This window comes from Coregonus lavaretus, assembly GCF_964263955.1.
Source record: "Coregonus lavaretus genome assembly, contig: HAP1_SCAFFOLD_1784, whole genome shotgun sequence".
NCBI classification, from domain to species: Eukaryota; Metazoa; Chordata; class Actinopteri; order Salmoniformes; family Salmonidae; genus Coregonus; species Coregonus lavaretus.
The window spans coordinates 32,084-97,000 of NW_028158197.1; the positions used below are offsets into that span (position 1 = coordinate 32,084).

Below are 64,917 nucleotides of genomic sequence, written 5' to 3' on the forward strand. Positions count from 1 at the left end.
CTAATCAGCTACTAATAGATTTAAAAAAATAATATACAACTGTCCTGTAGCTGCTACCTGAACCAGCATGACATGAACCCTCCTCGTGCTCTCTCCAAGCTTGGATAGAATGCTGTTGTGCTCAAATCTATTTAAATTAAATAAAGAAAAATCTCATTTACATACACTACCGGTCAAAAGTTTTAGAACACCTACTCATTCAAGGGTTTTTCTTAATTGGTAATATGCTCTACATTGTAGAATAATAGTGAAGACATCAAAACTATGAAATAACACATATGGAATCATGTAGTAACCAAAAAAGTATTTGTATTCATTAGGGATCCCCATTAGCTGCTCCCAAGGCAGCAGCTACTCTTCCTGGTGTCTAAAAAATATTTGTGATTCTTCAAATAGCCACCCTTTGCCTTGATGACAGCTTTGCACACTCTTGACATTCTCTCAACCAGCTTCATGAGGTAGTCACCTGGAATGCATTTCAATAAACAGATGTGCCTTCTTCAAAGTTAATTTGTGGAATTTCTTTCCTTCTTAATGCGTTTGATTCAATCAGTTTTGTTGTGACAAGGTAAGGGGGGGTACACAGAAGATAGCCATATTTGGTAAAAGACCAAGTCCATATTATGGCAAGAACAGCTCACATAAGCAAAGAGAAACGACAGTCCATCATTACTTTAAGACATGAAGATCAGTCACTCCGGAAAATTTCAAGAACTTTGAAAGTTTCTTAAAGTGCAGTCGCAAAAACCATCAAGCTCTATGATGAAACTGGCTCTCATGAGGACCGCCACAGGAATGGAAGACCCAGAGTTACCTCTGCTGCAGAGGATAAGTTCATTAGAGTTACCAGCCTCAGAAATTGCAGCCCAAATAAATGCTTCAGAGTTCAAGTCACAGACACACCTCAACATCAACTGTTCAGAGGGGACTGTGTGAATCAGTCCTTCATGGTCGAACTGCTGCAAAGAAACCACTACTAAAGGACACCAATAAGAAGAAGAGACTTGCTTGGGCCAAGAAACACAAGCAATGGACATTAGACCGGTGGAAATGTGTCCTTTGGTTTGTAGTCCAAATTGGAGATTTTTGGTTCAAACCGCTGTGTCTGTGTGAGACGCAGTGTGGGTGAACAGATCAAATCAAATCAAATCTTATTGGCCAAATGCACCGAATACAACAGGTGCAGACATTACAGTGAAATGCTTACTTACAGCCCTTAACCAACAGTGCATTTAATTTAAAAAAAAGTAGAATAAATAAAATAACAAAAAAGTGTTGAGAAAAAAGTGAAAGAGCAGAAGTAAAATAAGATAATAGTAGGGAGGCTTTATATACAGGGGGAACAGGTGCAGAGTCAATGTGCTGGGGCACCGGCTAGTTGAGGTAGTTGAAGTAATATGTACATGTGGGTAGAGTTAAAGTAACTATGCATAAATAATTAACAGAGTAGCAGCAGCGTAAAAAGCTGGGGTGGGGGGGGCAGTGTAAATAGTCCGGGTAGCCATGATTAGCTGTTCAGGAGTCTTATGGCTTGGGGGTAGAAGCTGTTGAGAAGTATTTTGGACCTAGACTTGGCACTCCGGTACCGCTTGCCGTGCGGTAGCAGAGAGAACAGTCTATGACTAGGGTGGCTGGAGTCTTTGAGAATTTTGAGGGCCTTCCTCTGACACCGCCTGGTAAAGAGGTCCTGGATGGCAGGAAGCTTGGCCCCAGTGATGTACTGGGCCGTACGCACTACCCTCTGTCGTGCCTTGCGGTCGGAGGCCAAGCAGTTGCCATAACAGTCTGAGATGCAACCAGTCAGTATGCTCTCGATTGTGCAGCTGTGTAATTTTTTGAGGATCTGAGGACCCATGCCAAATATTTTCAGTCTCCTGAGGGAGAATAGGCTTTGGCGGATGATCTCCGCATATGTATTTCCCACCGTAAAGCATGGAGGAGGAGGTGTTATGGTGTGGGGGTGCTTTGCTGGTGACACTGTCTGTGATTTATTTAGAATTCAAGGCACACTTAACCAGCATGGCTACCACAGCATTCTGCAGCAATACACCATCCCATCTGGTTTGAACTTAGTTGGACTATCATTTGTTTTTCAACAGGACAATGACCCACTTCCAGGCTGTGTAAGGGCTAATTTACCAAGGAAAGTGATGTAACTGCTGCATCAGATAACCAGGCCTCCACAATCCCCCAACCTCAACCAAATTGAGATGGTTTGGGATGAGTCGGACCGCAGAGTGAAGGAAAAGCAGCCAACAAGTGCTCATCATATGTGGGAACTCCTTCAAGACTGTTGGAAAAGCATTCTAGGTGAAGCTGGTTGAGAGAATGACAAGAGTGTGCAAAGCTGTCATCAAGGCAAAGGGTGGCTATTTGAAGAATCTCAAATATAAAACATATTTTGATTTGTTTAACACTTTTTTGGTTACTACATGATTCCATATGTGTTATTTCATAGTTTTGATGTCTTCACTATTAGTCTACAATGTAGAAAATAGTCAAATTAAAGAAAAACCCTTAAATGATTAGGTGTTCTAAATATGTTGACCGGTAGTGAATGTATTCACACCCGAGTCAATACTTTATAGAAGCACCTTTTAGAAGCGGTTACAGTTGAGTCTTTCTGGGTAAGTCTCTAAGAGCTTTCTAAACCTGGATTGTGCAACATTTCCCCATTATTATTTTACAACTTCTTCACGCTCCGTCAAATTGGTTGTTGATCATTGCTAGACAACAGTGGCCGTAAGTGCCGTTTAAGATGAGGGAGGACCATTATTTATTTTTTAATGAGCATGGCCTTATTTCTATTACAGCATGTTGGATGACTGTCATTCATATTCCATTCACCCAGTTCAATGTAACATCGATAGGTTTAGGGTACTACATGATACTCAACATTTCCCAATACCCATCATGAGGTTGCTACAACCTAGTCTATGAATGAAAGTTTACAACGTAGGTGACATACGGACAGTGACTCAATACCGCCTTGCACTCTCTTGCCTGCAAATAGCTTATCTAGGGTATAATCATTTGTCCAACAGTTGCAAACAAGAGTTTCTAATGGTCAAATTCAGATATGTTTATATGTTTGAGCAGGGTGTTTGAGTAACTAAACTAGCCAGCTAGCTAACATAGCATCCCTCTGTTTGAGCCGGGTGTTTGAGTAACTAAACTAGCCAGCTAGCTAACATAGCATCCCTCTGTTGGAGCAGGGTGTTTGAGTAACTAAACTAGCCAGCTAGCTAACATAGCATCCCTCTGTTGGAGCAGGGTGTTTGAGTAACTAAACTAGCCAGCTAGCTAACATAGCATCTCTCTGTTGGAGCAGGGTGTTTGAGTAACTAAACTAGCCAGCTAGCTAACATAGCATCCCTCTGTTGGAGCAGGGTGTTTGAGTAACTAAACTAGCCAGCTAGCTAACATAGCATCCCTCTGTTGGAGCAGGGTGTTTGAGTAACTAAACTAGCCAGTTAGCTAACCTAGCATCCCTCTGTTGGAGCAGGGTGTTTGAGTAACTAAACTAGCCAGCTGCATTTGCTAGCTAAGTAAGTGAAACTGAAAGTGAAAAGAAATGATGAATTCTCTCTCTCTTCCTTCTCCTTCATTTTTGAATAAATTAGTTTGTTGAAAACTGCTAAACTATTGTCTTTCTCTCTCTTTGAGTCAACTACTCACCACATTTTACGCACTGCAGTGTTAGCTAGCTAGCTTTAGCTTGTTTTTTCAGTACTAGATGAATTATCTGATCCTTTGATTGGGTGGAAAACATGTCAGTTCATGCTGCAAGAGCTCTGATAGCTTGGAGGACTTCCTCCGGAAGTTGTCATAATTACTGTGTAGTCTATGGAAGAGAGTTTTGCTATCGTACAGTGCTGTTGAGGCTACTGTAGACCTTCATTGCAAAACAGTGTGTTTTAATCAATTATTTGGTGACAGGTGAATATATCCTTAACGATTACAAGCATACCCATAACATGATGCAGCCACCACTAAGGTTGAACATTTGAAGAGTGGTACTCAGTACTGTGTTGGATTGGATTTGTCCCTAACATAACACTTTGTATTCAGGACAAAAACTTAATTGCTTTGCCAAATTTTTTTGCATTATTACTTTAGTTCCTTGTTGCAAACAGGATGCATGTTTTGGAATAACTTTATTCTGTACAGGCTTCCTTCTTTTCACTCTGTCATTTAGGTTAGTATTGTGGATTAACTACAATGTTGTTGATCCATTCTCAGTTTTCTCCTATCACAGCCATTAAACTCTGTAACTGTTTAAAAGTCAAAATTAGCCTCATGGTGAAATCCCTGAATGGTTTCCTTCCTCTCCGGCAACTGAGTTAGGAAGGATGTCTCTATCTTTGTAGAGGCTGGGTATATTGATACACCATCCAAAGTGTAATGAATGAAGGGATATTAAATGTCGTCTACCCGTAGGTGTCCTTCTTTGCGAGGCATTGGAAAACTTCCCTGGTCTTTGTGGTTGAATCTGTGTTTGAAATTCACTGCTCGACTGAGAGACATTACAGATAATTGGGTTACGGAGATGAGGTAGTCATTTAAAAATCATGTTAAACACTATTATTGCACACAGAGTGAGTCCATGCAACTTATTATGTGACTTGTTGAGAAAAATGTTACTCCTGAACTTTCTGAGGCTTGTAATAACAAATAGGTTGAATTCTTATTAACTCAAGACATTTCAGCTTTTCATTTTTAATTAATTTGTTTCGAAAAACATGATTCCACTTTGACATTTTGGGGTATTGTGTGTATGCCAGTGACTAAATCCATTTTAAATTCAGGGTTGTAACAAAAAAAATTGAAAAAGTGGAAGGGGTATAAATACTTTCTGAAGGCACTGTATATACAGTATTTAGCGGCTATTTAGCTGCTATTGTTGTAGTAAATTATCTCTATACTTATTAAAACAAAGTACTTTCAGAGTTTTTGTAGAATCAAGATAGACTTTATTTCACAAGCAATACAGCCGAGCTGGTCTGCAGAGCAACTGCCGTCCCAGACTTGGAGCTCTCTTTTTATACAGCTTCATCATTTCATATCATATCGGAGCCACTATGGTTTCTTTGTCTAGCTTCTTTCCTGTCTATCCCCATGTCTGCTTGGTCTCCTTTTCATATCATATCGGAACCCCCTCTTTATCCAAACAGCCACCCTCCCTTGACCTTGAGCCACTATGGTTTCTTCTTGTGGCTATGTGTATTGGGTCATAGCGCACAAACAAGTGATAACGTTAGTTCCGTTACTACAATACCGGTGTATCTGTTCCTGAAGTTTATCTACATCCCATGTCCTTGACTACAGGCCCAGACCAGATGCAGGGAGCTAGAGGGAACCATCATTTATCAGAAGCACAGCATTTGCACTAAAGAAATGTCTCTACTATTGCTAAGCATATTATAATATATGTAATGGAAAAAATACCTATAAAGCCATTTCATCATGGCTCTTTTTAAACCCTTTAATTGGTTCTTAATCCATAGGCATATAGGGCATATAGGTGTTTCATTCTACAACATTTTATAAATCATATAATTGGTTTGTTACGTTGTCTAAGTAGTTAACTAAAAATCTCCAATACAAACAGCTCTTAGTTGTGTTATTCACACCTTTTCACGTCATGTTAGACAACAGCTCTTAGTTGTTCACAATAATCCACGGGGTTGAGTGCCTTGTTGTTTAAATTCAATAACACCATAGAGATTTCAATCATATCAGTCTATCTTACCTTATAGGCCTAACTAACATATTAGGGATTTAATAACACCATAGAGAATCAAATCAAGCTTTATTTATACAGCACATTCCAGACATGGAATGGAACACAATGTGCTTCACAGGAAAAAAACTAATAAAAACAATTAAAATAAAACTAAATATTTACTACACAAATATAAGAGGATAAAAAACTAAAGAATTACAATAAAAAATGCACGACTAAAAAGCACCCTGAGGAAAAGCACAACTAAAAAGCTGTGTTTTAAGATCTCGTTTTTAAAATGCCACAGTTTCGTTCCCCCTCAGATTCTCTGGCTATTCCAGAGGCTGGAGGCATAGTAACTAAAGGCTGCCTCTCCATGCCTCTTGGTCCTAGGCTTTGGGATAGTTAAAAAGGCCAGTGACACTGCAGGCCTTTTCTCTAATCAGAGCTTTCTGCCTCTCCCCAAGACAAAACTCACTGCTATTAATCAGATATCCATCCTCCTCCTCCTCCTTGTCACCCTCCTTCTCCTCTTTCACTGTGACAGTCATCTCCCCCTTCTCCTCTTTCACTGTGACAGTCATCTCCCCCTCCTCCCCTTTCACTGTGACAGTCATCTCCCCCTCCTCCCCTTTCACTGTGATATCCTCCTCTTCCTCTTTCACGACAATGTTCAGTTAGTTCACGTTAGTTGGCTAGCTAGTTAATAAGCATTAGCGTAGTGCTAGGCTATCTTAACAAGCTAGCTGAATAACAACATATACAGTGGGGAGAACAAGTATTTGATACACTGCCGATTTTGCAGGTTTTCCTACTTACAAAGCATGTAGAGGTCTGTAATTTATATCATAGGTACACTTCAACTGTGAGAGACGGAATCTAAAAAAAAATTCCAGAAAATCACATTGTATGATTTTTAAGTAATTAATTTGCATTTTATTGCATGACATAAGTATTTGATACATCAGAAAAGCAGAACTTAATATTTGGTACAGAAACCTTTGTTTGCAATTACAGAGATCATACGTTTCCTGTAGGTCTTGACCAGGTTTGCACACACTGCAGTAGTGATTTTGGCCCACTCCTCCATTCAGACCTTCTCCAGATCCTTCAGGTTTCGGGGCTGTCGCTGGGCAATACGGACTTTCAGCTCCCTCCAAAGATGTTCTATTGGGTTCAGGTCTGGAGACTGGCTAGGCCACTCCAGGACCTTGAGATGCTTCTTACGGAGCCACTCCTTAGTTGCCCTGACTGTGTGTTTCGGGTCGTTGTCATGCTGAAAGACCCAGCCACGACCCATCTTCAATGCTCTTACTGAGGGAAGGAGGTTGTTGGCCAAGATCTCGCGATACATGGCCCCATCCATCCTCCCCTCAATACGGTGCAGTCGTCCTGTCCCCTTTGCAGAAAAGCATCCCCAAAGAATGATGTTTCCACATCCATGCTTCACGGTTGGGATGGTGTTCTTGGGGTTGTACTCATCCTTCTTCTTCCTCCAAACACGGCGAGTGGAGTTTAGACCAAAAAGCTCTATTTTTGTCTCATCAGACCACATGACCTTCTCCCACTCCTCCTCTGGATCATCCAGATGGTCATTGGCAAACGTCAGACGGGCCTGGACATGCGCTGGCTTGAGCAGGGGGACCTTGCGTGCGCTGCAGGATTTTAATCCATGACGACGTAGTGTGTTACTAATGGTTTTCTTTGAGACTGTGGTCCCAGCTCTCTTCAGGTCATTGACCAGGTCCTGCCGTGTAGTTCTGGGCTGATCCCTCACCTTCCTCATGATCATTGATGCCCCACGAGGTGAGATCTTGCATGGAGCCCCAGACCGAGGGTGATTGACTGTCATCTTGAACTTCTTCCATTTTCTAATAATTGTGCCAACAGTTGTTGCCTTCTCACCAAGCTGCTTGCCTATTGTCCTGTAGCCCATCCCAGCCTTGTGCAGGTCTACAATTTTATCCCTGATGTCCTTACACAGCTCTCTGGTCTTGGCCATTGTGGAGAGGTTGGAGTCTGTTTGATTGAGTGTGTGGACAGGTGTCTTTTATATAGGTAACGAGTTCAAAAAGGTGCAGTTAATACAGGTAATGAGTGGAGAACAGTAAGGCTTCTTAAATAAAAACTAACAGGTCTGTGAGAGCTGGAATTCTTACTGGTTGGTAGGTGATCAAATACTTATGTCATGCAATAAAATGCAAATTAATTATTTAAAAATCATACAATGTGATTTTCTGGATTTTTGTTTTAGATTCCGTCTCTCACAGTTGAAGTGTACCTATGATAAAAATTACAGACCTCTACATGCTTTGTAAGTAAGAAAACCTGCAAAATCGGCAGTGTATCAAATACTTGTTCTCCCCACTGTATATGTTGTTATTCAGCTAGCTTGTTAAGATAGCATTAGCGTAGTGCTAGGCTAATTAACTAGCTAGCCAACTAACATCCACAACCAGGAGCTCAATAAGCTACTCGCCCCGTACAAAAGAAGAGGTCTGCTGGTTGGAGAAAGAAGCTCTGGGGCTGAACATTGTCGTGAAAGAGGAAGAGGATATCACAGTGAAAGGGGAGGAGGGGGAGATGACTGTCACAGTGAAAGGGGAGGAGGGGGAGATGACTGTCACAGTGAAAGGGGAGGAGGGGGAGATGACTGTCACAGTGAAAGAGGAGGAGGGGGAGATGACTGTCACAGTGAAAGAGGAGAAGGAGGGTGAGGAGGAGGAGAATGGAGATCTGTTTAACAGCAGTGATTATTATCTTAAAAACAGGGGAACAAACTTTGCAGTTGTTAAAACTTCCGACTTCAACTGTATATGAAATGTAATAACTAGTAAGCACACAGACTGTGTGTTTATAACCCTGCTGTTAATATACACAAAATGGTCTAAATAGCGCCAAAGTTTTGGTTTGTTTGTTTGTTGTGTTTAAAACTAGCCTAGCACTACGCTAATGCTATCTTAACAAGCTAGCTGACTAACATTTACATTACATTTTAATTTTTTTTCTTTTTAGTCATATTCAGAGCGACTTACAGTTAGTGAGTGCATACAATGTTAAAATGAAGAAGTTTACATACACTCAATTAGTATTTGGTAGCATTGCCTTTAAATTGTTTAACTTGGGTCAAACGTTACGGGTAGACTTCCACAAGCTTCCCACAATAAGTTGGGTGAATTTTGGCTCATTCCTCCTGACAGAGCTGGTGTAACTGAGTCAGGTTTGTAGGCCTCCTTGCTCGAACATGCTTTTTCAGTTCTGCCCACAAATGTTCTATAGGATTGAGGTCAGGGCTTTGTGATGACCACTCCAATACCTTGACTTTGTTGTCCTCAAGCCATTTTACCACAACTTTGGAAGTATGCTTGGGGTCATTGTCCATTTGGAAGACCTATTTGCGACCAAGCTTTAACTTCCTGACTGATATTTTGAGATGTTACTTCAATATATCCACATAATTTTCCTTCCTCATGAAGCCATCTATTTTGTGAAGTGCACCAGTCCCTCCTGCAGCAAATCACCCTCACAGCATGATGCTGTCACCCCCGTGCTTAACGGTTGGGATGGTGTTCTTCGGCTTGCAAGCGACCCCCCCCCCCTCCCCCTTTTTTCTCTCCAAACATAACAATGGTCATTATGGCCAAACAGTTATATTTTTGTTTCATCAGAGCAGAGGACATTTCTCCAAAAAGTATGATCTTTGTCCCCATGTGCAGTTGCAAAACCGTAGTCTGGCTTTTTTATGGCGGTTTTGGAGCAGTGGCTTCTTCATTGCTGAGCTATCTTTCAGGTTATGTTGATATAGGACTCGTTTTACTGTGGATATAGATACTTTTGTACCTGTTTCTTCCAGCATCTTCACAAGGTCCTTTGCCGTTTTTCTGGGATTGATTTGCACTTTTTGCACCAAAGTACGTTCATCTCTAGGAGACAGAACGCGTCTACTTCCTGAGCGGTATGACGGCTGCGTGGTCCCATGGTGTTTATACTTGCGTACTATTGTTTGTACAGAGGAACGTGGTACCTTCAGGTGTTTGGAAATTTATCCTAAGGATGAACCAGACTTGTGGAGGTCTACAATTTGTTTTCTGAGGTCTTGGCTGATTTCCTTTCCATTTCCCATGATGTCAAGCAAAGAGGCACTGAGTTTGAAGGTAGGCCTGGAAATACATCCACAGGTACACCTCCAATTGACTCAAATGATGTCAATTAGCCTATCAGAAGCATCTAAAATCATTTTCTGGAATTTTCCAAGCTGTTTAAAGGCACAGTCAACTAAGTGTATGTAACTTCTGACCCACTGGAATTGTGATACAGTATAGTGAATTATAAATGAAATAATCTGTTTGTAAAGAATTGTTGTCATGCACAAAGTAGATGTCCTAACCGACTTGCCAAAACTATAGTTTGTTAACAAGACATTTGTGGAGTGGTTGAAAAACGAGTTTTAATGACTCCAACCTAAGTGTATGTAAACTTCCGACTTCAAATGTATATGACATGTAATAACTAGTAAGCACACAGACTGTGTTTAAAACCCTGCTGTTAATATACAGTCGTGGTCAAAGTTTTGAGAATGACACAAATATTAATTTTCACAAAGTCTGCTGCCTCAGTTTTTATGATGGCAATTTGCTTATACTCCAGACTGTTATGAAGAGTGATCAGATGAATTGCAATTAATTGCATTTTGCCATGAAAATGAACTTAATCCCCAAAAAACATTTCCACTGCATTTCAGCCCTGCCACAAAAGGACCAGCTGACATCATGTCAGTGATTCTCTCGTTAACACAGGTGAGAGTGTTGACGAGGACAAGGCTGGAGATCACCCTGTCATGCTGATTGAGTTAGAATAACAGACTGGAAGCTTTAAAAAGGAGGGTGGTGCTTGAAATCATTGTTCTTCCTCTGTTAACCATGGTTACCTGCAAGGAAGACAAGGTGAGCGCTACCATCAGTCCTGTGTCATGCCAACAGTAAAGCATCCTGAGACCATTCATGTGTGGGGTTGCTTCTCAGCCAAGGGAGTGGGCTCACTCACAATTTTGCCTAAGAACACAGCCATGAATAAAGAATGGTACCAACACATCCTCAGAGAGCAACTTCTCCCAACCATCCAATAACAGTTTGGTGACGAACAATGCCTTTTCCAGCATGATGGAGCACCTTGCCATAAGGCAAAAGTGATAACTAAGTGGCTCGGGGAACAAAATATTCGAAATGTTGGGTCCATGGGCCAGGAAACTCCCCAGACCATAATCCCATTGAGAACTTGTGGTCAATCCTCAAGAGGCGGGTGGACAAACAAAAACCCACCAATTCTGACAAACTCCAAGCATTGACTAGGCAACAATTGGCTGCCATCAGTCAGGATGTGGCCCAGAAGTTAATTGACAGCATGCCATTGCAGAGGTCTTGAAATAGAAGGGTCAACACTGCAAATATTAACTCATTGCATAAACTTAATGTAATTGTCAATAAAAGCCTTTGACACTTATGGAATGCTTGTAATTATACTTCAGTATACCATAGTAACATCTGAGAAAAATATCTAAAAACACTGAAGCAGCAAACTTTGTGGTTTGTTTGTTTGTTTGCCAGCAAGCTACTGAGGCGGCTGATGAGTCCGTGTTGTTGTTGAAAAAGCGTCCTGTCCACTGGAGGAAACAGCTCTTGAAAGACTCACATTGTCATCTGCTGACTGGAGTGGGTAACGCAGTTTGGGAAAATATTCACTACACTGTGTTCAATCTGCCAAACAATATCATGTCATTTCAAAATAAGGTGAGTTGGATGGTAGACGGGGTTGATCATGGTGAGTTGGCTGGTAGACAGGGTTGATCATGGTGAGTTGGCTGGTAGACAGGGTTGATCATGGTGAGTTGGCTGGTAGACAGGGTTGATCATGGTGAGTTGGCTGGTAGACAGGGTTGATCATGGTGAGTTGGATGGTAGACAGGGTTGATCATGGTGATGGTGAGTTGGATGGTAGACAGGGTTGATCATGGTGAGTTGGATGGTAGACAGGGTTGATCATGGTGATGGTGAGTTGGCTGGTAGCACAGGGTTGATCATGGTGAGTTGGCTGGTAGACAGGGTTGATCATGGTGAGTTGGATGGTAGACAGGGTTGATCATGAGGATGGTGAATTGGCTGGTAGACAGGGTTGATCATGGTGATGGTGAGTTGGCTGGTAGACAGGGTTGATCATGAGGATGGTGAATTGTCCTCAGACATAGTTATCAGTCATTAGATCCCTCTAGCTTGCTCGCTAAGCAAACCAAATAAATCGACTTGCCAACATTTCTGTAAACTCCTGGTATCATAGCATCTGTCAACAGACTGTGGGACGGCAGCGACTTAAGGGACTTTTCTGACCACATCCCAACTAGTCAACATGTTAAACGGACCCTTGCCTTAACCCTAACGATAGACTTGCAGAGAGAGGGGGAGGAGCTACCGCACTGCTTTCTCTGAGCTGACCAATCCTGTTGTTGGGAAACACCCACACCATTCTGTTGTTGGGGTACGTACGCCCACACCATTCAAACACAGACTATTTCACTCACATTGCAATTAATAGAAATCTGGAAATAATGGATAGTTACAGTTATCAGAGGGTGGACCCCTTGAAGAACAGCGCCGGAAGAAGATGGCTGCCGTTTTACAGCCCTCTAACCAATTGTACTATTATGTGTGTTTTTCCGCGTTATTTGTAATTTATTTTGTACATAATGTTTATGCCATCGTCTCTTATAACCAAAGAGAGCTTCTGGATATCAGGACAGCGATTACTCACCTCGCGTTGGACGAACACTTTTTCTTCAACGAGGCGTTCGCGAAGGATATTCTACAGACACCGGACAAGGCCCAGATCCCCGTCATTCGCGTGAGGAAGAGACGGAGATATCGTGGACGTAGGTCGGGGTGCCTTGTAAAGATCCGACGGCGAACGAGTAAACTGCCTCTCCCATCAATCCTATTAGCCAACGTTCAAGCTTTGGATAATAAAATGGACGATTTAAGATTACGGTTATCCTACCAACGGGACATTAAAAACTGTAATATCTTATGTTTCACCGAGTCGTGGCTGAATGACAACAATGACAACATTCAGCTAGCAGGCTATACGCTACATCGGCAGGACAGAACGGCAGACTCGGGTAAGACGAGGGGTGGCGGTCTCTGTATTTTTGTAAACAACAGCTGGTGCACAAAATCAAATACTAAGGAAGTCTCAAGGTTTTGCTCGCCTGAGGTAGAGTATCTTATGATAAGCTGTAGACCACACTATTTACCAAGAGAGTTTTCATCTATACTTTTCATAGCTGTCTATTTACCACCACAAACCAATGCTGGCATTAAGATTGCACTGAATGAGTTGTACAAGGCCATTAATCAACAGGAAAACACTCATCCAGATGCAGCGCTCCTAGTAGCAGGGGACTTTAATGCAGGGAAACTTAAATCCGTTCTACCTCATTTCTACCAGCATGTTAAATGTGCAACCAGAGGGGAAAAAACTCTAGACCACCTTTACTCCACACACAGAGACGCATACAAAGCTCTCCCTCGCCCTCCATTTGGCAAATCTGACCATAACTCTATCCTCCTGATTCCTGCTTATAAGCAAAAACTGAAGCAGGAAGCACCAGTGATTCGGCTAATAAAAAAGTGGTCAGATGACGCAGATGCTAAGCTACAGGACTGTTTTGCTAGCACAGACTGGAACATGTTCCGGGATTCTTCAGACAGCATTGAGGAGTACACCACATCAGTCACTGGCTTCATCAATAAGTGCATCGATGATGTCGTCCCCACAGTGACCGTACGTACATACCCCAACCAGAAGCCATGGATTACAGGAAACATCCGCACTGAGCTAAAGGGTAGAGCTGCCGCTTTCAAGGAACGGGACTCTAACCCGGACGCTTATAAGAAATCCCGCTATGACCTCCGACGAACCATCAAACAGGCAAAGAGTCAATACAGGTCTAAGATTGAATCATACTACACTGGCTCTGACGCTCGTCGGATGTGGCAGGGCTTGAAAACTATTACAGACTACAAAGGGAAGCACAGCCGCGAGCTGCCCAGTGACACAAGCCTACCAGACGAGCTAAACCACTTCTATGCTCGCTTCGAGGCAAGCAACACTGAAGCATGCATGAGAGCACCAGCTGTTCCGGACGACTATGTGATCACGCTCTCCGTAGCCGATGTGAGTAAGACTTTTAAGCAGGTCAACATTCACAAGGCCGCAGGGCCAGACGGATTACCAGGACGTGTACTCCGAGCATGTGCTGACCAACTGGCAAGTGTCTTCACTGACATTTTCAACATATCCCTGACTGAGTCTGTAATACCAACATGTTTCAAGCAGACCACCATAGTCCCTGTGCCCAAGAACTCTAAAATAACCTGCCTAAATGACTACCGACCCGTGGCACTGACGTCTGTAGCCATGAAGTGCTTTGAAAGACTGGTCATGGCTCACATCAACAGCATAATCCCAGAAACCCTAGACCCACTCCAATTTGCATACCGCCCCAACAGATCCACAGATGATGCAATCTCTATCGCACTCCACACTGCCCTTTCCCACCTGGACAAGAGGAACACCTACGTGAGAATGCTATTCATTGACTACAGCTCAGCATTCAACACCATAGTGCCCTCAAAGCTCATCACTAAGCTAAGGATCCTGGGACTAAACACCTCCCTCTGCAACTGGATCCTGGACTTCCTTACGGGCCGCCCCCAGGTGGTAAGGGTAGGTAACAACACATCTGCCACACTGATCCTCAACACGGGGGCCCCTCAGGGGTGCGTGCTCAGTCCCCTCCTGTACTCTCTGTTCACCCATGACTGCATGGCCAGGCACGACTCCAACACCATCATTAAGTTTGCCGACGACACAACAGTGGTAGGCCTGATCACCGACAACGATGAGACAGCCTATAGGGAGGAGGTCAGAGATCTGGCCGTGTGGTGCCAGGACAACAACCTCTCCCTCAACGTGACCAAGACAAAGGAGATGATTGTGGACTACAGGAAAAAAAAGAGGACTGAGCACGCCCCCATTCTCATCGACGGGGCTGTAGTGGAACAGGTTGAGAGCTTCAAGTTCCTTGGTGTCCACATCACCAACGAACTATCATGGTCCAAACACACCAAGACAGTCGTGAAGAGGGCACGACAAAGCCTATTCCCCCTCAGGAGACTAAAAAGATTTGGCATGGGTCCTCAGATCCTCAAAAAATTCTACAGCTGCACCATCGAGAGCATCCTGACTGGTTGCATCACCGCCTGGTATGGCAACTGCCTGGCCTCTGACCGCAAGGCACTACAGAGGGTAGTGCGTACGGCCCAGTACATCACTGGGGCAAAGCTCCCTGCCATCCAGGACCTCTATACCAGGCGGTGTCAGAGGAAGGCCCTCAAAATTGTCAAAGACTCCAGTCACCCTAGTCATAGACTGTTCTCTCTGCTACCGCACGGCAAGCGGTACCGGAGTGCCAAGTCTAGGTCCAAAAGACTTCTCAACAGCTTCTACCCCCAAGCCATAAGACTCCTGAACAGCTAATCATGGCTACCCGGACTATTTGCACTGCCCCCCCACCCCATCCTTTTTACGCTGCTGCTACTCTGTTAAGTATTTATGCATAGTCACTTTAACTCTACCCACATGTACATATTACCTCAACTACCTCAACTAGCCGGTGCCCCCGCACATTGACTCTGCAACGGTACCCCCCTGTATATATAGCCTCCCTACTGTCACTTTATTTTACTGTATATATAGCCTCCCTACTGTCACTTTATTTTACTTCTGCTCTTTTTTTCTTAACACTTTTTTGTTGTTTTATTCTTACTTTTTTTGTTTAAAATAAATGCACTGTTGGTTAAGGGCTGTAAGTAAGCATTTCACTGTAATGTCTGCACCTGTTGTATTCGGCGCATGTGACCAATAAAATTTGATTTGATTTGATGACAGTACATCAAATTACACTAAGGAAGGCCACATTAAGAACGCTTGAGGTGGCAAAACTCACCCTGTAGGGCTTCTCTCCGGTGTGTGTACACTAGTCTACCATTAACTGGATTGAGCTACCAAAAGTGGAAAGGTTACCCAACAGTGTGGTGTTTTCTCTTGTGTAAAGCCAGGCTTCCTGACTGAGTGAATCTCAGCCCACAGTCAGTGGTAAGGCTTGTGTGTATTCTCCTGTGTAGTACAAGTCCACGTGAAGTGGTTAAGCTCATTCCACAGTCTGAGCAGTGTTAAGGCTTCTCTCCTGTGTGTATTCTCTTGTGTACAGCCAGGTTTCCTGACAGAGTGAATCTCTTCCCACACTGATCACAACCAAAAGGCTTCTCTCCTGTGTGTATTCTCTTGTGTTCAGCCAGGTTTCCTGACTTAGTGAATCTCTTCCCACACTGATAACAGCTATAAGGCTTCTCTCCAGTGTGTATTCTCTGGTGAACTTTTAAATCCCCTGAAGTAGTACAACTATGCCCACAGTCTGAGCAGTGGTAAGGCTTCTCTCCTGTGTGTATTCTCTTGTGTTCAGCCAGGCTTCCTGACTTAGTGAATCTCTTCCCACATTGATCACAACCAAAAGGCTTCTCTCCTGTGTGTATTCTCTTGTGTACAGCCAGGCTTCCTGACTGAGTGAATCTCTTCCCACACTGATCACAGCTATAAGGCTTCTCTCCAGTGTGTGTTCGCTGGTGATCTTTTAAATCCCCTGAAGTAGTCCAACTCATTCCACAGTGTGAGCAGTGATAAGGCTTCTCTCCTGTGTGTATTCTCCTGTGTACTAGAAGTCCGTTTGAAGTGGTTAAGCTCATTCCACAGTCTGAGCAGTGGTAAGGTTTCTCTCCTGTGTGTATTCTCTTGTGTAACTCCAGGCTTCCTGAATGAGTGAATCTCTTCCCACACTGATCACAACCAAAAGGCTTCTCTCCTGTGTGTATTATCTTGTGTACAGCCAGATTTCCTGACTTAGTGAATCTCTTCCCACATTGATCACAGCTAGAAGGTTTCTCTCCTGTGTGTATTCTCTTGTGTAAAGCCAGGTGTCCTGACTGAGTGAAACTCTTCCCACACTGATCACAGCTATAAGGTTTCTCTCCTGTGTGTATTCTCTTGTGTGTATTAAGATTTGTTGAAGAGGTAAAACTCTTTCCACAGTCAAAGCAGCAGTGAGGTTTCTTCCCTGTAAGTCTCTGCTGGTGTTTCTTGAGGTGTTCTGATCTGGAGAGACTCTTCTCTGCCTCATCAGCATCATGATGTTGGTTAGCCTCCCCAGATGATAAGCCCCTTCTACTGAAAGAGCGACGGTTAGGGCTGTCCCCTGTGAAACAAAGACAGACAGTTAGGGTTCCTTCTTCATATCGAAGTTAGTTCAAGGCCCAGCTTTCCAACTCTTGTGATCAGATTTGAGCATTTTGGATGCGTTAAAATCATCAATGTAACCAATGGGGTAGGAGTGCTTCTAATGAGTCTACATTTTAATAAATGTATCTAAGAGCATAAACCCACTCTGTCCCGGTGTTTTCCTGCAGTCGACCAGCAGCACAGACACCCTCTTCAGACCCAGCAGTAAGTTACCAGGAGAGGCACGACCTGGGGACCCCAAGAGGGGGAGGGGGGAGGAGGGTTGGAGGGAGAGGGGGGAGGGGGGTGGGATAGGTGTTCCTGTAAATCCCAAAAAGAGGGTAGTGGAGTTCAAGTTAGTACACTGAGGGTAAAACAACACAACAATGGTATGATGAGGTCTTGCATTTAAATGGGGACGCCACAACGGAGTGGAAACAATGCCCCCTTGCTGTTTAAGACTTAATGGACACCAAATACATTTTTTCCCAAACTCTGCTTCTTCATTCCGGTCCGTTGAACAACAGGAAGTTACCAAACCACAGAAGATGAAAAATGTGGTTTTCAACGATGGGTTTATGATATAGCTTGCAACTTGTAAACGATTACCCATTCCTAAAAGTGAGTACCACTTTCACAGCATGTTAAAAATAATACACATTGTCTGTTTGCTTGCTACGCAGATTTGCAGCGCTCAAATATTGTAACTGTATGTAACACGCACGATATGAACCCGGGGCTCCCACGGGAGAAACCAATATATTACACTTCAGACCAATAGGACATTCCCTATCGGGAAAAAGGGCAAATTGATTTAGCTTATTTTTATTTTAGACACCAATTACGTTTCTATGTGAGAATTCCAATAATATTTTTGGCCATTGCTGGCGATGGAATCAGCCAATAACCAAAGGGATGGAAGTATAGAAAGCGTTCCTTGATCTGATCTACAGGCTATTTGATCTGATCTTCAGGATATGCATCAGACTATTTTGAAATGTTAACCTAATATAATACATTGCCTTTAGAATGTCTGCACTCCCTTGAACCTTTTTCACATTTTGTTACGTTACAAAGTGTGATTTACATTTATTAAATTGTATTTTTTTGTAATTGATGTGCTAATTTCAAATTGTCGATGTGGCTTTGATTGGATAGTTGATGCAACGTTGGAAAGCTTTATGTTTATGACAGTTTGCGATAGAACACATGAAAAAAAGGGTGGGTGTCATGTTTTGGCTGACAAATGTACTAAAATGTAATAACATCCAGTACCAGTCAAAAGTTTGGACACCTTCACATTCAAGGTTTTTATTTTCACTATTTTCTACATTGTAGAATAATAATGAAGACATCAAAACTATGAAATAACACATATGGAATCATGTTGTAACCAACAAAGTGTTAAACTAATCAAAATATATTCCAGGTGACTACCTCATGAAGATGGTTGAGAGAATGCCAAGAGTGTGCAAAGCTGTCATCAAGGCAAAGGGTGGCTATTTGAAGAACCTCAAATATAAAATATATGTTATTTCATAGTTTAGATGTCTTAACTATTATTCTACAATGTAAAAAATATTAAAAATAAATAAAAACCCTTGAATGAGCAGGTGTGTCCAAACTTTTGACTGGTACTGTATATATTTCTTTCCACTTTCAAATGGTACAACAAAGATGTTTGGAGGTAGAGGGCTGCGGGCTCCGACAGAGATCATTGCAGCACGGCCCGTATTTTTCATGTTGAGGGTGGTCAGACAGAAAACGTTGTGATAAATATACTTGTTCCGCAGATTATTTGGAAACGGTGTCTTTCTGCTGTGTATGCGTTAGCCTAGCTATTGTACTAAAATTACCTCTGTCACATTATTCACACACTAGCCTACAAGGCTACCTATGAATGGGCGAATAAATCACGTGGCAGTTATCTTTCCAAGGAAATTCACTTAAATATAATTAGGCTATAGTTTACTACAGTGTCTGTTAAAAGAAAGAAGTTGGGGACGCTCAACCAACGTGAGTCGAGGTGAAATCCCAAAATGTGATTATCAATATAAAGCAAAAGGCGCAACATGGGGATCGAGCATTGAGTCTTCTCCTTCTCAATATATATTAATTATCCATTTGTCTCTGACTGAAAATATTCCCGCTCCTAAAAGACAGGCTATATCCTACGCGCAAAACGTAGGTCAAGAGAAAGTGCAACGGACCGCTCATCTTTCTTGCTGTTTCAAGTTCAGCAGCCTCTCCTCTCCTCTCCTAGTTCAGCAGCCATACCTCTCCTGTCCTAGTTCAGCAGCCATACCTCTCCTCTCCTAGTTCAGCAGCCATACCTCTCCTCTCCTCTCCTAGTTCAGCAGCCATACCTCTCCTCTCCTCTCCTAGTTCAGCAGCCATACCTCTCCTCTCCTAGTTCAGCAGCCATACCTCTCCTCTCCCAGTTCAGCAGCTATACCTCTCCTCTCCTAGTTCAGCAGCCATACCTCTCCTCTCCTAGTTCAGCAGCCATACCTCTCCTGTCCTAGTTCAGCAGCCATACCTCTCCTCTCCTGTCCTAGTTCAGCAGCCATACCTCTCCTGTCCTAGTTCAGCAGCCATACCTCTCCTCTCCTAGTTCAGCAGCCATACCTCTCCTCTCCTAGTTCAGCAGCCATACCTCTCCTCTCCTAGTTCAGCAGCCATACCTCTCCTCTCCTGTCCTAGTTCAGCAGCCATACCTCTCCTCTCCTAGTTGGGCGTGCCAGATCAGGTGAGCGTTTGGTCTCAATTAAATAGAGTAGTCTATATATGAATGGACGGAAAAGCAGAGCAGTTATCTTCCCAAGGAAATGAACTTCCTAAATATTATTAGGCTATACAGTTCCTATGGAAAGTCTACACCCACTAGAACTTTTTTCACATTTTGTTGCTTTAAAAAGTGGGATTGAAATAGATTTGATTATAATTTTTCGTAAATCATCTACACAAAATAATGTGAAAGTAAAAACAAAATTCTGCAAATTTGTACAAACAAATACAAAACAATAACTAAAATAGTAATTGTGTGATATGAATGACTAACCTTTCCTCTGTTAATAATGATGTTGTGTATGGTGTATTAAGCCACCCAGACACGTCAAAGATGTTCACAATAATCCACAATAATGACCACCTGCAACCCTGTACATGTGACTATTCACAATAATCCCCAATAATGACTACCTACAACCCTGTACATGTGACTATTCACAATAATGACCACCTGTAACCCTGTACATTTGACTATTCGCAATAATCCACAATAATGACCTGCAACCCTGTACATGTGACTAGTTTTTCATACTGGTCCCCCATGGGAATCGAACCCACAACCCTGCCGTTGCAAACGCCATGCTCTACCAACTGAGCTACATCCCTGCTGGCCATTCCCTCCCCTACCCTGGACGACGCTGTGCAGTGCAGTGCGATGCAGTGCCTTAGACCACAGTGACCACCTGCAACCCTGTACATGTGACTATTCACAGTAATCCATAATAATGACCTAAATGACAGAGTGAAAGGAGAATATAAATATTTCAGATCTTGTTTGAAGGAAAAGGATAGCTTGCTTAGTTTTTAGCAAGCTGCTAGTGGAGTAGCCTACAGCCAACTGCCAAGCTGCTAGTGGAGTAGCCTACAGCCAACTGGTAAGCTGCTAGTGGAGTAGCCTACAGCCAACTGGCAAGCTGCTAGTGGAGTAGCCTACAGCCAACTGGTAAGCTGCTAGTGGAGTAGCCTACAGCCAACTGGTAAGCTGCTAGTGGAGTAGCCTACAGCCAACTGGCAAGCTCCAACTAACTGCATTGTACCGATAAGTCATTGGTAGTGCATTATTGTTTGCTTTCCACGATTGGAAATGCATTGTATTGCATGAGGAAGTGTTATTACGGTAATTAGCAACAGTTTTGCATTGGATTGTTGGGTATTGTGCATGTAGCTGTGTAGCGTTGTCATGACTTGCTATTTATGAATTGTCCATGTTTGTAAAGCGGTGCAGTAGCCTGTATTCTTGCTGCAAGACGGCCGTGCGTGGCTGCAAATACATTGTGGGTAAATGTACTATCGATTATTATCGATCCTGTGTTATCAGCAAGCGAAAATAGTTGTGCCCCCTTAGTCATTTCTGATGCCCCTTTGCCGAGTTCATCCTGCCGCCGGGCCTGGCTACGAGTAACCAGCTAAACTACAAAAATGATTTTCCAAAAGTCAAGGACCATTAAATACGCGCAGTGTAAAAGCAGAAAGTAGGCCACAAAGACCCGTTATAAAAATTATTAAATTAATCTAAACTCACCTGATTCATTGTAGAAACGTGTGTTTATGGTCGATTGCAGAGTTCAGGCGAAGTTAACTAGATGTTTATCTCTAGTCTACGGACCTTTTAGATCAGGGAGGTAGAGGACCGAGACGTTATATTTCAACATTTGACTCTCTGCCTAAAGTCAGAAGACAAAATGGAGAATAGAGAACATGTGACTCCACCTTCACTTCCGTTCGACTGAAAAATGGGACTTCCGCCAACATACAAATAATAATACAGCAGGAGGCTTCTGTTTAGCTCATTTTCAAAAGTTACCGTCTGACATCATTTTAACATTCCTCCTTTGTTCAATCATGTTGTCTGGTGTTCTACTCTGCAAGGAGCGTAAAGTCACAAGAGAAAAGAGCCAGGCTCCGCCTTCACTTCCGTTCAACTGAAACGTTGGGATTCGGCCAACATACAATTCATTTTTATTTTTTTATTTTATTTAACGTTTATTTAACCAGGTAAGCCAGTTGAGAACAAGTTCTCATTTACAACTGCGACCTGGCCAAGATAAAGCAAAGCAGTGCGATAAAAACAATAACCCAGAGTTACATATGGGGTAAAACAAAACATAAAGTCAAAAATACAACAGAAAATATATATACAGTGTGTGCAAATGTAATAAGTTATGGAGATAAGGCAATAAATAGGCCATAGTGCAAAATAATTACAATTAGTATTAACACTGGAATGATAGATGTGCAAGAGATGATGTGCAAATAGAGATACTGGGGTGCAAATGAGCAAAATAAATAACAATATGGGGATGAGGTAGTTGGGTGGGCTAATTTCAGATGGGCTGTGTACAGGTGCAGTGATTGGTAAGGTGCTCTGACAACTGATGCTTAAAGTTAGTGAGGGAGATAAGAGTCTCCAGCTTCAGAGATTTTTGCAATTTGTTCCAGTCATTGGCAGCAGAGAACTGGAAGGAATTGCGGCCAAAGGAGATGTTGGCTTTGGGGATGACCAGTGAGATATACCTGCTGGAGCGCAGACTACGGGTGGGTGTTGCTATGGTGACCAATGAGCTAAGATAAGGCGGGGATTTGCCTAGCAGTGATTTATAGATGGCCTGGAGCCAGTGGGTTTGGCGACGAATATGTAGTGAGGACCAGCCAACAAGAGCGTACAGGTCACAGTGGTGGGTAGTGTATGGGGCTTTGGAGACAAAACGGATGGCACTGTGATAGACTACATCCAATTTGCTGAGTAGAGTGTTGGAGGCTATTTTGTAAATGACATCGCCAAAGTCAAGGATCGGTAGGATAGTCAGTTTTACGAGGGCATGTTTGGCAGCATGAGTGAAGGAGGCTTTGTTGCGAAATAGGAAACCGATTCTAGATTTAACATTGGATTGGAGATGCTTAATGTGAGTCTGGAAGGAGAGTTTACAGTCTAATGTTAATGAAAATGGATTAGTGACGTACTAGTGGCAGACATGACAAAATGTTTACAATCCAATTTTACTTCAAAGTTAAATGTAATATAGAATAAGTAATTATATTAACCCATATTTTAATATGGAGATCGTATGGTAAGCAACGGTCATCACACTGGATTCATGATTTACTAAAAACATATCAAGCTCATTTAGATCGTCCTGTGTGTGTATCATGACCGTAAACACGTCTTGCTTTGACAATTTAACATTTCCTAAACAGCACCAACGTTAGGCTACTGCAACCTCTGCAGCCTCACTCTACCCGTGATATCAAAGTCATTTTTAGAATGATTTGTAGCTATCGTTTCTGTCGGAGCATTAGAGAGCATCCGACTCAGTTTCCCTCCCAGAAAACACGCGGTACAGTTAAATGGTATCTATTCGGTAAGAAAATTCAGGCGGAAACAGAAGGGTGGGTGGCTTGACCACGTTTTGCGAATGACGGATCACTTGACCGCAGTCTTTAAGACGACACATTAGTTCAATAGTTCAACAACTACAGAGTTTGTGCCACTGTTTTTAAAATACTACTTACTGGTGTTAATCAGCTCTCCAGTCTCCTCTTCTTCCTCCAATGTGACAGTAATCTTCCCCCCCTCCTTCACTCCAAAAACTGCATCCTCCTCTTTCACTCTGAAACCTTCTTCCTCTTCTTTCACTGTAACTTCTTCCTCTTCTTTCACGGTAACAGCTTCACCCTCTACTTCTGTTTTAACTGTGACATCCTCCTCTTCCATCTCCTCTTTCACTGTAACGTCTTTCTCTGTCCAGCAGACCTCTTCTTTAGCAGGAGGAGAGTAGCTTAGTGAGCTCATGGTCGGGGATGTTATCTAGCTAGTTAGCATTAGCCTAGTGTTACTTAGCCAGATAGCTAATAACGTAAATGTGAAATCAAATGGAGTAACTGCTAAATACACAGACAGTGTGTTTAAAACACTGATGTTAATATACACAAATATGGTCTAAAGAGCTTCAATATTTTGGTTTTATGTTGGCTAGCAAGGTACCAAGGCGGCTGAGTTGTTGTTTTTGAAAAAGCATCCCGTCCCGTCCACTAGAATATACGTCACGCAAGAATCATCACCTGAAAGACTCACATCGCCATCTGCTGACTGGAGTGGGAAGAAGCATCACCTGAAAGACTCACATCGCCATCTGCTGACTGGAGTGGGAAGAAGCATCACCTGAAAGACACACATCGCCATCTGCTGACTGGAGTGGGAAGAAGCATCACCTGAAAGACACACATCGCCATCTGCTGACTGGAGTGGGAAGAAGCATCACCTGAAAGACACACATCGCCATCTGCTGACTGGAGTGGGAAGAAGCATCACCTGAAAGACTCAGTAGCTTTCCATTTAAGTTGTCAATGCCAGGAGGTTTGTCATTATTGATCGATAACAATACTTTTTCCACCTCTCCCACACTAACTTTACAAAATTCAAACTTTCAATGCTTTTCTTTCATTATTTGTTTTTTTATGCATGAATACGATGGCTCACTGTTCCTTGTTGGCATTTCCTGCCTAAGTTTAACCACTTTGCCAATTAAGTAATCATTAAAATAATTGGCAACGTCAAATGGTTTTGTGATGAATAAGCCATCTGATTCGATGAAAGATGGAGTTGAATGTCATCCTACCCATATTTCAGTTAAAGTGCTCCAAATTAGTTTTCCATCATTCTTTATATCATTGATCTTGGCTTCATAATACAGTTTATTCTTCTTTTTGTTGAGTTTAGTCACATAATCTCTCAATTTGCAGTAAGTCAACCAGTCAGATGTGCAGCCAGACTTATTAGCCACTCCTTTTGCCCCGTCTCTTTCAACCAGACAGTTTTTCAATTCCTCATCAATCCACGGAGCCTTTACAGTTCTAACAGTCAGTTACCAAACAGGTGCATGTTTATCAATAATTAAAATAAACCCTGCTATAATAAACCCTGTTATAATGAACCCTGTTATGACTTTTCCTTTACAGGGGATCTGCAGTTCAAACAATAACAAAGCGGATACCCCACCACTGTTTTGGTAAAAAGCTGAGTCTGGAGAAATACAACCACTCTCAAATTCACAGAGCTATGGATGCAAGATGATATTTTAAATTCTAGTTTATCCACGTTTTCAGGCGAACAGTGTTTACAATGTTTACAAACCAATGGAGTTAAACAGGTTGGTTTCTGATGGGGTACGGCAGTTGAACTAAGCTCATTAGGCATGTATACATTTATATTCTTAAAGAGTCAATGGGTACATAAATCATTAATTTAAAAGTTTGAAATTGGATGTAGCAAATTGCTTATTTCCCCTTTAAAGTCGCTCAGAAAAAAACAAGCTCTGACTAGGAACAATTATATTTCAATGGTGATTCAACTCTTATTTCCAATTCGGAAATCTTTCTACATCTCCGACTTTCCGACCTGAAAATCACTGATGTCATGATTTGACCTCTTCCTCTTCTTATTGAGTGGTATGTTATGCCTATAAACACAGTTTTGATGTTCAGGAGTGGGGAATTGCATTGAATCAGGCTATTCGTTTCAGTGCAGTTGCGTTCTTCCCCATAACCTATAGCCTAAACAGAACCCTTACAACTAAATATTGAATTTTTTTTTAAACTGCTGTAAAAGTTCAGTAACTTTAGTCGACTGTGGTATTTTGGACGCAGTAATTGCAGTTATACTGCTCTCTGATTGCATTTTTTTTTTCTGTAAGGGAACCCGAACACGTCCCAGCCTATTTTGATCATAGATCAAGACTGAACAATTCGGCTAGCTTATATTTATTCTGGATTTGACCATTTATAGCCCGACTTCTAGGATCTTTTGACTTCTCCCCGCGGCTGTTTGTTATGTTTCCGATTAGGATAAATGTAGTCATATGAATACGTTCAGAATGTTGTCCTGTTAATTTGAAAAGACTAACCATTGTGATTAATGATATTGACTATCTTCTGCTTTTTATGAATAAACATGAATCGGTAAAAAAAAAAAAATGGTTTCGATGTTTCGCATTTGTCCTTTGAATGTTCCTTTGTTTTTCATAAATGACTACTGCTTTATACCCGAACACATTTTAAAGTTCCCCCGAGGCTTATTCCTTGTAAAGATCGGGATATGCATATTGAGTATAATGAAAACAAATGTCTAGACAAGAAGAAGGGAACGGTGTGAGGCAAAAACGCACTATAGGCAGTGGCGGCTGGTGAAAAATATTCTCGGTGGGGCTGTGCCATACTTTTTTCAAATAGTGCGCATGTATTGTGACGTAGCGTGAGTTGTTTAGGCCACCTTTTGTTTGTTCATGTTGATCAATTCCCCGTTGTATCATCACCGGTAAATGTTCACCGTTAATTTCTGTCTTTTATCATCTACAAGGTTTATTTACGATTCATTTGTGTTAACGCAATTCAAACTGCTATACTTGATGAACAACTTTTGTTTTATTTCATACCATTTACGAGTTTTGTCAATTTCTTAATTGTTGTGTACAAAACAAAAATCAACCAGCATTTACATATGTCTTTTTCAGCTACATTACTCTCATCATTGACATCAATTTTAATCAGCAATGACAAGAGAGAAACTAGAAGAAACCCGCACACTGCTCCTGATAGAATCACTGCTCTTTATTATCTTTAGGTATCCGCCTCGAGGCCTTCGTCAGAGCTTCTGTGAGTGTTTTGAATTTGCACCTTTATGTAGACGTTGCTCCACCCACATCCGTTCAATGCATTTTTTTTACATTTTAGTCATTTTAGCAGACGCTCTTATCCAGAGCGACTTACAGTTAGTGATTACATTATTTATTTTTTATACTGGCCCCCCGTGGGAATCGAACACACAACCCTGGCGTTGCAAACGCCATGCTCTATCAACTGAGCTACATCCCTGCCGGCCATTCCCTCCCCTACCCTGGACGGTGCTGGGCCAATTGTGCGCCGCCCATGAGTCTCCCGGTCGCGGCCGGCTGCGACAGAGCCTGGATTCGAACAGTTAGCACTGCGATGCAGTGCGTTAGACCACTGCGCCACTGCACCACTGCGCCACCAAATGCATCCAATGGGGTTGAAGTCGAGGGAAAATAAACAAGTTTTACTAAATAAAACAATGTGCCTTTCATAAGTATTCTACTTAAGTGTGTACATAAAACGTATTAAAACACGTCTGTTTCCTCCCCTACCCTGGACGGTGCTGGGCCAATTGTGCGCCGCCCATGAGTCTCCCGGTCGCGGCCGGCTGCGACAGAGCCTGGATTCGAACCAGGATCTCTAGTGGCAAAGTTAGCACTGCGATGTAGTGCCTTAGACCACTGCGCCACTCAGGAGTGGGGTCTATGCAGTTGGGTCTATACTGCGCCTACATTGTGTAACGATACATCATGTAGATGTACAGTACCAGTCAAATGTTTGGACACACCTACTCATTCAAGGGTTTTTCTTCATTTGTACTATTTTATACATTGTAGAATAATAGTGAAGACATCAAAACTATGAAATAACACATATGAAATCATGTAGTAACCAAAAAGTGTTAAATAAATCAATATATATTTTATATTTCAGATTCTTCAAATAGCCACCCTTTGCCTTGATGACAGCTCTTGGCATTCTCTCAACCAGCTTCACCTGGAATGCTTTTCCAACAGTCTTGAAGAAGTTCCCACATATGCTGAGCACTTGTTGGCTGCTTTTCCTTTACTCTGCAGTCCAACTCATCCCAAACCATCTCAATTGGGTTGAGGACGGGGGATTGTGGAGGCCAGGTCATCTGATGCAGCACTACATCACTCTCCTTCTTGGTCAAATAGCCCTTACACAGCCTGGAGGTGTGTTGGGTCATTGTCCTGTTGAAAAACAAATGATTGTCCCAGTAAGCGTAAACCAGATGGGATGGCGTATTGCTGCAGAATGCTGTATTGCTGCAGAATGCTGTGGTAGCCATGTTGGTTAAGTGTGCCTTGAATTCTAAATAAAATCACTGACAGTGTCACCAGCAAAGTACCCCCACACCACCTCCTCCATGCTTCACGGTGGGATCCACATATGTGGTGATCATCCGTTCACCTGCTCTGCATCTCACAAAGACACAGAGGTTGGAACCAAACATCTCAAATTTGGACTCATCAGACCAAATTACAGATTTCCACCAGCCTAATGTCCATTGCTCGTGTTTCGTGGCCCAAGCCTCTTCTTATTGGTGTCCTTTAGTAGTGGTTTCTTTGAAGCAATTCGACCATGAAGGCCTGATTCACGCAGTCTCCTCTGAACAGTTGATGTTGAGATGAATACTGTGGTAGCTCCAGGTGACTACCTCATGAAGCTGGTTGAGAGACGGGATGCCAAGAGTGTGGAAGATACAATCTATCTGCAACATTAAAGCTGATCTACCCTTTGGGGTAGAGTTTGGGAAACCTTCCTCTAACTGGATTTGTCTTTTCTCAAAAGGAGAGCAGTGGTACGATACGATATACTTTGTCCATTTACATGGAAATTCATTTTGTGAAGTCAGAAAACAAATCCACAAACCCAATCCACTATAATACATGCAGTACGGAAAACACTGGAAAGTCAATACACAAGACACATTCAGAGTCTCTACGGCCTACTGACCCACCATGTATTGGACCTACATCTGTCCTATGTCCTACTGTTCAGTCTACATCTGTCCTATGTCCTACTGTTCAGCCTACATCTGTCCTATGTCCTACTGTTCAGTCGACATCTGTCCTATGTCCTACTGTTCAGCCTACATCTGTCCTATGTCCTACTGTTCAGCCTACATCTGTCCTATGTCCTACTGTTCAGCCTACATCTGTCCTATGTCCCACTGTTCAGCAGCCTACATCCTTATCTCCTGTGTGCGTCCTCTCATGTCTTCTCATGTGACCTAACCAGGCAAAACTCTTTTCACACTGGGAGCAGTGGTACGGCTTCTCCCCTGTGTGTATTCTCTCATGCTGTTTCAGGTGACCTAACTGGGTAAAACTCTTTCCACACCGGGAGCAGTGATGAGGCTTCTCTCCTGTGTGTATTCTCTCATGTATTTTCAGGTACCCTAACCAGGCAAAACTCTTTTCACATTGGGAGCAGTGGTAGCACTTCTCCCCTGTGTGTATTCTCTCATGCACTTTCAGGTGTCCTAACTGGGTAAAACTCTTTCCACAATGGGAGCAGTGATGAGGCTTCTCTCCTGTGTGTGTCCTCTCATGTTGTTTCATGTTCCCTAACTGTGAAAAACTCTTTCCACACTGGGAGCATTGGAAAGGTTTATCTCGCTTCTCCCCTGTGTGTATTCTCTCATGCTCTTTCAGGTATTCTTTCCGGTTAAAACTCTTTCTACACTGGGAGCAGTGATGAGGCTTTTCCCCTGTGTGTATTCTCTCATGCACTTTCAGGTATTCTTTCCGGTTAAAACTCTTTCTACACTGGGAGCAGTGATGAGGCTTTTCCCCTGTGTGTATTCTCTCATGCACTTTCAGGTGTCCTAACTGGGTAAAACTCTTTCCACACTGGGAGCAGTGATGAGGTTTATCTCCTGTGTGTGTCCTCTCATGTATTTTCAGGCTCGCTAACAAGGAAAAACTCTTTCCACACTGGGAGCATTGGAAAGGCTTCTCCCCTGTGTGTATTCTCTCATGTCGTTTCAGGTCCCTTAACTGGTTAAAACCTTTTCCACAGTGGGAGCAGTGATGAGGCTTATCTCCTGTGTGTATTGTCTCATGTCGTTTGAGGTCCCCTAACTGGTTAAAACCCTTTCCACAGTGGGAGCAGCGGTATGTCTTTTCTCGCTTCTCCCTGTGTGTATTCTCTCATGCTCTTTCAGGTATTCTTTCTGGTTAAAACTCTTTCCACACTGGGAGCATTGGAAAGGCTTCTCCCCTGTGTGTATTCTCTCATGTCGTTTCAGGTCCCTTAACTGATTAAAACCTTTTCCACAGTGGGAGCAGTGGAATCGTCTTGCTGGTTTGGACGTCTCTGGTTCCTCTGAATCTGGTCTTTCTCCTGCCAAAGACAGAGCGTTTATTTAAACAGAGACCTGAATGAAACCTCCACAACTCTGCATATTGGTTATTGATTTGGACACGTTAAAACTGTGTTTTGACATTGGGCTATCCCACCTTGCAAAATGTTGTTGAAAAGAAGACTATGCTCGAGGTCCAATCTATGTTCGGTTTTGGTTGAAAGTGAAAGTTGAAGAGATTTCTCAGGTCGTTGTTTCAACGACTTGAAAACAACTTCATTCAACGTACTTGCAGCCTATAAACATTGACGCATCGTCTATGAACAATTGTATTAACAATCTTACATCACTCCAGTATTTCTTGACAATATTCAAGTGCTCTAATTGTCTTTATTCCACTACTGAAGAAGCATGACTCAAATCACCTACTCATATTTCAAACATCCAGCCTGACAAAATATACATTTGTAATTATTCCATGCCTCCCTATTGGAAATGAATTATTGCCAATACATACAGTGGGGAAAAAAATTATTTAGTCAGCCACCAATTGTGCAAGTGCTCCCACTTAAAAAGATGAGAGAGGCCTGTAATTTTCATTATAGGTACACGTCAACTATGACAGACAAAATGAGAAAAAAATCCAGAAAATCACATTGTAGGATTTTTAATGAATTTATTTGCAAATTATGGTGGAAAATAAGTATTTGGTCACCTACAAACAAGCAAGATTTCTGGCTCTCACAGACCACGAAGGTCGAGAGCCGCACTGCTTCTTGACACAATGCTCGCTTAACCCGGAAGCCAGCAGCACCAATGTGTCGGAGGAAACACTGTACATCTTGCGCCCGGCCTGCCACAGGAGTAGCTAGAGCGCGCTGGGACAAGGACAAACCCGGGCCGGCCAAACCCTCCCCTGAGCCGGACGACGCTGGGCCAACTGGGCGCCGCATCATGGGTCATCCCGGTTCACGGCCGGCTGGGATCGAACCGGGATCTGTAGTGACGCCTTAGAACGCTGCATGCTTTTGAGCACTACTGAAAAAGTACTATTTACATGTGAAAGACGAAATGCTGCATTTACTACAGGCCTATTGTTTACCTTTGTGTTGGGGACACTTTGATATCTTGATAATATGCAGCTGTTTAAAGGGCAAAATCCACAGATGAAACAATAACAAAACGGTCGACCCTGCCTCTGTTTTGGTAAACAGCTGAGGGATGGGAGAAATGTAATGTAAGATGAATAGACAGAGCTATGGATGCAAGGACTGACCATCCATGATATCAACATTATAGTTTTAAACATGTTATGAGGCTATATAGTGTTTGTGTGTGTGCATGCACTTGTGTTTGCGTGCACATGCCCAAAATGATGCATGACAGGGCGACCATTTTACTGGCATATGCGCCTAAATATTTTGCTGTGCGACCTGGAATATTAATTTAGGAGCACAAGTGCGCCTGGATTTTAAAAAAATTCCCCCAGATGATGATTGTTGCAATGAGTACTTCACTGGAGATGGGAGAACATTCCAGAAGGACAACCATCTCTGCAGCACTCCACCAATCAGGCCTTTATGGTAGAGTGGCCAGACCGAAAGCCACTCCTCAGTAAAAGGCACATAACAGCCCGCTTGGAGTTTGCCAAAAGGCACCTAAAGACTCTCAGACCATGAGAAACAAGCTTACATTTTGGGTTCTCATGGAGTGTAACAGTTGAACTCATGAGGCATTTAGAAGTTATATTCTTCAAGAATCAATGGATGGATAGATGATAATAGTAGAGAGAATGATTTATTTCAGCTTTTGTTTATGTCATCACATTCCCAGTGGGTCAGAAGTTTATATACACTCAATTAGTATTTGGTAGCATTGCCTTTAAAATGGTTTAACTTGGGTCAAACGTTTCGGGTAGCCTTCCACAAGCTTCCCACAATAAGTTGGGTGAATTTTGGCCCATTCCTCATGACAGAGCTGGTGTAACTGAGTCAGGTTTGTAGGCCTCCTTGCTCGCAAACGCTTTTTCAGTTCTGCCCACACATTTTCTATAGGATTGAGGTCAGGGCTTTGTGATGGCCACTCCAATACCTTGATTTTGTTGTCCTTAAGCCATTTTGCAACAACTTTGGAAGTATGCTTGGGGTCATTGTCCATTTGGAAGAACCATTTGTGACCAAGCTTTAACTTCCTTACTGATGTCTTGAGATGTTGCTTCAATATATCCACATAATTTTCCTTCCTCATGATACCATCTGTTTTGTGAAGTGCACCAGTCCCTCCTGCAGCAAAGCACCCCCACAGCATGATGCTGCCACCCCCGTGTTTCACGGTTGGGATGGTGTTCTTCGGCTTGCAGGCTCCCCCATTTTCCTCCAAACATAACGATGGTCATTATGGCCAAACAGTTCTGTTTGTTGTTTCATCAGACCAGAGGACATTTCTCCAAAAAGTATGATTTTTGTCCCCATGTGCAGTTGCAAACCGTAGTCTGGCTTTTTTAATGGCGGTTTTGGAGCAGTGGCTTCTTCCTTGCTGAGCGGTCTTTCAGGTTATGTCGATATAGGACTCGTTTTAATGTGGATGTAGATACTTTTGTACCTGTTTCCTCCAGCATCTTCACAAGGTCCTTTGCTGTTGTTCTGGGATTGATTTGCAGTTTTTGCACCAAAGTATGTTCATCTCTAGGACGGAACGAGTCTCCTTCCTGAGTGGTATGATGGCTGCATGGTCCCATGGTGTTTATACTTGCGTACTATTGTTTGTACAGATGAATGTTGTAACTTCAGGCGTTTGGAAATTGCTCCCAAGGATGAACCAGACTTGAGGTCTTGGCTGATTTATTTTCATTTTCCCATGATGACAAGCAAAGAGGCACTTAGTTTGAAGGTAGGCCTTGAAATACATCCACAGGTACATCTCCAATTGACTCAAATGATGTCAATTAGCCCATCAGAAGCTTCAAAAGCCATGACATCATTTTCTGGAATTTTCCAAGCTGTTTAAAGGCACAGTCAACTTACTGTATGTAAACTTCTGACCCACTGGAATTGTGATACAAATTAATTATAAGTGAAATAATCTGTCTGTAAACAATTGTTGGAAAAATTACTTGTGTCATGTACAAAGTAGATGTCCTAACCGTGGAGAGGTTGAAAAACGAGTTTTAATGACTCCAACCTAAGAGTATTTAAACTTCCGACTTCAACTGTGTATATATATATATATATTGGAGTGTATTTAAACTTCCGACTTCAACTGTGTATATATATATATTGGAGGGTATTTAAACTTCCGACTTCAACTGTGTATATATATATATATATTGGAGTGTATTTAAACTTCCGACTTCAACTGTGTGTGTGTATATATATATATACACACACACACACACACACACACACACACTCTACCGGTCAAACATTTTAGAACATTTTCATATACAGTACCAGTCAAAAGTTTTAGAACACCTACTACTATTCAAGGGTTTTTCTTAATTTTTACTATTTTCTACATTGTAGAATAATAGTGAAGACATCAAAACTATGATGAACTATTGCCTTACCTCCATAACTTGCTACATTTGCACACACTGTATATATATTTTCTGTTGTATTTTTGACTTTATGTTTTGTTTTACCCCATATGTAACTCGGTGTTGTTGTTTTTATCGCACTGCTTTGCTTTATCTTGGCCAGGTCACAGTTGTAAATGAGAACTTGTTCTCAACTGGCTTACCTGGTTAAATAAAGGTGAAATAAAAAATAAATAAAAAATGAAATAACATATGGAATCATGTATTAACCAAAACAGTGTTAAATCAAAATATATTTGAGATTCTTCAAAGTAGCCACCCTTTGCCTTGATGACAGCTTTGCACACTCTTGGCATTCTTTCAACAGGTATTTCAATGCATTTCAATTAACAGGTGTGCCTTGTTAAAAGTTCATTTGTGGAATTTCTTTCCTTCTTAATGCGTTTCAGCCAATCAGTTGTGTTGTGACAAGGTAAGGGGGGATATACAGAAGATAGCCCTATTTGGTAAAAGACCAAGTCCATACTATGGCAAGAACAGCTCAAATAAGCAAAGAGAATTGACAAGTCCATCATTACTTTAAGACATGAAGGTCAGTCAATACGGAACATTTCAACAACTTAAAGGAAAATAGAATAATCAGAACAGTTGTCAGTCCAAAACAACAGTCAGAACAAAGCCTCTGTATTCTCTCATGTCATCTCAGGTCCTCTAACACTACACAGCCCATTCAAATCAGAAAAGCTTGATGATGAGTTGGTTAACTGAATAAGTTGTGCTAGAGCAAAAACCAAAACACGCACCCAGAAAACAAATCCACAAACCCAATCCACTATAATACATGCTGTACGGAAAACACTGGAAAGTCAATACACAAGACACATTCAGAGTCTCTACAGCCTACTGACCCACAATGTATTGGACCTACATCTGTTCTATGTCCTTCTGTTCAGCAGCCTACATCCTTATGTCCTGTGTGTATTCTCTCATGTCTTCTCAGGTGACATAACCGGTTATAACTCTTTCCACACTGGGAGCAGTGAAGAGGCTTCTCTCCTGTATGAGTCATCTCATGTCTTCTCAGGTTAGCTAAGCAGGCAAAACTCTTTTCACATTGGGAGCAGTGGTAGGGCTTCTCCCCTGTGTGTATTCTCTCATGCTCTTTCAGTTGTCCTTTCAGGTTAAAACTCTTTCCACACTGGGAGCAGTGATGAGGCTTCTCTCCTGTGTGTATTCTCTCATGTATTTTCAGGCTCGCTAACTGGGTATAACTCTTTCCACACTGGGAGCATTGGAAAGGTTTATCTCGCTTCTCCCCTGTGTGTATTCTCTCATGCTCTTTCAGGTATTCTTTCCGGTTAAAACTCTTTCCACACTGGGAGCAGTGGTAGGGCTTTTCCCCTGTGTGTATACTCTCATGTCTTTTCAGGCACCATGATGAGGAAAAACTCTTTCCACACTTGGAGCATTGGAAAGGTTTATCGCCTGTGTGTATTCTCTCATGTCGTTTCAGGACCCTTAACTGATTAAAACCTTTTCCACAGTGGGAGCAGTGGAATCGTCTTGCTGGTTTGGACGTCTCTGGTTCCTCTGAATCTGGAAAAATGGTTTCCACAAGTTAATCAGACTCTGTAAGGAATCCCCAACACAAAGTGTCATACCTGCCAAGATAAAGGAATCCCCAACATAAAGTGTCGTAACTGCCAAAATAAAGGAATCCCCAACATAAAGTGTCTTGGTCGTTCGGACCCCACAACAGCTTCAATGTGTCTTGGCATAGATTCTGCATGTTTCTGGAGCTCTATTGGAGGGATGCAACACAATTCCTTGATGAGAAATTCAATAATTTTATGTTTTGTTGATGGTGGTGGAAAACGCTGTCTCAGGCGCCGCTCCAGAATCTCCCATAAGGGTTAAATTAGGTTGAGATCCAGTGACTGAGACACAAACTCCCTTTAAACCCCCTACGCTCCTTTGAGACACCTCTTTCAAAGTCTCTGAGATCTCTTCTTATAGCCATGGTAGCCAAGATAATGGTCAACTGGGCATTTTTATACATGACCCTAAGCATGACTGGATGTTAATTGCTTAATTATCTCAGGAACCACAGCTGTGTGAAGCTGCTTTCAATATACGTTGTATCCCTCATTGACTCAAGTGTTACCTGTATATTGTATCCATAAAACATTTGGGAAATTACATACTCATACAATTAATATGAAACCAATTCTCATCTTTCAATTTTTGCTTTTGTAGCACCTACAGATGAAACATTATGGAGTCTTAAAGGAGGCTTCACCTACAGATGAAACATTATGGAGTCTTAAAGGAAGCTTCACCTACAGATGAAACATTATGGAGTCTTAAAGGAGGCTTCACCTACAGATGAAACATTATGGAGTCTTAAAGGAGGCTTCACCTACAGATGAAACATTATGGAGTCTTAAAGGAGGCTTCACCTACAGATGAAACATTATGGAGTATTAAAGGAGGCTTCACCTACAGATGAAACATGATGGAGTCTTAAAGGAGGCTTCACCTACAGATGAAACATTATGGAGTCTTAAAGGAGGCTTCACCTACAGATGAAACATTATGGAGTCTTAAAGGAGGACTGTAGTATCTAATGATGAAACATTGTGGAGTCTTAAAGGAGGACTGTAGCATCTAATGATGAAACATTATGGAGTCTTAAAGGAGGCCTGTAGCATCTAATGATGAAACATTATGGAGTCTTAAAGGAGGACTGTATCATCTAATGATGAAACATTATGGAGTCTTAAAGGAGGACTGTAGCATCTAATGATGAAGCATTATGGAGTCTTAAAGGAGGACTGTAGCATCTAATGATGAAACATTATGGAGTCTTATAGGAGGCCTGTAGCATCTAATGATGAAACATTATGGAGTCTTAAAGGAGGACTGTAGCATCTAATGATGAAACATTATGGAGTCTTAAAGGAGGACTGTAGCATCTAATGATGAAACATTATGGAGTCTTAAAGGAGGACGGTAGCATCTAATGATGAAACATTATGGAGTCTTAAAGGAGGCTTCACCTACAGATGAAACATGATGGAGTCTTAAAGAAGGCTTCACCTACAGATGAAACATTATGGAGTCTAAAAGAAGGCTTCACCTACAGATGAAACATTATGGAGTCTTAAAGGAGGCTTCACCTACAGATGAAACATTATGGAGTCTTAAAGGAGGCTTCACCTACAGATGAAACATTATGGAGTATTAAAGGAGGACTGGAGCATCTAATGATGAAACATTATGGAGTCTTAAAGGAGGACTGTAGCATCTAATGATGAAACATTATGGAGTATTAAAGGAGGACTGGAGCATCTAATGATGAAACATTATGGAGTCTTAAAGGAGGACTGTAGCATCTAATGATGAAACATTATGGATTCTTAAAGGAGGACTGTAGCATCTAATGATGAAACATTATGGAGTATTAAAGGAGGACTGTAGCATCTAATGATTAAACATTATGGAGTCTTAAAGGAGGCTTCACCTACAGATGAAACATTATGGAGTCTTAAAGGAGGAGTGTAGCATCTAATGATGAAACATTATGGAGTCTTAAAGGAGGACTGTAGCATCTAATGATGAAACATTATGGAGTCTTAAAGGAGGACTGTAGCATCTAATGATGAAACATTATGGAGTATTAAAGGAGGACTGGAGCATCTAATGATGAAACATTATGGAGTCTTAAAGGAGGACTGTAGCATCTAATGATGAAACATTATGGAGTATTAAAGGAGGACTGGAGCATCTAATGATGAAACATTATGGAGTCTTAAAGGAGGACTGTAGCATCTAATGATGAAACATTATGGATTCTTAAAGGAGGACTGTAGCATCTAATGATGAAACATTATGGAGTATTAAAGGAGGACTGTAGCATCTAATGATTAAACATTATGGAGTCTTAAAGGAGGACTGTAGCATCTAATGATTACATTTTATGGAGTATTAAAGGAGGACTGTAGCATCTAATGATGAAACATTATGGAGTCTTAAAGGAGGCTTCACCTACAGATGAAACATGATGGAGTCTTAAAGAAGGCTTCACCTACAGATGAAACATTATGGAGTCTTAGAGGCTTCACCTACAGATGAAACATTATGGAGTCTTAAAGGAGGCTTCACCTACAGATGAAACATTATGGAGTCTTAAAGGAGGACTGTAGCATCTAACGATGAAACATTATGGAGTCTTAAAGGAGGCTTCACCTACAGATGAAACATGATGGAGTCTTAAAGAAGGCTTCACCTACAGATGAAACATTATGGAGTCTTAGAGGCTTCACCTACAGATGAAACATTATGGAGTCTTAAAGGAGGACTGTAGCATCTAATGATGAAACATTATGGAGTCTTAAAGGAGGCTTCACCTCCAGATGAAACATGATGGAGTCTTAAAGAAGGCTTCACCTACAGATGAAACATTATGGAGTCTTAAAGTAGGACTGTAGCATCTAACGATGAAACATTATGGAGTCTTAAAGGAGGCTTCACCTACAGATGAAACATGATGGAGTCTTAAAGAAGGCTTCACCTACAGATGAAACATTATGGAGTCTTAAAGGAGGACTGTAGCATCTAATGATGAAACATTATGGAGTCTTAAAGGAGGACTGTAGCATCTAATGATGAAACATTATGGAGTCTTAAAGGAGGACTGTAGCATCAAATGATGAAACATTATGGAGTCTTAAAGGAGGACTGTAGCATCTAATGATGAAACATTATGGGGTCTTAAAGGAGGCCTGGGTATGGATTAAATGTCCTGAGAATTACAGAGTAGGAAGCCAAGTCTAGAAAAAGGCTTTTCATTCAATCATATTTCAAAGCTTTTACAAAGGGCTTACAGAGCTGGTTCTTCCACTTACAGCTGTCTCCCAGTATTAGTTATGAATACTCTTCATAACTTGAATTTGTCTTAATGCTTTTATGATATTTAAAGTAGGATTAGGTTTTATTTGAGTAGGATTAGGTTTTTCGTCGTTTGGTTCGCAAGGGGCCTTGCATGCATGCATCATTTCTGTCTATATAATGCTTTGCTGAACTGTACGGTTTGTTCGAATTTCTCATGTGATTTTTATATCTTGCTATTGTTCCTTCTCTGTCTCATTATTACTTTAGGTATCCCATGTTTTAGGTTATAGAAAAATAACTTCTAACTTTATGATATAGCCTAGAACTCGGTTAGATTCATTCATTGATTGATCATGAAATAGCGCGGCACGAGAAATCTAACCTGCATTAACCTGAGTGTCTTAATGGGCCAAGTCATATTCATATCAAATAGAGAGGAAATCTAACCTGCATTAACCTGAGTGTCTTAATGGGCCAAGTCATATTCATATCAAATAGAGAGGAAATCTAACCTGCATTAACCTGAGTGTCTTAATGGGCCAAGTCATATTCATATCAAATAGAGAGGATAGAACATGTGGGCAATAAGACACCGGAGTGTCCGCTATAAAAATACACTTCAGCTATTGGCCCAGATCATCCAATGTTCAAGAGAGAAAATAATCATTTCTAACCGGATATTTTGCACTGCTTTGGTGAGACTCTTAGCTCTGTCTACAGCGCATTCGGAAAGTATTCAGACCCCTTGACTTTTTCCACATTTTGTTACATTACAGCCTTATTCTAAAATTGATTAAATTGTTTTTTTTCCCCTCCTCAATCTACACACAATACCCCATAATGAAAAAGTGAATCCAAATTGATCTCCAGTGCATCCTGTTTTCATTGATCATACTTGAGTTGTTTCTACAACTTAATTGGAGTCCACCTGTGGTAAATTCAATTGATTGGACATGACTTGGAAAGGCACACACCTGTCTACATAAGGTCCCACAGTTGACAGTGCATGTCAGTGCAAAAGCACAGCCATGAAGGAGGACGAAGGAGTTGTCCGTAGAGCTTCGAGACAGGATTGTGTCGAGGCACAGATCTGGGGAAGGGTACCAAAAAATGTCTGCAGCATTGAAGTTCCCCAAGAACACAGTGGCTTCCATCATTCTTAAATGGAAGAAGTTTGGAACCACCAAGACTCATCCTAGAGCTGGCCGCCCGGCCAAACTGAGCAATCAGGGGAGAAGGGCCTTGGTCAGGGAGGTGACCAAGAACCCGATGGTCACTCTGACAGAGCTCCAGAGTTCCTCTGTGGAGATGGGAGAACATTCCAGAAGGACAACCATCTCTGCAGCACTCCACCAATCAGGCCTTTATGGTAGAGTGGCCAGACGGAAGCCACTCCTCAGTAAAAGGCACATAACAGCCCGCTTGGAGCTTGCCAAAAGGCACCTAAAGACTCTCAGACCATGAGAAACAAGATTATTTGGTCTGATGAAACCAAGATTGAACTCTTTGGCCTGAATGCCAAGCGTCACATCTGGAAGAAACCTGGCACCATCCCTACGGTGAAGCATGGTTGTGGGAGCATCATGCTGTGGGGATGTTTTTCAGAGGCAGGGACTGGGAGACTTGTCAGGATTGAGGGAAAGATGAACGGAGCAAAGTACAGAGAGATCCTTGATGAAAACCTGCTCCAGAGCGCTCATGACCTCAGACTGGTGCGAATGTTCACCTTCCAACAGGACAACGACCCTAAGCACACAGCCAAGACAACGCAGGAGTGGCATCGGGACAAGTCTCTGAATGTCCTTGAGTGGCCCAGCCAGAGCCCGGACTTGAACCTGATCGAACATCTATGGAGAGACCTGAAAATAGCTGTGCAGTGACACTCCCCATCCAACCTGACAAAGCTTGAGAGGATCTGCAGAGAAGAATGGGATAAACTCCCCAAATACAGGTGTGCCAAGCTTGTAGCGTCATAGCCAAGAAGACTCGAGGCTGTAGTCACTGCCAAATGTACTTCAACAACGTACTGAGTAAAGGGTCTGAATACTTATGTAAATGTGATATTTCAGTATGTTTCTGTATAAATGTGCAAAAACCCTGTTTTTGCTTTGTCATTAAGGGGTATTGTGTGTAGATTGATGAGGGGGAAAAACTATCTAATCCATTTTAGAATAAGGCTTCAACGTAACAAAATGTGGAGAAAGTTAAGGGGTCTGAATCCTTTCCTAATGCACTGAGCAGTAAACTAGTGTTCCCCCATGTTGAAGCCAGCATAACGCCATGTTAATGAACATGGATTAGTGACGGACTAGTGGCAGACATGACAAAATGTTTACCATCCAATTTTACTTCAAAGTTAACTGTAATATAGAATAAGTAATTATATTAACCCATATTTTAAGATGGCATAATATGGAGATCGTATGGTAAGCAACGGTCATCACACTGGATTCATGATTTACTAAAAACATATCAAGCTCATTTAGATCTTCCTGTGTGTGTATCATGACCGTAAACACGTCTTGCTTTGACAATTTAACATTTCCTAAACAGCACCAACGTTAGGCTACTGCAACCTCTGCAGCCTCACTCTACCCGTGATATCAAAGTCATTTTTAGAATGATTTGTAGCTATCGTTTCTGTCGGAGCATTAGAGAGCATCCGACTCAGTTTCCCTCCCAGAAAACACGCGGTACAGTTAAGTGGTATCTATTCGGTAAGAAAATTCAGGCGGAAACAGAAGGGTGGGTGGCTTGACCACGTTTTGCGAATGACGGATCACTTGACCGCAGTCTTTAAGACGACACATTAGTTCAATAGTTCAACAACTACAGAGTTTGTGCCACTGTTTTTAAAATACTACTTACTGGTGTTAATCAGCTCTCCCGTCTCCTCTTCTTCCTCCAATGTGACAGTAATCTCCCCCTCCTCCTTCACTCCAAAAACTGCATCCTCCTCTTTCACTGTAACTTCTTCCTCTTCTTTCACGGCAACAGCTTCACCCTCTACTTCTGTTTTAACTGTGACATCCTCCTCTTCCTCCTCTTCTTTCACTGTAACGTCTTTCTCTGTCCAGCAGACCTCCTCTTCTTTAGGAGGAGGAGAGTAGCTTAGTGAGCACATGGTTGGGGATGTTATCTAGCTAGTTAGCATTAGCCTAGTGTTACTTAGCCAGATAGCTAATAACGTAAATATGAAATCAAATGGAGTAACTGCTAAATACACAGACAGTGTGTTTAAAACACTGATGTTAATATACACAAAAATGGTCTAAAGAGCTTCAATATTTTGGTTTTATGTTGGCTAGCAAGCTACCAAGGCGGCTGAATTGTTGTTGTTGAAAAAGCCTCCCGTCCCGTCCACTAGAATATACGTCACGCAAGAATCATCACCTGAAAGACTCACATCGCCATCTGCTGACTGGAGTGACGCAGTTGAACAAAAACTATATTCTGGCAAACAATGTAAACAAATAATTGGTAAATAACCAATTGTCTTACAGGTAATAATAACAAAACTAGAGCCTGCAGAACTTGCTTTTTGGAGTGTGGTGTCAAAAAAGCAGAGCATCTCTTTATTACGGACAGACCTCTCCCCATCTTTTTTATTTAACCTTTATTTAACTAGGCAAGTCAGTTAAGAACAAATTCTTATTTACAATGACGGCCTACACCACCAAACCCGGACGACGCTGGGCCAATTGTGCGCCACCCTATGGGACTCCCAATCACGGCCGGTTGTGATACAGCCTGGAATCGAACCAGGGGGTCTGTAGTAACACCGCAAGCACTGAGATGCAGTGCCTTAGACCGCTGCGCCACTCGGGAGCCCATTGAATCTATATGTTTTGACCATGATAGTTTACAATCTAAGGTAACGCCAAGCAATTTAGTCTCCTCAACTTGTTCAACAGCCACACCATTCATTACCAGATTCAGCTGAGGTTTAGAACTTAGGGAATGATTTGTACCAAATACAATGCTCTTAGTTTTAGAGATGTTCAGGACCAGTTTATTAGTGGCCACCCGTTCCAAAACATACGTTTTTTCAAAAACAGGTTATGGTCAATAATATCAAAGGCTGAACTGAAATCTAACAGTACAGCTCCCACAATCTTCTTATTATCAATTTCTTTCAACCAATCATCAGTCCTTTGTGTCAGTGCAGTACATGTTGAGTGCCCTTCCCTATAAGCATGTTGAAAGTCTGTTGTTAATTTGTTTACAGAGAAATAGCATTGTATTTGGTCAAACACCATTTTTTCCAACAGTTTGCTAAGAGCTGGCAGCAAGCTTATAAATGTAGGTCTACTGTTAGAACCAGTAAAGGCTGCTTTACCATTCTTGGGTAGCAGAATGACTTTGGCTTTCCTCTAGGCTCAGATTAAAGATATGACAGATAGGAGTGGCTATAGAGTCAGCTACCATCCTCAGTAGCTTTCCATTTAAGTTGTCAATGCCAGGAGGTTTGTCATTATTGATCGATAACAATACTTTTTCCACCTCTCCCACACTAACTTTACAAAATTCAAACTTTTAATGCTTTTCTTTCATTATTATTATTTTTTTATGCATCAATACGATGCCTCACTGTTCATTGTTGGCATTTCCTGCCTAAGTTTGCCCACTTTGCCAATTAAGTAATCATTAAAATAATTGGCAACATCAAATGGTTTTGTGATGAATAAGCCATCTGATTCGATGAAAGATGGAGTTGAATGTCATTCTACCCATATTTCAGTTAAAGTACTCCAAATTTCTTTTCCATCGTTCTTTATATCATTGATCTTGGCTTCATAATACAGTTTTCTTCTTCTTTTTGTTGAGTTTAGTCACATAATCTCTCAATTTGCATTAAGTCAACCAGTCAGATGTGCAGCCAGACTTATTAGCCACTCCTTTTGCCCCGTCTCTTTCAACCAGACAGTTTTTCAATTCCTCATCAATCCACGGAGCCTTTACAGTTCTAACAGTCAGTTACCAAACAGGTGCATGTTTATCAATAATTAAAATAAACCCTGCTATAATAAACCCTGTTATAATTAACCCTGTTATGACTTTTCCTTTACAGGGGATCTGCAGTTCAAACAATAACAAAGCGGAAACCCCACCACTGTTTTGGTAAAAAGCTGAGTCTGGAGAAATACAACCACTCTCAAATTCCCAGAGCTCTGGATGCAAGATGATATTTTAAATTCTAGTTTATCCACGTTTTCAGGCGAACAGTGTTTACAATGTTTACAAACCAATGGAGTTAAACAGGTTGGTTTCTGATGGGGTACGGCAGTTGAACTAAGCTCATTAGGCATGTATACGTTTATATTCTTAAAGAGTCAATGGGTACATAAATCATTAATTTAAAAGTTTGAAATTGGATGTAGCAAATTGCTTATTTCCCCTTTAAAGTCGCTCAGAAAAAAACAAGCTCTGACTAGGAACAATTATATTTCAATGGTGATTCAACTCTTATTTCCAATTCGGAAATCTTTCTACATCTCCGACTTTCCGACCTGAAAATCACTGATGTCATGATTTGACCTCTTCCTCTTCTTATTGAGTGGTATGTTATGCCTATAAACACAGTTTTGATGTTCAGGAGTGGGGAATTGCATTGAATCAGGCTATTCGTTTCAGTGCAGTTGCGTTCTTCCCCATAACCTATAGCCTAAACAGAACCCTTACAACTAAATATTGCATTTTTTTTTAAACTGCTGTAAAAGTTCAGTAACTTTAGTCGACTGTGGTATTTTGGACGCAGTAATTGCAGTTATACTGCTCTCTGATTGCATTTTTTTTTTCTGTAAGGGAACCCGAACACGTCCCAGCCTATTTTGATCATAGATCAAGACTGAACAATTCGGCTAGCTTATATTTATTCTGGATTTGACCATTTATAGCCCGACTTCTAGGATCTTTTGACTTCTCCCCGCGGCATATGTTTCCGATTAGGATAAATGTAGTCATATGAATACGTTCAGAATGTTGTCCTGTTAATTTGAAAAGACTAACCATTGTGATTAATGATATTTACTATCTTCTGCTTTTTATGAATAAACATGAATCGGTAAAAAAAAAAAATTGGTTTCGATGTTCCGCATTTGTCCTTTGAATGTTCCTTTGTTTTTCATAAATGACTACTGCTTTATACCCGAACACGTTTTTAAAGTTCCCCCGAGGCTTATTGCTTGTAAAGATCGGGCTATGCATATTGAGTATAATACAAACAGATGTCTAGAGAAGAAGGAGGGAATGGTGTGAGGCGAAAACGCACTATAGGCAAGTCTCTGTCTCCAGACAAATAGTGCGCATGTATTGTGACGTAGCGTGAGTTGTTTAGGCTACCTTTTGTTTGTTCATGTTGATCAATTCCCCGTTGTATCATCACCGGTCAATGTTCACCGTTAATTCCCGTCTTTTATCATCTACAAGGTTTATTTACGAGTCATTTGTGTTAACGCAATTCAAACTGCTATACTTGATGAACAACTTTTGTTTTATTTCATACCATTTACGAGTTTTGTCAATTTCTTAATTGTTGTGTACAAAACAAAAATCAACCAGCATTTACATATTTCTTTTTCAGCTACATTACTCTCATCCAATGGGGTTGGAGTCGAGGGAAAATAAACAAGTTTTACTAAATAAAACAATGTGCCTTTCATAAGTATTCTATTGAAGTGTGTACATAAAACGTATTAAAACACGTCTGTAAAACCACAACGAGCACATCGACCTATCAAGTAAGTTTTCATAACTCATTGGGTACAGTGCAAGAAAAAACATCGGAGTAGTCTGAAGTGGCGGCATTAGTTCACGTTCTCATTTACAACATAACATGCATGGACATTTCATCATTTAGACCTTTAGGGAATAATGTCTGGAGGGTGAAAATCCCCAAATATTATCTTTTGCTCAAGAGTTATTTATATCGCCTCGTCTGTCTGATACCTTGACTTTCTCTTTGACACTAAATCTAAAAAGGTAGAAATGTGATGTTTTTGGTCATTAAAATGTACTGCGACTGGATAATCCCTGTCGTTTCTTCCGGTTGAACTTTTATGTTCAGGAATTCACAGCCCACATGGACATTTAATCATGGAGATGACATGGGTGGAGGAGCACCTAATAATGCCATTTATTTGGAACCGTTTTCCTTTCCGTGGGTGGCATATCGTTGCACTGTGCGCAGCCTCTGCATTTATAGCTGCCGTTCGGAAGAGGGCGTAAACGAGCCTGGCTCATTTTGGCAGTTGGCATCGACCAACATGTCGCGTAAATTGCGACCTCTCCTTTGTACAATAAGCTGGCAGAGCTGGGTCCGATGATAAAACATGCCAGTGTTTCTTGACAGCAGCCTCTGCCCGCTAGATTATACGTCACAATGGCAGCATTGCCTGAAAGACCCACATCGCCACCTGCTGACTGCAGTTAGTAATAACGTCAGGTCAAATCTTTATTTTATCTTCAAACAAAACGTTTGTTTTTCATGTATTTTATTAAAGAATAAAATGATATGTAAAAGTACAAAGAGAATCATGTGTTGATCATTACAGATTTATAATGAGTGAGTATTTTAAACATAAGGTTACAATAATATCAAGATATGCAGTTGGGTCTATACTGCGCCTACATTGTGTAACGATACATCATGTAGATGTACAGTACCAGTCAAATGTTTGGACACACCTACTCATTCAAGGGTTTTTCTTCATTTGTACTATTTTATACATTGTAGAATAATAGTGAAGACATCAAAACTATGAAATAACACATATGAAATCATGTAGTATCCAAAAAGTGTTAAATAAATCAATATATATTTTATATTTGAGATTCTTCAAATAGCCACCCTTTGCCTTGATGACAGCTTTGCACACTCTTGGCATTCTCTCAACCAGCTTCACCTGGAATGCTTTTCCAACAGTCTTGAAGGAGTTCCCACATATGCTGAGCACTTGTTGGCTGCTTTTCCTTTACTCTGCAGTCTAACTCATCCCAAACCATCTTAATTTGTTTTAGGTCGGGGGATTGTGGAGGCCAGGTCATCTGATGCAGCACTACATCACTCTCCTTCTTGGTAACATAGCCCTTACACAGCCTGGAGGTGTGTTGGGTCATTGTCCTGTTGAAAAACAAATGATAGTCCCACTAAGCGTAAACCAGATGGGATGGCGTATCGCTGCAGAATGCTGTGGTAGCCATGTTGGTTAAGTGTGCCTTGAATTCTAAATAAAATCACTGACAGTGTCACCAGCAAAGTACCCCCACACCACCTCCTCCATGCTTCACGGTGGGAACCACACATGTGGTGATCATCCGTTCACCTGCTCTGCATCTCACAAAGACACAGAGGTTGGAACCAAAAATCTCAAATTTGGACTCATCAGACCAAATGACAGATTTCCACCAGCCTAATGTCCATTGCTCGTGTTTCGTGGCCCAAGCCTCTTCTTATTGGTGTCCTTTAGTAGTGGTTTCTTTGAAGCAATTCGACCACGAAGGCCTGATTCACGCAGTCTCCTCTGAACAGTTGATGTTGAGATGAATACTGTGGTAGCTCCAGGTGATTACCTCATGAAGCTGGTTGAGAGACGGGATGCCAAGAGTGTGGAAGATACAATCTATCTGCAACATTAAAGCTGATCTACCCTTTGGGGTAGAGTTTGGGAAACCTTCCTCTAACTGGATTTTTCTTTTCTCAAAAGGAGAGCAGCGGTACGATACGATATACTTTGTCCATTTACATGGAAATTCATTTTGTGAAGTCAGAAAACAAATCCACAAACCCAATCCACTATAATACATGCAGTACGGAAAACACTGGAAAGTCAATACACAAGACACATTCAGAGTCTCCACGGCCTACTGATCCACCATGTATTGGACCTACATCTGTCCTATGTCCTACTGTTCAGCCTAAATCTGTTCTATGTCCTTCTGTTCAGCAGCCTACATCCTTATGTCCTGTGTGTATTCTCATGACTTCTCAGGTGACATAACCGGTTAAAACTCTTTCCACACTGGGAGCAGTGATGAGGCTTCTCTCCTGTATGCGTCATCTCATGTCTTCTCAGGTTAGCTAACCAGGCAAAACTCTTTTCACATTGGGAGCAGTGGTAGGGCTTCTCCCCTGTGTGTATTCTCTCATGCTCTTTCAGTTGTCCTTTCAGGTTAAAACTCTTTCCACACTGGGAGCAGTGATGAGGCTTCTCTCCTGTGTGTATTCTCTCATGTATTTTCAGGCTCGCTAACTGGGTAAAACTCTTTCCACATTGGGAGCATTGGAAAGGTTTATCTCGCTTCTCCCCTGTGTGTATTCTCTCATGCTCTTTCAGTTGTCCTTTCCGGTTAAAACTCTTTCCACACTGGGAGCAGTGATGAGGCTTTTCCCCTGTGTGTATTCTCACATGTCGTTTCAGGTCCCTTAACTGATTAAAACCTTTTCCACAGTGGGAGCAGTGGAATCGTCTTGCTGGTTTGGACATCTCTGCTTCCTCTGAGTCTGGTCTTTCTCCTGCCAAAGACAGAGCGTTTATTTAAACAGAGACCTGAATGAAACCTCCACAACTCTCTTGCTAGGAGGTTTAATCCTAATCAGATCCCTCAATAACCCGAGGCCAGTTTACAAAAAAATTATCATTTAAAATAATCTTGGTAGGGTTGATTGGTTGGGTTACTTTCTAAATGTAATCCGTTACAGTTGCTAGTTACAGTGGGGGAAAAAAGTATTTAGTCAGCCACCAATTGTGCAAGTTCTCCCACTTAAAAAGATGAGAGAGGCCTGTAATTTTCATCATAGGTACACGTCAACTATGACAGACAAAATGAGAAAATCCAGCAAATCACATTGTAGGATTTTTAATGAATTTATTTGCAAATTATGGTGGAAAATAAGTATTTGGTCAATTACAAAAGTTTCTCAATACTTTGTTATATACCCTTTGTTGGCAATGACACAGGTCAAACGTTTTCTGAAAGTCTTCACAAGGTTTTCACACACTGTTGCTGGTATTTTGGCCCATTCCTCCATACAGATCTCCTCTAGAGCAGTGATGTTTTGGGGCTGTCGCTGGGCAACACGGACTTTCAACTCCCTCCAAAGATTTTCTATTGGGTTGAGATCTGGAGACTGGCTAGGCCACTCCAGGACCTTGAAATGCTTCTTACGAAGCCACTCCTTCGTTGCCCGGGCGGTGTGTTTGGGATCATTGTCATGCTGAAAGACCCAGCCACGTTTCATCTTCAATGCCCTTGCTGATGGAAGGAGGTTTTCACTCTTTGGATGCAATTCAGCATTCTTTGTCCTCCAAACACGACGAGTTGAGTTTTTACCAAAAAGTTATATTTTGGTTTCATCTGACCATATGACATTCTCCCAATCCTCTTCTGGATCATCCAAATGCACTCTAGCAAACTTCAGACGGGCCTGGACATGTACTGGCTTAAGCAGGGGGACACGTCTCGCACTGCAGGATTTGAGTCCCTGGCGGTGTAGTGTGTTACTGATGGTAGGCTTTGTTACTTTGGTCCAAGCTCTCTGCAGGTCATTCACTAGGTCCCCCCGTGTGGTTCTGGGATTTTTGCTCACTGTTCTTGTGATCATTTTGACCCCACGGGGTGAGATCTTGCGTGGAGCCCCAGATCGAGGGAGATTATCAGTGGTCTTGTATGTCTTCCATTTCCTAATAATTGCTCCCACAGTTGATTTCTTCAAACCAAGCTGCTTACCTATTGCATATTCAGTCTTCCCAGCCTGGTGCAGGTCTACAATTTTGTTTCTGGTGTCCTTTGACAGCTCTTTGGTCTTGGCCATAGTGGAGTTTGGAGTGTGACTGTTTGAGGTTGTGGACAGGTGTCTTTTATACTGATAACAAGTTCAAACAGGTGCCATTAATACAGGTAACGAGTGGAGGACAGAGGAGCCTCTGAAAGAAGAAGTTACAGGTCTGTGAGAGCCAGAAATCTTGCTTGTTTGTAGGTGACCAAATACTTATTTTCCACCATAATTTGCAAATAAATTCATTAAAAATCCTACAATGTGATTTTCTGGAGAAAAAATATCTCAATTTGTCTGTCATAGTTGACGTGTAACTATGATGAAAATTACAGGCCTCTCTCATCTTTTTAAGTGGGAGAACTTGCACAATTGGTGGCTGACTAAATACTTTCCCCCCCACTGTACCTGTCAAACAGTGTAATCAGTAAAGTAATATTCCATTCCATCAGCAGACTATATGATCTATAATATCAAAAGCCGCACTGAAGTCTAACAAAACAGCCCCCACAATCTTTTTAACATCAATTTCTCTCAGCCAATCATCAGTCATTTGTGTAAGTGCTGTGCTTGTTGAATGCCCTTCCCTATAAGTGTGCTGAAAAGTCTGTTGTCAATTTGCTTACTGTAAAATAGCATTTTATCTGGCCAAACACAACTTTCCCCAAAACGTTACTAAGGGTTGGTAACAGGCTGATTGGTCGGCTATTTGAGCCAGTAAAGGGGGCTTTACTATTCTTTGGTAGCGGAATGACTTTTGCTTCCCTCCAGGCCTGAGGGCACACACTTTCTAGTAGGCTTAGATTGAAGATATGGCAAATAGGAGTGGCAATATTTATTAGACCTAATTGATAAATAGACTAGTCAGTATAGGATACATATATTAGACCTAATGGATAAATAGACTAGTCAGTATAGGATACATTTATTAGACCTAATGGATAAATAGACTAGTCAGTATAGGATCCATTTATTAGACCTAATGGATAAATAGACTAGTCAGTATAGGATCCATTTATTAGACCTAATGGATAAATAGACTAGTCAGTATAGGATACACTTTAAGTGTACATTATTGTTATTTGATAGGCTACTAGACCTAAAGAGGCAATCTGCAGTTCAAACAACAACAAAGTTGGCACCCTGCCACTGTTTTGGTATATAGCTGAGGGATGGGGTCAAACATTAAATACACTACATGACCAAAATTATGTGGACACCTGCTCATCGAAAAATCTCATTCCAAAATCATGGGCATTAATATGGAGTTGGTCCCTCCTTTGCTGCTATAACAGCCTCCACTCTTCTGGGAAGGCTTTGCACTGGATGTTGGAACATTGCTGTGGGGACTTGCATCCATTCAGCAACAATAGCATTAGTGAGGTCGGGCACTGATGTTGGGCGATTAGGCCTGGCTCGCAGTCGGCGTTCCAATTCATCCCAATGGTGTTCGATGGGGTTGAGATCAGGGCTCTGTCCAGGCCAGTCAAGTTCTTCCACACCAATCTCAACAAATAATTTCTTCATGAACCTCGCTTTGTGCACAGGGGCATTGTCATGCTGAAACAGGAAAGGGCCTTCCCCAAACTGTTGCCACAAAGTTGGGAGCACAGAATCGTTTAGAATGTCATTGTATGCTGTAGCGTTAAGATTTCCCTTCACTGGAACTAAGGGGCCTAGCCCGAACCATGACAAACAGCCCCAGACCATTATTCCTCATCCACCAAACTTTACAGTTGGCACTATGGTAGCGTTCTCCTATAGCCTCCTCCTATTTGTACTGGACTCCAAGTGCATCCTCAAATCAACCAATCACTCTAATCTTAATTCCAACCCTTAGACGTCCACAGACTAACCCATCTTTCCCAGTATAATACAATTTTACTATTTCCTTCGGGCAATACATCCTTCACCACTGAACAAAAATATAAACGCAACATGCAACAATTTCAAAGATTTGACTGAGTTACAGTTCATATAAGGAAACCAGTCAGTACCTGGTGTGACCATTTGCCTCATGCAGCGTTACACCTTCACATAGAGTTGATCAGGCTGTTGATTGTGGCCTGTGGAATGTTTTCCCACTCGAGCTGCTGCATATTGGTGGGAACTGGAACACGCTGTCGTACACGTCATTACAGAGCATCCCAAACATGCTCAATGGGTGACATGTCTGGTGAATATGCAGGCCATGGAAAAAACTGGGACAGTTTCAGCTTCCAGGAATTGAGTACAGATCCTTGCGACATGGGGCCGTGCATTATCCTGCTGAAACATGAGGTGATGGCGGTGGATGAATGGCACGACAATGGGCCTCAGGATCTCGTCACATTATGAATAGTATAGCACGGTAGTGTGATGTTATTGGTCTGTTTTAAAGGCCAATTCCAGACCTGAATAGTATAGGGTGCTATGAACACTGAAATACTGTAGAACAAAATTGTTTAACATAGAAATACCAGATTTTCAGAGTTACATTCGTAAGATTTTATGAATTATGAAATTCTGAAAAATATGAATAACATTCCACCCTTGAGGCCACCAGAGAGCGATTTGGACATTTGACTGCAGGAAAGGGCTACGTGCCCCGCCTCCCTATACCTTATAGCTAAATATTAAGGACCTACTAAAACCATTGAGATTTTAAAAGCAAATGAACACTTAGTTTCTGATGAGTTATTTTAGAACTAATATCAACACTTAGTTTCTGATGAGTTATTTTACAACTAATATCAACACTTCGTTTCTGATGAGATATTTTACAACTGATATCAACACTTAGTTTCAGATGAGTTATTTTACAACTGATATCAGCACTTCAATTTAGTTTCTGATGAGTTATTTTACAACTAATATCAACACTTAGTTTCAGATGAGTTATTTTACAACTGATATCAGCACTTAGTTTATGATGAGTTATTTTAGAACTAATATCAACACTTAGTTTCTGATGAGTTATTTTACAACTAATATTAACACTTAGTTTCTGATGAGTTATTTTACAACTGATATCAGCACTTCAATTTAGTTTCTGATGAGTTATTTTACAACTGATATCAACACTTAGATTCTGATGAGTTATTTTACCACTGATATCAACACTTAGTTTCTGATTAGTAATTTTACAACTGATATCAGCACTTCAATTTAGTTTCTGATGAGTTATTTTACAACTAATATCAACACTTCAATTTAGTTTCTGATGAGTTATTTTACAACTGATATCAGCACTTCAATTTAGTTTCTGATGAGTTATTTTACAACTGATATCAACACTTAGATTCTGATGAGTTATTTTACCACTGATATCAACACTTAGTTTCTGATTAGTAATTTTACAACTGATATCAGCACTTCAATTTAGTTTCTGATGAGTTATTTTACAACTAATATCAACACTTCAATTTAGTTTCTGATGAGTTATTTTACAACTGATATCAACACTTAGTTTCTGATGAGTTATTTTACAACTGATATCAGCACTTCAATTTAGTTTCTGATGAGTTATTTTACAACTAATATCAACACTTAGTTTCTGATGAGTTATTTTACAACTAATATCAACACTTCGTTTCTGATGAGTTATTTTACAACTGATATCAACACTTAGTTTCAGATGAGTTATTTTACAACTGATACCAGCACTTCAATTTAGTTTCTGATGAGTTATTTTACAACTAATATCAACACTTAGTTCCTGATTAGTTATTTTACAACTGATATCAACACTTAGTTTCTGATGAGTTCTTTTACAACTGATATCAGCACTTCAATTTAGTTTCTGATGAGTTATTTTACAACTGATATCAACACTTAGTTTCTGATGAGTTATTTTACAACTGATATCAGCACTTCAATTTAGTTTCTGATGAGTTATTTTACAACTAATATCAACACTTAGTTTCTGATGAGTTATTTTACAACTAATATCAACACTTAGTTTCTGATGAGTTATTTTACAACTAATATCAACACTTCGTTTCTGATGAGTTATTTTACAACTGATATCAACACTTAGTTTCAGATGAGTTATTTTACAACTGATATCAGCACTTCAATTTAGTTTCTGATGAGTTATTTTACAACTAATATCAACACTTAGTTTCTGATGAGTTATTTTAGAACTAATATCAACACTTAGTTTCTGATGAGTTATTTTACAACTAATATCAACACTTAGTTTCTGATGAGTTATTTTACAACTGATATCAACAATTAGTTTCCGATGAGTTATTTTACAACTGATATCAGCACTTCAATTTAGTTTCTGATGAGTTATTCTACAACTGATATCAACACTTAGTTTCTGATGAGTTATTTTACAACTGATATCAACACTTAGTTTCTGATTAGTTATTTTACAACTGATATCAGCACTTCAATTTAGTTTCTGATGAGTTATTTTACAACTAATATCAACACTTAGTTTCTGATGAGTTATTTTACAACTAATATCAACACTTCGTTTCTGATGAGTTATTTTACAACTGATATCAACACTTAGTTTCAGATGAGTTATTTTACAACTGATATCAGCACTTCAATTTAGTTTCTGATGAGTTATTTTACAACTAATATCAACACTTAGTTTCTGATTAGTTATTTTACAACTGATATCAACACTTAGTTTCTGATGAGTTATTTTACAACTGATATCAGCACTTCAATTTAGTTTCTGATGAGTTATTTTACAACTGATATCAACACTTAGTTTCTGATGAGTTATTTTACAACTGATATCAACACTTAGTTTCTGATTAGTTATTTTACAACTGATATCAGCACTTCAATTTAGTTTCAGATGAGTTATTTTACAACTAATATCAACACTTCAATTTAGTTTCTGATGAGTTATTTTACAACTAATATCAACACTTAGTTTCTGATGATTTATTTTAGAACTAATATCAACACTTAGTTTCTGATGAGTTATTTTACAACTAATATCAACACTTAGTTTCTGATGAGTTATTTTACAACTGATATCAACACTTAGTTTCTGATTAGTTATTTTACAACTGATATCAGCACTTCAATTTAGTTTCTGATGAGTTATTTTACAACGGATATCAACACTTAGTTTCTGATGAGTTATTTTACAACTAATATCAACACTTAGTTTCTGATGAGTTATTTTACAACTGATATCAACACTTAGTTTCTGATGAGTTATTTTACAACTGATATCAATACTTAGTTTCTGATTAGTTATTTTCCTTCTGTAAGTTTCAGAAACATTGCTGTGCTGTACTATACACTACTGTACCAGTGGGCTGGACTGTTGGTACTTAAAACGGGAGGAATGAGACAGAATATATATCTATTAAACAGTCTGTTCCATACCCACTTTCTCTGCTTACCTCATGTCAAAATAAAAGTCCCCCACAAGTTCTTCCTTTTTTTGTGCACACATGCCATGCTTTTATTTTGACAAGAGCAGCTATACTCAGTGGTGTCATGTTCAGTCTCCTCCTCCTCTCCTTCCTCTTCCTCCTTCACCTTTATTGAGATAGCATCCTCTTCCTCTCTAAAATGTTCTTCCTCTTCTTTCACTGTAATATCCTCCTCTTCTTTAGCAGGGGAGTAGCTAAGTTCATGGTTGGGGATGTTAGCTAATTAGTGACTAGCATCAGCGATTAGCATTAGTGCTAGGCTGAGTATCAATCTCAACAAATAGAACAATAAAATTAAGTTGAATTTAACTAGTAGATACGTAAACAGAATTGTGTTCAAAACACTCAGATTAATATATCCAAAATGTTCTAAAGAACTTCAATGTTTCGGTTTTATATTAGCTAGCAAGCTACCGAGGTGGTTGAATCAGTAGCTTTGTTGTTGTTGTTGTTGTTGAAGAAGCATCTTTTTCTATGGTATAATGGTGGTCCGCAAACAAACCTTTAGGGTGTTTGCCGCCACCTAATGTGCTGGAGTGTGTGGTCAATCATGGTTTACATGAGCTCTACATTGATATACTGTATACAATAAATATGAATAAATAAATCAATATTTTTTACCTTTATTTAAACAGGAAGCCACCATTGAGACCAGGGTCTCTTTCCTGCACATAACATTTATAGACCAAATCTAATCAAAATCGGAAAGTACAAAACAAAGTAAAATACAGTTCAGACAATCCAGAAAAACAGTCACATTCCTCAGCAAATAGTTCCTCAATCAATATTGTATATTGCCCAAAAGTAACAAATTTAGGTAAAATCTTCATTTTATTTTCAAACAAAACGTTAGTTTTTCATGTATTTTATTAAAGAATAAAATGATATGTAAAAGTACAAAGAGAATCATGTGTTGATCAGAACAGATTTTTAATGAGTGAGTATTTTAAACATAAGGTTACAACAATATCAAGATATGCAGTTGGGTCTATACTGCGCCTACATTGTGTAACGATACATCATGTAGATGTACAGTACCAGTCAAATGTTTGGACACACCTACTCATTCAAGGGTTTTTCTTTATTTGTACTATTTTATACATTGTTGAATAATAGTGAAGACATCAAATATGAAATAACACTTATGAAATCATGTAGTAACCAAAAAGTGTTAAATAAATCAATATATATTTTATATTTGAGATTCTTCAAATAGCCACCCTTTGCCTTGATGACAGCTTTGCACACTCTTGGCATTCTCTCAACCAGCTTCATGAGGAATTATTTTCCAACAGTGTTGAAGGAGTTCCCACATATGCTGAGCACTTGTTGGCTTTGTTTCCTTTACTCTGCGGTGCAACTTGCATCCCAAACCATCTCAATTGGGTTGAGGTCGGGGGATTGTGGAGGCCAGGTCATCTGATGCAGCACTACATCACTCTCCTTCTTGGTAACATAGCCCTTACACAGCCTGGAGGTGTGTTGTGGGTCATTGTCCTGTTGAAAAACAAATGATTGTCCCAGTAAGCGTGAACCAGATGGGATGGCGTATCGCTGCAGAATGCTGTGGTAGCCATGCTGGTTAAGTGTGCCTTGAATTCTAAATAAATCACAGACAGTGTAACCAGCAAAGCACCCCCACACCATCACACCTCTTCCTCCATGCTTCACTGTGGGAACCCCACATGCGGAGATCATCCATTCACCAACTCTGCGTCTCACAAAGACACAGAGGTTGGAACCAAACATTTCAAATTTGGACTCATCAGACAAAAGGACAGATTTCCACCAGCCTAATGCCCATTGCTCGTGTTTCGTGGCCCAAGCAAGTCTGATCTTCTTATTGGTGTACTTTAGTAGTGGTTTCTTTGCAGCAATTCGAACATTAAGGCCTGATTCACACAGTCTGCTCTGAACAGTTGATGTTGAGATGTGTCTGTTACATGAACTCCGTGAAGCATTTATTCAGGCTGCAATCTGAGGTGCAGTTAACTCTAATGAACTTATCCTCTGCAGCAGAGGTAACTCTGCATCTTCCTTTCCTGTGGCGGTCTTCATGAGAGCCAGTTTCATCATAGAGCATGATGGTATTTGCGACTGCACTTGAAGAAACTTTCAAAGTTCTTGAAATTTTCAGTATTGACTGACCTTATGTGTCTTAAAGTAATGATGGACTGTCGTTTCTCTTTGCTTATTTGAGATATTCTTGCCATAATATGGACTTGGTCTTTTACCAAATAGGGCTATCATCTGTATACCCCCCCCTACCTTGTCACAACACAACTGATTGGCTCAAACGCATTAAGAAGGAAATCAATTCCACAAATGTACTTTTAAGAAGGCACGCCTGTTAATTGAAATGCATTCCAGGTGACTACCTCATGAAGCTGGTTGAGAGAATGCCAAGAGTGCGGAAGCTACAATCTATCTGCAACATTAAAGCTGATCTACCCTTTGGGGTAGAGTTTGGGAAACCTTCCTCTAACTGGATTTTACTTTTCTCAAAAGGAGAGCAGCGGTACGATACGATATACTTTGTCCATTTACATGGAAATTCATTTTGTGAAGTCAGAAAACAAATCCACAAACCCAATCCACTATAATACATGCAGTACGGAAAACACTGGAAAGTCAATACACAAGACACATTCAGAGTCTCTACGGCCTACTGATCCACCATGTATTGGACCTACATCTGTCCTATGTCCTACTGTTCAGCCTACATCTGTCCTATGTCCTTCTGTTCAGCAGCCTACATCCTTATCTCCTGTGTGTATTCTCATGTCTTTTCATGTGACCTAACTGGTTAAAACTCTTTCCACACTGGGAGCAGTGATGAGGCTTCTCTCCTGTGTGCATCATCTCATGTCTTCTCAGGTCCCCTAACCGGGCAAAACTCTTTTCACATTGGGAGCAGTGGTAGGGCTTCTCCCCTGTGTGTATTCTCTCATGCTGTTCCAGTTGTCCTTTCCGGTTAAAACTCTTTCCACACTGGGAGCAGTAATGAGGCTTATCTCCTGTGTGTGTCCTCCCATGTCTTTTCAGGCTCGCTAACAAGGAAAAACGATTTCCACACTGGGAGCATTGGAAAGGTTTATCGCCTGTGTGCGTCCTCTCATGGAATTTCAGGCACCCTGATGAGGAAAATCTCTGTACACACAGGGAGCATTGGTAAGGCTTCTCCCCTGTGTGTAATCTCTTATGCTCTTTCAGATGCCCTAAATGGGCAAACCTCTTTCCACACTTGGAGCATTGGAAAGGTTTATCGCCTGTGTGTATTCTCTCATGTTGTTTCAGGTCCCCTAACTGGTTAAAAACCTTTCCACAGTGGGAGCAGTGGCGTCGTCTTGCTGGTTTGGACGTCTCTGCTTCCTCTGAGTCTGGTCTTTCTCCTGCCAAAGACAGTGTTTATTTAAATAGAGACCTGAATGAAACCTCCACAACTCTCTTGCTAGGAGGTTGAATCCAAATCAGCCCTCCTTTGACCTGCAAATCACCAGCAGAGGGCAAACTATTTAAATACATTTTTACTTCCATTATGTTGGTAATGCTTACCAAATGGATCATATCACTAAAAGAAGCAGAGATCCCACGCTGGAACTTTGATATGTCCATAGAGTATATTATGCTCAACAATATATTGACAAATTAGCCTAATAAAAGTGTATATTTTCAATATTAATGTTAATATTTTTCAATATTAATAAATTTATGTAAGAAATGTTTTATTGAAATCAAAATACTAATCATACTACAGAGCAAGAGGCAAAGCTTAATATGACACCAATTCTCATCTTTCAATTTTTGCTTTTGTAGCACCTACAGATGAAACATTATGGAGTCTTAAAGGAGGCTTCACCTACAGATGAAACATTATGGAGTCTTAAAGGAGGCTTCACCTACAGATGAAACATTGTGGAGTCTTAAAGGAGGCTTCACCAACAGATGAAACATTATGGAGTCTTAAAGGAGGCTTCACCAACAGATGAAACATTATGGAGTCTTAAAGGAGGACTGTAGCATCTAATGATGAAACATTATGGAGTCTTAAAGGAGGACTGTAGCATCTAATGATGAAACATTATGGCGTCTTAAAGGAGGACTGTAGCATCTAATGATGAAACATTATGGAGTCTTAATGGAGGACTTTAGCATCTAATGATGAAACATTATGGAGCCTTAAAGGAGGCCTGTAGCATCTAATGATGAAACATTATGGAGCCTTAAAGGAGGCCTGTAGCATCTAATGATGAAACATTATGGAGTCTTAAAGGAGGACTGTAGCATCTAATGATGAAACATTATGGAGTCTTAAAGGAGGACTGTAGCATCTAATGATGAAACATTATGGGGTCTTAAAGGAGGCCTGTAGCATCTAATGATGAAACATTATGGGGTCTTAAACGAGGCCTGTAGCATCTAATGATGAAACATTATGGAGTATTAAAGGAGGCCTGGGTATGGATTAAATGTCCTGAGAATTACAGAGTAGGAAGCCAAGTCTAGAAAAAGGCTTTTCATTCAATCATATTTCAAAGCCTTTACAAAGGGCTTACAGAGCTGGTTCTTTCACTTACAGCTGTCTCCCAGTATTAGTTATGAAGATCAGATGTTAATGAAGCAATGAAGACCATATTGAAGTGTCTTGAGTTTTGTTTGCGTGTTCGACAGTCTTTTAAAGATAGGGGGATCACTGGGATAGACAGGTAACATCCATTACGTTTTTTAGTAAAAGTTTTTGTAAAACATCGTATCATCTTGAACATTTCACTCTAAAGCTAACTTTCATCAAGGTTTTATATGGTCTATAATTGGTTTCTCTGTTTTCATTGTCAGGATGGTTTTTCACCGTTACGATATCCGTAACATCCATAACTGTTGTGGATGGGATGGATATTGATGCATCAGATCTTAGCTTGTGCATTCACCACATTGAGTTTATTCTGAGATGTATTCTTCAGAGTTTTACCGAAGCAACTGTTGATATCTTGAAAATGATGTGCTGTTTGCTCAGTTTAACTTCTTGTGATCTAAAATATTTGTCATTCAAAATAAATGTGATTGAGAATAGCATTGACTCTGACATTCTTAATTATTCCTATTTAAAGCTACAAATTTAGGATATTAAACACTTCATTAGAATAGCTTCGAAAATACTCTTCATAACTTGAATTTGTCTTAATGCTTTTATGATATTTAAATGAGTAGGATTAGGTTTTTGGTCGTTTGGGTCGCAATGGGCCTTGCATGCATGCAATCATTTCTGTCTATATAATGCTTTGCTGAACTGTCTGTAAGACTACACATTAGTTCAACAACTACAGAGTTTGTGCCACTGTTTTTAAAATACTACTTACTGGTGTTAATCAGCTCTCCAGTCTCCTCTTCTTCCTCCAATGTGACAGTAATCTCCCCCTCCTCCTTCACTCCAAAAACTGCCTCTTCCTCTTTCACTCTGAAACCTCCTTCCTCTTCTTTCACTGTAATTTCTTCCTCTTCTTTCACTGTAACAGCTTCATCCTCTACTTCTTGTTTAACTGTAACAGCCTCCTCTTCCTCCTCCTCTTTCACGAGGGCTTCTTTCTCCGTCCAACAGACCTCCTCTTCTTTAGCAGGAGGAGAGTAGCGTAGTGAGTTCATGGTTGGGGATGTTAGCTAGCTAGTTAGCATTAGCCTAGTGTTAGTTAGCCAGATTTTTTAAAACATATATAGTCATTTAGCAGACGCTCTTATCCAGAGCGACTTACAGTTAGTGAGTGCATACATTTTTCATACTGGCACCCCGTCGGAATCGAACCCACAATCCTGGCGTTGCAAGCGCCATGCTCTCCCAACTGAGCTACAGGAGGCCAGATAACTAATAACGTAAATATGAAATCAAATGGAGTAACTGGTAAATACACAGACAGTGTGTTTAAAACACTGATGTTAATATACACAAAAATGGTCTAAAGACCTTCAATATTTTGGTTTTATGTTGGCTAGCACGCTACCGAAGTGGTCGAATTGCTGTTGTTGAAAAAGCGTCCCGTCCCGTCCACTAGAATATACGTCACGCAATAATCATCACCTGAAAGACTCACATCGCCATCTGCTGACTGTAGTGGGTAACACAGTTGAACAAAAACTATATTCTGGCAAACCATGGGCCTCATTCACCAATATCTACGTAAGAATTTTCTAAACTTTGTTCTTTAATAAACTCCCTAAGAAATGTTTAAGTCGGATTCATGACATGTTCTTAAACAACAGAATTGTTCGCACCTGTCTCCTTAGGAATGATGAATCCCACGTCTTCGTAATTGAAAGCGTGTGCCAGTTGTTCCTAATTAGCATTATTCCCATATAAGGACATGACACTTCAGGGCGGTGTGCAAGAAAAGTTGGAGAATGTCCAAAAGACGCACAGACGGTGGTGGTCCACCGATCACCAAACGAAAAAAGGAACTTCAGTAATTCTGAAATATAAATTCTACTGCAACAGGTAAAATGCCAAACGAGGCATAATATTTAGTAGTGTTTCCAGTGGTTTTAAAGGCACCAACAAAACGGAGGCATGGAAGGAGATCACCGGATTCCGTGAACTCTGTTTCTGGACAACGTCGCTCGTTTGAAGATGTAAAAAAGAAATGGTTTGATTTAAAATCAGAGACCAAAAAATCCATTGGCAAACATAAGAGACATATGCTTAAACTGGAGGGGGGGCATGCAGGCCCTGAGGTATCTGAGATTGACCAGCGCATTGGGGCCATTATTGGTGAGAAGGCACTCTCAGGTGTGACATCATCGGAACAACTGGACACTGACCAGGGCCCTATATCAACAGCTTCATATCCTCCAAGGCCATCTTCAGGTAGCTTAGTGGTTAAGAGCGTAGTGCCAGTAACCGAAAGGTCGCTGGTTCTAATCCCCGAGCCGACTAGGTGAAAAATCTGTCGATGTGCCCTTGAGCAAGGCACTTAACCCTAATTGCTCCTGTAAGTCGCTCTGGATAAGAGCGTCTGCTAAATGACTGAAATGTAAATGTAAATCTCCCACCAGTGAATCAGACGGTAAGCAAGTCTTTCTGAATTTATACAATTTCATGCCATAATTTAACTGAAAGCAACGGTGAAACGATTGGAAAGGAATTTTACACCAGTTTGTCAAACCAAATGTGGGCCTATGTGACTGTGAATGAGTCCTCACCTGAATTCCTAGTTTATTCAGTTTGAAATCCTATTGCTTTTGCAGTAGGCCTATATTGAACAAACTGAAACTTCTACAAAAATCAGTGCACTGTGATTGTTTTACTTTCAGTATGGTTTTTGTTATTTACAGATCTCCAATCCAGGCAACCCCTCTGTGAAGAGGAACCTGACACCATTCGGCCTTCCTGCAGTAGGCCTGCCTCTGTATGTGCCCCCAGGTTCCGTCCAACTGCACGTGTCATCTCCGATGAGGTCTTGGATAACCAGGAGCGGATTGCGCGAAGTCTCTGTGAAATCGCTTCTACTCTGGCCACAATATCAGAAACACTCAAAGACATAAACACACATTTTTTTTAAAATATAAAGAACGCACACTGAAACCTGTGTCATTTCATGTGTTTAATTCGTGGTATTTAAAAGGACAAAACAAATCAAAAACGAGAAATGATTTGTTGTCTGACTTCCACGCCAAGTCGGTTGTCTGGTCCCAGCAATGGGGTCAGGAGGCACATCCTGGTGTGGTGGCGGAAGTAGAAGTGGAACACCACGCTTCACAGCGATGTTGTGGAACACACAACAGGCCATGATTATTCTGCAAACCTAAAAAAAACAGTGTAAAAGATCATCAAAAGCTAGAAAAACTCAATAAAATGAATTGTTGGAATTAGATTATCCTACAACATGTTCTCCATTTTTCAAACCTGAATAAAACAAGTAGTCCTACTCACCTTCTCTGGCTTGTAAAGCAGCTTCCCCCCTGCTGTGTCCAAACGCATCCAGCGTCCCTTCAGAATACCAATGGTTCGCTCAATGCTGGAGCGGGTGCCTGTGTGCCTCTGGTTAGAAGAGGCCTCTTGGTGCGTCTGAGGGTTTGTTAGTGGCGTCATTAGCCAGGGCATACCGCCAGATCTCCTAATGAAACAAGTAATTAAATGAAGAAACCCACTTTTTTTAAAACCAACAATTTGAATTTGAAATGACTGAACGGTGCTTCCCAATGAGCCATGCGTCTCCAGCAGCTCCTTGTTCCGGGCGCATTCCCACAGAACTGTCCTGCAAAATATATAAGAGTCATGTGCACCTCCTGGGAAGCGGGAGACCACATTCAAGAGATGGTTGTCGGAGTCGCTTGATGACTTGTACATTGATTTGAGTGATATTGCTTGCGGTTGAGGTACGGGAACGGGTCTGGTGAGAGCGCCTTAATGCGCACGTGAGTGCAGTCTATTGCCCTGATTTACGTTGTGCAGACCCGCAATAGAGTAGAACCCTCTCTTGACCGGCAGCTGTTGTTGCGCTGTGTAGGGGAAGAAAATATATTGTGTGGCCAGTTGATTTGATTTATTTATTCCATCCACAACTCGTGGGAGAGCGCGGCTGATGGATGGCTGTGATATGCCCCACCCGGTCTGCTAACTCCCGCTGAAATGTCCCAGTGGCTAAAAATCCCCAAGGTGGAGAGTGCCTGCACATGAGGCGGTAACGGGATTGGACCGTTGGGTATGGCTTCGCAGCGCTGGCTCCAAAGTATCACACAGCTCCATTAAAACGTGTCTTGGAAGCCGAAAACCGTCCGATCAAAGGACTCGTCAGTCTCTGCAAATAAATCAACGTGATCCTCAAAGATGCGTTCCCTTCTCAGAGCTCGGCAATGTTCGTCAAGCAGCAATAGATGTGCCATTTGGATTGCATGACTGATGTGCAGAAACAGGCCCATTTTAAGCCCTATAAATAGCGCGACCAATCACCACATAATGCAGGATTTAATCAGCTTAATGGCTGATGTAAATTGCAGTGTTAGTGTTTTTCTTTGCATACTATGATTTTTTTTTTCTCCAACAAATTATCAGAAATACATTACAGTAAAATACTATCATTGTAAACGACTGTAGAATTAAATGAAATGCAGTAACCAATTATTTGGAGCAAACTGTCATCACTCAAATGTGCGTAAGAATGCTCTTGAGTGGGCGTGGATTTTGTTCTTAGCTAAGAACAAATCCAAGATGAGAAAACATTAGTGAATGTCAGAATCTTCGTAAAAAGTGTGTAAGTAGGGTTTATGAACACATTACTTCGTAAGAACGGTTGGTGAATGAGGCCCAATGTAAACAAATAATTGGTAAATAACCAGTTCTCTTACTTCTTACAGATAATAATTTCCTCTACGCAGATGTAGAAGCTGAAAAGGGATTTGTACATTATGAATAAATCCTGTAATGAATAGGCCATATGTATATTAAAAATAAACCCTGTTATGAATAAACCATGTTATGAATAAACCCTGTTATGAATAAACCCTGTTATAATAAACCATGTTATGAATAAACCCTGTTATGAATAAACCCTGTTAGAAAAGGTAATAAAATCAAATTGTATTTGCCACATGCGCCGAATACAACAGTGAAATGCTTACTTACAAGCCCTTAACCAACATGGCAGTTTTTAAGAAAATAAAAAAGTTTTACCTGAAGAAATAGATAAGTATGTGTTAAAAATAATCCGCACCCCACCCGATTTGGTAAAATCTGAGGCTGGAGAAATACAACCCCTCTCAAATTCATACTGCTATGGGACGCAAGAACTGACCATCCGTGATATTTCAATTCTAGTTTATCCATGTTTTCAGGCTAACCTTGTTTACATTGTTTACAACCAATGGAGTTAAACAGGCTTGTTGGGTTCTGATGAGGTACGACAGTTGAACAAAACTCATTGGGCATTTTATTTACAAGTTACATTTTTAAGAGTCAATGGGTATATATCATTAATGTAAAAGTTTGAAATTGGATGTAGCAAATCGCAGATTGTCCCCTTTTTAAAGTAGCTCGGAAAAACAAGCTCTGACTGTGAAAAAAAAGCTTTCAATGGTCATCCAACTCTTATTTCCAATTCGGAAAATGGTGCATCTTTCTATATCTCCGACTTTCCGACCTGAAAATCACTGATGTCATGATTTGACCCCTTTTTCCCTGGAGTTCCCAGTTTACCTGTTTAACAGACACAATCACTGGCACAATACACTCTTTAGGATATATGCTCTGACTGTGAAAACTTATATTTCAATGGTCATCCAACTCTTATGTATAATTTTTTACATTATTAGCTCGCACCATTGAGAGCATCATGTCGGGCTGTATCACCGCCTGGTGCAGCAACTGCACCGCCCGCAACCACAGGGCTCTCCAGAGGGTGGTGCGGTCTGCCGAACGCATTACCGGGGGGCAAACTACCCGCCCTCCAAGACACTTACAGCACCCGATGTCACAGGAAGGCCAAAAAGGTCATCAAGGACATC

The 64,917-nt window shown here is 40.9% G+C and overlaps 2 protein-coding genes across 2 annotated transcripts; both read right to left on the bottom strand.

The window, feature by feature from the left end:
* Positions 1–28,372: 28,372 nt before the first annotated feature.
* LOC311124341 (uncharacterized protein) lies at positions 28,373–41,624 on the bottom strand. Its single transcript, XM_084198503.1, has 2 exons — positions 41,131–41,624; positions 28,373–29,875 (listed from the first exon to the last, which is right to left on the bottom strand). Exons 1-2 carry the CDS (start codon positions 41,384–41,386, stop codon positions 29,610–29,612), a joined length of 522 nt encoding a protein of 173 aa, XP_084054629.1. The 5' UTR covers positions 41,387–41,624; the 3' UTR covers positions 28,373–29,609.
* Positions 41,625–55,344: 13,720 nt separating this feature from the next.
* LOC311124340 (uncharacterized protein) lies at positions 55,345–60,427 on the bottom strand. Its single transcript, XM_084198502.1, has 3 exons — positions 59,787–60,427; positions 56,851–57,821; positions 55,345–55,687 (listed from the first exon to the last, which is right to left on the bottom strand). Exons 1-2 carry the CDS (start codon positions 60,067–60,069, stop codon positions 57,190–57,192), a joined length of 915 nt encoding a protein of 304 aa, XP_084054628.1. The 5' UTR covers positions 60,070–60,427; the 3' UTR covers positions 55,345–55,687; positions 56,851–57,189.
* Positions 60,428–64,917: the final 4,490 nt, after the last annotated feature.

Bases quoted from the DNA above. Each gene is read 5' to 3' on its own strand.
- LOC311124341 (XM_084198503.1), bottom strand. From the start codon at position 41,386: ATGTGCTCACTAAGCTACTCTCCTCCTCCTAAAGAAGAGGAGGTCTGC. The intron at 29,876-41,130 runs GTAAGTAGTATT...TGTCTTTGGCAG, and splicing joins GGGAGAGCTGATTAACACCA to GAGAAAGACCAGATTCAGAG.
- LOC311124340 (XM_084198502.1), bottom strand. From the start codon at position 60,069: ATGAACTCACTACGCTACTCTCCTCCTGCTAAAGAAGAGGAGGTCTGT. The intron at 57,822-59,786 runs GTAAGTAGTATT...TGTCTTTGGCAG, and splicing joins TGGAGAGCTGATTAACACCA to GAGAAAGACCAGACTCAGAG.